Genomic DNA, 72089 nt, shown 5'->3' with positions numbered 1-72089 from the left:
TCACATTTTTTCTATTTATTTAACTTTTTATACTGTTCCTTTTTTTTTTGTAAATGGCGCACTTTTATTCCTATTCATATTTATACTAAAATGCATTAAAAAAAATGTTGTTTGGAAAAAAAATTTAAAATTTTGCTTTAAGAGCTATGGGCAGAAGTGACATTTTGATGTCGCTTCCGCCCTACAATGGTATGGAGCTGGGTGGGGGCCATCTTCCCCTCACTCAGCTCCATACCACAGAGGGGGGTGAACGCGATCACCTCCACCACTGTCAGCGACTCTGGTAAGTGGCGCAGGTCACTAGAGCGTGGCGGGAGGGGTGGCCCTCTCCCGCCGTCAATAAAAGCGATCTTGCCACAAATCCACTGCAGAGACCACTTTTATCTGAAAGCGGACCGCCCGCTGAAGAAGATAATACTGGGGTTATGGCAGCTAGTTGCTGCCATAACAACGATACCCCTCTTCAAAATGCTGACATATAACAATGGTGGGCGGTCCGTAAGTGGTTAAAGTGCCAATTATTCTGTGCAAAGCATATAAAACTTAAAATAATGTTCATTCAAAATGACAAATCTTCAAATGTGGCATAAAATTGGTAAATGATATAGACAGAGCAATCCCAATTACTGGTGGTGACACAGGTGCTCCACACGTGCCTAATTACAGTCCAAAAGTGTGATCCAAGCGATCAGTGCTCCATCATATATAATAATGAATGGACACTTACCAGATTAGGCGACTCCAAAAGAGGTCTAGCCACACATTAGTGGGCAACAGGTTAGTTGTCGTCATTCATTAACCACGTATGTATATAAAGAAGGAACACAATCGCTTATTGCACAATTTCCCAGCATAAGAAGAACAGTATTCTACTCACAGGTAAAGATCATCTATTGCCCCTGTGACGACGTCTACTGAGATTAAACGTACGTTGGGTTGGAGGATATAGTAGTGATGTCAGCACGCCTGCCGGGGCGCAGGACCATAATTTATGAATGCCTGATATATTCATTTTACTTGCGAGTAGAATACTGTTCTTTTAATAAATTTCTTAGGCTGGGAAATTGCGCAATGAGCAATTGTGTTCCTGTTTTATATACATGCCTGGTTAATGAATGACAACTAACCAGTCACATTATCAGGTGATCTTTTTGATAACACATCTAACATACTGGTCCTGTGAAAGAAGTGTTACCTGTATACCCACAACGGTGTTGCCCACTAATGCGTGGCTAGACCTCATTTGGGGCCTCCTCATCTGGTAAGCACCCATTCATTATTATTTCCTGTCGCATCATGGCAGCATACACCTATGGGTTGTGGCTCCGCCCCCGCAACCTGATAGGACCGTTTAACTATTAAATCTTGAGAGGGCCTCTGCTTCAGCATTCTCCTTTTTTTCCTCACCTGAGAAGACCGGACATCACCCCTTACCGCCATCGCCCCAGCCAGGTTCAAGCCTCTCCTGGGTGGAAGTCCTACCTGTACAGCCTCTAAATGAGCTTAATGGAGGAATCCCCACTCTGATGGTCTCAGGGGTATCGTTTTTATCTTTACAAATCTTAAACAGATTTATCATGCAGCGGCCTCTAACCTGTGCTTTCTTGGTATTTTCTGTACCTTTCTTTGCTAAGCTCTGTAGAACCTCGCTCCTTGGGCGCCGATGTTTGAACTCCTCTGCGCATGCGCTGGCGTTCAGTACCTCGTTGTCTTGTCGGTTCGCCACTTTCCAAAATGGAGCCGAACGTCGCGGAACATTTCTGCGCATGTGCGGGACGACGTCGAAGTTGCGACGGCAGTGGCGCGGGATTTAAAAACAGCATTTTTGCTTTGTGTACTGTGGCTGCTGCTGCTTTACTATCAAGATCGTCTTCGAAGTCATTCCGATCGTTTCTTACATATTGTTTCCTTCGGATCTTAAGGTCAGTCTCTTCGTTTTCTAAAGTTCTTTTTTGCAGCTTGCATATCTCCCTACCTGTCTTTGCACACTGACTTCCGTTTTTAGGATTCACTCTTCATGGAGGCCGCTGCCCCAGCAGACCATCGCCAGCCTATTATGTAAGTGGGGTCAACTTGGTAAGTACGAAGAGGAAAAAGAGAGCCTGTCACTAACGCTGTCTAAACTGCACAGCCCTATCAGGTCATCCAGATCATCGCACTCAAGGTGCTCAAGAAGAAGCCGCTCAAGTCATAGACGGGACCGAGACCATAGCAGAAGCCGCTCAAGGCACAGAGAGAGCGGAGATCACAGGAGGAGTCGATCAAGGTCCTACTCTCGACATGGCCACTCCTACCACAGAAGATCCCCTACTAGCAGACATTTTTCTCGCGCTCAAAGTCTCCATCCCTCTGGAAACTCATGCTGGGTTTGTGGCGCAATAGCACTCCCAGATAAGCTGGCCTGTCGTTCATGCTTCAATGAAGCAACCAAAGACAGGGAATTAGATCCTAGTATTCCAGCTACTGAATCGCCCCTCCAAATCGCAGGGCCGGAAACTAGCAGACCTTTGCAAGGCACCACATCTGCTGCTCCCTCCACTTCAAGGATGTCAGATCCTTTGTCAGATAATGATGACATTGACACCTCTACCAGCTTCGACTTTGCATTAGTTGAACCCTTCAATAAATCAGTGAAGGAAGCGATCGATTGGGTGGAAGAGAAACAAACTCCTCAGAAGCTGAGGATATATTTTCCAAATCTCAAGAAAGATCCTGAGACCTTCCCATTTATTGAGGAACTAGAGGATTTGATTAAAGAGGAATGGCAAAAGCCGGATAAGAAAATCAGCCTAACTAACAGGTTAGCAAAACTTTACCCCCTGAAGGAGCCTAGTGTCACTCCATTAGTGACCCCGCCAGTGGTGGATTCTTCTCTGATGCGTCTTGCCAGACATGTGACACTTCCAATCGAAGATGCTGTTACATTCAAAGATGTGCTGGATAGGAAAATTGACCTAGATCTGAAAAGATCTTACCTATCAGCAGGAGGCGCATGCAGACCAGCTGTGGCCCTAGCAGCTGTCGGTAGAGCCATTTCCAACTGGTCCGCCAATGCCGAGAGACTGGTGTCAGAAGGAGGGGGAACAAGAGAAGGTAATCTCAGCCCTACAGGAACTATCTCTCGCAGGCGACTGTCGCAGAAGCCTCTGTAGATGTAATTAAATCTACATCAAGAGCAATGCTGAGCTCAGTAATGGCCAGAAGGGCACTTTGGCTGAAACCCTGGTCTGCAGACCCATCCTCGAAGACAAACTGGTGCAAGATTCCCTTTGACGGAGCAAATCTCTTTGGAGAAAAGCTAGACTGCGATTTCTAAAGTTACCGGGGGAAAATCGGGTCTGATCCCTTCAGATAGAAGATCTAAACAGCAAAGACCATCAGCCCCCAGACGAAACCTCCCAGACAAATATAGGGAGGCAAGATCCTACAGACCTGGCAAAGAGTACAGGAGAAACTGGAAGAACCCTCAATCATCCTTCCTCAAGCTCCAGAAAGCCAAGACCCCTACTACAGGGGATCAAAAGTCTTTTTGAAGGTGCGCCCGCCCAACCAGCTGTAGTAGGAGCCAGGCTCAGGTTGTTCAAGCAGGTATGGGCGGGGACAATAAAGGATCCATGGGCAGTGGCGACTGTCCAATTCGGACACAGATGGAGGTTCCGAAAGCACCCAAGGGACCATTTCCGAGTAACAAAGATACCATCATCTCACCAAAAGAGAGTACTACTGAACGGATATGTTCAGGCCCTAATCCAGAAGCAAGCTATAAGGGAAGTTCCTCTACCACAGAGAGGGAAACAGGAGACTTACGTCCTGCCATGGACTTAAAAAAACTCAATCACCGAATCCTGGTGGAGGCATTCAAAATGGAGAGTCTGCAGACAATCCTCCAGGCCATCAACATAGGAGATTGGATGCTCTCCATCGATTTACAAGACGCCTACCTGCACGTTCCCATTCACACCTCATTTCAGAAATGTCTCCGCTTTGTTGTAGGTCATCAACATTTCCAATTCCAAAGTCTCCCATTCAGAATATCCACTGCTCCAAGAACATTTACAAAGGTGTTACTGCCAGTAAGAGCCCTATTAAGGGAGCAAGGCCTGAGGGTGCACCACTATCTAGACGATATCCTTCTCCTGGCCGACAACCGAGATTCCCTCCTACTTCATCGCGCAATCCTAATCTCCACCCTGCAAAAATTCGGGTGGCTGATAAATTGGGGGAAGAGCAGTCTAAATCCCACGCAGCGAATGATTTTTCTGGGGGCGGAGCTGGATACCCGACTCAATACAGTAGAACTCCCGGAGGAGAAAGTTCCCATCCTAATCCAGAAAGTAAAGATATTACTCGTGGCCACTACCATTCCCGCCAGGGAATGTCTCAGTATTTTAGGGTCATTCTCGGCAACTATCCCAATGGTACAATGGGCCCAGTGGAATGCCAGGCCTCTTCAAATATCATTCCTGAAACAATGGAATGGCGTGTCAATGACCCAGCCGATAGTGATCCGGAAAGAGGTGAAGCAATCGCTATCATGGTGGACCAAACCACACAATCTGAAGAGGTGCAAACGCTTAGTCCTTCTCTCTCAAGAAGTAATTACCTCGGATGCCAGCATGGAAGGATGGGGAGCACACTATCGTCACCACGCAGCCCAAGGTTGTTGGCCATTCAGGACACACGATGTGGTTTCCAACTTATTGGAGATGAAAGCAGCATTACAGGCACTACTAGCCTTCAGCCAATTTCTGGAGGCAAAAGACATCCTACTAAAGATGGACAATCGAGTGGCTGTGGCCTTTATCAACAGGCAAGGGGGCACCAGGAGTCGCTCCATGTTGCAAGAAGTCCAACCAGTCTTCCAATGGGCACAACTGAATTTAACCAGTCCCAGGGCAACATACGTGCCAGGTGTCCAGAATCAGATAGCAGACACCTTGAGTCGACAGTTCATATCCATCCACGAATGGGCCCCAAGCAGTCAGGCTTTTTCTCTGATAACGAAGACTTGGGGAGTTCCGGATATCGATCTGGCAGCAACTCCGAACAACGCAAAGTGTCAGAGGTACCTGGCGAGAGTTCCCTTTCCTTCGGCAGAAGGCACGGATTGTTTACAAGACAACTGGAATTTCCACCTAGGTTACGTGTTTCCACCAACTCCAATCATATCGAGGCTTCTACTCAGACTCAGGAAATCAAGTTCCACAGTATTAGCAGTCCTGCCCTTTTGGCCGAGGAGACCGTGGTTCACGACCCTACTCCAATTGAATACAGCAGAACCATTGCCGCTTCCCGTGACAGCGGATCTACTCTATCAAGGTCAATTCCTTCATCCATGCCCAGAGAAGTTACACCTAACAGCATGGAGACTGAAAGGGCTAGGTTCATAGCTCACGGCTGTTCCCACAGAGTGATAAACACCCATCTCCAAGCCAGAAGGTTTACCACTAATAACACCTACAAGAGAATCTGGGATAAGTTCCTCTCGATCGCGCAACAACAGGCCTGGGACCCTTCATCCCCTACAGTTGTTCAGGTCCTAGAGTTCCTGCAGCTAGGTCTCGACAAAGGTCTTGGTTCAAGCACCCTGAAAGTGCACGTATCAGCTCTATCTGCCATGACGGGGGTGAAATGGGCTCAAGAACCCCTTATTTCCCAATTCCAGAAGGCTTGTCTAAGATTGAGACCTCCCAGAAAGCCCTCCTTTCCAACTTGGGATCTTTCGGTAGTACTGGATTTCCTATCCAATGATCCATTCTTTCCAGTTGAAAAAGCTTCCCTTTGGGATCTAACCCTCAAAATCACCTTTCTGATAGCGATTACATCAGCCAAGCGGGTGTCGGAAATGCATGCACTAATGGCAAAGGAACCATACCTTACCATCTACCCAGACAAGGTAGTTCTGAAACCTTCAGACCGCTTCATCCCCAAAGTGGCTTCCTCCTTTCATTTTAATCAGGAAATATGCCTTCCCACTCTTTCTACAGAGCAGGGTGACCCTCATCCACTTGATGTAAAATCTAACTTACTGGCCTACCTCTCGAAGACCAGTGATCTCAGGAAAGTGGAGAACCTCCTAGTCATCCCTCACGGCTCCAGAAGAGGACAGGCAGCTACTTCACGCACTATCGCAGCATGGCTTGTGAAAATCATAAAGAAATCCTACTCATCCAATCAAGCTCAAATACCTGAGGGCTTAAAGGCGCACTCTACAAGGGCGATGGCAACTTCCTGGGCAGCCTTCTGCAAAGTCTCCTCAGAAACCATCTGCAAGGCAGCCACATGGTCTTCAAAAAGTACTTTTATATCCCACTACAAAGTGGACTCCGCTAGGTTGTCCACGGTGGAATTTGGAAGAGCGATTATTCAGTCCAATTCCTCCATTCCTTGTAAATAAACTTTTTCTGCTCATACCCACCCAGTTTTGCGAGTTATTCCCCATAGGTGTATGCTGCCATGATGCGACAGGAAAACGGAAAATTGTATACTCACCTTTCCGTAATTTTCCTTTCCTGTTGCATCTCATGGCAGCATACAGATGCCCACCCGTCTAAGGTGAGGTATCTGTATATTGAGAATGCTGAAGCAGAGGCCCTCTCAAGATTTAATAGTTAAACGGTCCTATCAGGTTGCGGGGGCGGAGCCACAACCCATAGGTGTATGCTGCCATGAGATGCAACAGGAAAGGAAAATTACGGAAAGGTGAGTATACAATTTTCCGTTATATGGTGGAGCAAGGAGAAAGGGATCACTTTTGGACTATAATTAACCACCTCAATACAGTGCACTTTACAACCCCTTCCTGACCAGACCAATTTTCAGGGCTCTCACAGTTTGAATGACAATTACTCAGTCATGCAACACTGTACCCATATGAAACTTGCGTCCTTTTTTCCACACAAATAGAGCTTTTTTTAGTGGTATTTAATCACTAGTGTTTTTTTTGTTTTTTTTGTGCTATAAATAAAATAAAACGTAAATTTTGTGAAAAAAAAATGCCTTTTTCTTTGTTTCTGTCATAAATTTTTGCTAATTAGTAATTTTTCTTCATACATTTTGGACAAAATTTATACTGCTACATATCTTTGGTAAAAATAACCCACATTAGTGTATATTATTTGGTCTTTGTGAAAGTTATAGAGTCTACAAACTATGGTGCCAATCGCTGAAAATTGATCACATCTGATCAGGCCTTCAGTACATCTGGTGTATCTCATTTCTTGAGACACTAACAAGTCAGGAAAGTACAAATACCCCCCAAATGACCCCTTTTTACAAAGTAGACATTCCAATGTATTAAGTAAGTAGCATGGTGAGTTTTTTCCCACAATTCTTTGCAAAATGAAGATTTTTTTTATTTATTATTATTTCTTTTTACAAAATTGTCATATTATCAGGTTATTTCTCACACACAGCATATGCATACAACAAATTACACCCCAAAATACATTCTGCTACTCTTCCTGAGTACGGCGATACCACATGTGTGAGACTTTTACACAGCCTGGCCACATACAGAGCACCAATATTGATGCAGTACCTTCAGATGTTCTACGAACAAAAATGACGCATCTCATTTCTCAACCACCTATTACACTTTTGAAGGCCCTGGAGTACCAGGACAATGGAATTTCCCATAAAATGACCCCATTTTGGAAAGCAAACACTCCAACGTATAATCTGTGAGGCATAATGAGTCTTTTGAAGTTTTTGGAATGAAATTTTTGGAAAATGAAAAAAACGCTTTTTTTTTTTTTTTTTTTACACAAAGTTGTCAATTTATAAGATATTTCTAACACATAGCATGTATATAGCAAAAATTACACCCCAAAACACATTCTGCTACTCCTCTCGAGTATGGCAATACCACATGTGTAGGACTTTTACACAGACTGGTCACATAGAGAGGCCGAACATTTAAGTAGTACGTTCAGGCGTTCTAGGAGCATAAATGACACATCTCATTTCATTCCTACCCATAACACTTTTGAAGGTCCTGGACCACCAGGCCAGTGAAATTACCCACAAAATGACCCCATTTTGGAAAGCAAACACCCCAACGTATATTCTATGAGACATGGGCTGCAAATAGGTACTCGGGTACTCTTATGGCCTGGTGATGGGTACTCTGATGGCCTGGTGACAGGTACTCTGACGGCTTGGTGACTGGTATTTGGGTACTCTGAAGGGCGGTGACAGGTACTCAAATGGACTGTGACAGGTACTCGGGTACTAAGATGAACTTTGATAGGTACTCAGATGAACTGTGACGGGTACTCAAATGAACTGGGACAGGTACTCGGGTACTCTGATGTGCTGTGATAGGTACCCGAGTACTCTGATGGGCTGTGACAGGTACTCGGGTACTCGGATGAACCGTGACAGGTACTCGGGTACTTTGATGGGCTGTGACAGCTACTCGGGTACTTTGATCGGCTGTGACAGGTACTCGAGTACTTTGATGGGCTGTGACAGGTACTCGAGTACTTTGATGGGCTGTGACAGGTACTCGGGTACTCCGATGGGCTGACAGATACTCGGGTACTCTGATAGACTGTGACAGGCACTCGGGTCTTCTGATGGACTTTGACAGGTACTCTGATGGACTGTGATTGACAGGTACTATGAGGGGTGGTGACAGGTCCTCTTTATTGGGGGGGGGGGCAATCAGTGTGATTGGTGTACACTGCAGGCGGTAACGAGATGTTACCGCAATCTCCTCACACACGATCACGTGGGTAAACAGCCGGCCAATAGCTGTTTACCAGCATCGGTGACGAGCAGTGTTGCCGGGGAACACGCCACCACCGACGTGCACGAGCAGCGAGATCGCGTGCATGCGCCGTGCACAGTGGGGGTTTGACCATCTGTGATCGGCCGTGACTTTACCACGTGATCGGCCGTGATGAACAGCCATAACCAATGGCTGTTCACCCCCTTCGGTGGCGAGCGGTGTCTCCGTGACACGCCGCCACCAAAGAAACAGGGATGCGCGCGCCACAATAGGTGCGCCGCCTGGCCGTCATTTGACTGCCGGCGGTCAGGAAGTAGTTAAGCACGTGTGGAGCACCTGTGTCACCACCAGTATTTTGAATTGGGATTCCTCTGTCTATATAATTTAGCAATTGCATGCCACATTTGAAGATTTATCATTTTGAATGAACTATTTGAGAATGATTATTTGATTTTTTTTTTTATGCTCTATTGCACAGAATAATTGGCACTTTAATTGAAAATATTCAATCTGTATACCTTACTTGGCAGGTTATGGAATATAGCAAAGTGTAATTTCTTCAGTATTGTCAAATGAAAAGATATAAAATATTTACAAAAATGTGAGGGGTGTACTCGTAAGCTACTATATATACACAAATTTTTGGGGTTTTTCACATCACTGAACACTTGATAGATTACCATCTTCTATATTTGAGTTGGCATCATTTGTTTATTTTAAAATGTTTTTATGTGTTAGATGGTCAGCCTGTCTTTTAATTTTTAACCACTTCAGCTCCAGAAGATTTGGCTGCTCAATGACCAAGCCATTTTTTGCGATTTGGCACTGCATCACTTTAACTGACAATTGCGCGGTCATGTGATGCTGTACCCTAACAAAATTGACATCCTTTTTTTCCCCATAAATAGAGCTTTGGTCTGGTATCTGATCGCCTCTGCGGCTTTTATTTTTTGCGCTATAAACAAAAGAGCGACATTTAAAAAATATATATATATATATTTTTTACTTTTTGCTATAATAAATATCCCATATTTTTTTATCAAAAAAATAATAATATTGCAATAATGGTATATTGATTGGTTTGCGCAAAAGTTATAGCATCTACAAAATAGGGGATAGAGTTATGGCATTTTTATTTATTTTTTTGTACTAGTAATGGCGGCGATCTGCGATTTTTTTTATTGGGACTGCGACATTATGGCGAACACTTTTGACGCATTTTTGAAACCATTGACAATTATACAGAGATCAGTGCTATAAAAATGTACTGATTACTGTGTAAATGTCACTGGCAGGGAAGGGGTTAACACTAGGGGTCGATCAAGAGGTTAACTATGTTCCCTATGTGTGTGTCTAACTGTGGGGGGATGGGACTGTCTGGAGAGGGAGAGGGAGAGAGAGAGGGAGAGAGAGATTCATACTATGTATGAACACACAATCTGTCTCCTCTCCCCTGAAAGAGCTGGGCGTTTACACACACAGTTTCTGGTTCTCAATCTCACAAGGCGATCGCAGGAGCCCGGCGGTCATCATGCCCGCTGAGCATTCGCGTTGCATCAGCTGCGGGCAAACGCGCTGCGGGCGCGCACACTAATGGCCATAAGGTGAAGCGACGCAAGGTAACGTTGTTTCGCCCAGCCGTGCCATTCTGCAGCAGTAAGGCCTAATGTACATATAGCCAACCTCTTCTGAATGATTTTTTGGACAGCTTGAAACCGGTATTTAAAAACGCCCATTTAGCCGCATTTGCATGCCGCGTTTAGTCACGTTTAGCCGTGTTCGTGTCTAGGAGTGTTTATTTAATCACTTCAAAACCGGGCACTTATTCACCTTCCTGCCCAGACCAATTTTCAGTTTTCAGCTCTGTCGCACTTTGAATGATAATTGCGTCGCCATGCTACACTGTACCCAAATTACATTTTTATAATTTTGTTCCCACAAATAGAGCTTTCTTTTGGTGGTATTTGATCACCGCTAGGATTTTTATTTTCTGCTAAACAAATAAAAAAATAAAAAAAAGACAGAAAATGTTGAAAAAATTTTTTTTCTTTGTTTCTGTTACAAAACTTTGTAAATAAGTACGTTTTCTCCTTCACTGATGGGGCTGCACTGACTGGCACTGATGGGCACCGATGAGGTGGCACAAATGATGGGCACTAATATGCGGCACTGATATGCAGCACTGATGGGTACACATAGGTGACACTTATAGGTGGCACTGATGCATGCCAATCAGTGCCAAACAACGCCTGCCTGGCATCCATTGTGGGCACTGATTGGCATCCCTGGTGGTCTAGGGTGGCATAGCTGGTTGTCACTAGTGGTGGCATCCCTGGTAGTCCAGTGTGAGCATCCTTGGGGGGGGGGGGCTGTGCTGCACAGACCCCCCCTGTCAGAGGAGCAGCCAATCGGCTCTCCTCTACTCGCGTCTGACAGACATGAATGAAGAAAAGCCGTTCAACGGCTCTTCCTGTTTACAACATGATCATCCGTGATTGGACATGGCTGATCACGTGGTAAAGAGTCTCTATCAGAGACTCTTTACCTAGATCCGAGTTGCGGTGTGTCAGACTTATGCCTTGTACACACGGTCGGACATTCCGACCACAGAATGGGATTTTTGTCTGAAAATTTTAGATCCTGCTCTCAAATTTTTTCTACCGGAATTTCTGATGGAAAAAGTCTGATAGAGCCCACACACAATCGGATTTTCCGACAATATAATCCGACGGAAAAGGTCCGTTTGGAATTTCCGACCGTGTGTACCGCAACTATGATCACTGCGATGCGTGCCTCCGGGGGCGCGCAGCAGTTTGATATCCTGGCGACGTCATATGATGTCCGGTCAGGATATCGCAACCACTTTGCCAATGTCATATTTCTATATGGCGGGCGGCAAGTGGTCAAGATAACATCATAAGACCCTCCCAAAGCACACAAAACAGTATTATTTAACTATTTCAGCCAGTCTGTCTGACCAGAGTAGCAGGAGTTGAGAGAGCAGCAGTGTACTTGTATCTACCTCAACTTCGGTGCTTTCACTATGGATCCCATAATGAGCATATGTGAGGAAAATAAAAGCCAGATATTAAATTTCATGCAACTATGTTTGATCAAGTCAGGGGTCAAGCTCAATGGTGGGGTCATCTGGTTCAAATCTAACATATAGGTCAAATTCCAATTTTACTTTGACTAACAGCAATGCTAGTGGTGTACTGGATTGGATCTTGGGCTCATAAGGGGTATATAAATGGTCTATGAAGCAGTGCAAGCAATTACAATTTTATTTTTTTTTAAATGGTGGTTTTTCATGATTTGCTATCATTTTTAAGTATTGCAATGTAAAAAAAAAAAAAAAAAATTGTGCACCTGTTAAAATGCTTCTAAACGAAAACACAGCTAAACGCCGGTAACGCGTTCAGGGGCAGCTGAAAAAAGCATCCAACTGCCTTTGAACGTCTGTTTACCAGCAGCAGTGTACAAGGGGCCTAAAACTGAGGCAGCTGGTCGGCAAACGTTTGTGCGATTTCACAGGACACATTTAATATTTATCAATTCATTATTGGTTTTATGCACCTATTTAGGTTCGTTTATCTTTTTTATACTTTGTGTTGTAGACCCTCATTTACTTCACAATGTTACTTAGGGATTGAGCAGTGCAGCACCTGTTCTATTTTTTAACAGTTCAGGAAAATTCCCCGATAAGAGAACAAAATTACCTCATATCTTCAAACACCACTGAAATGTATTATTTGCAATGTAATTATTTTAATACATATTTTTATATGCACCTTTGTTTCTTCTCAATAAAAACATGATTAAAAAAAAAAATGCAATTGTGTTATCTGTTAAACAGTTTAGACTGTTTGGTCATGTCAATCAATGAACAGCTTTGATGGATGTCTGTTAAAGCTTGGCTTTGCTGACAGCAGTTCCTGGTTCTGGATATCTGTCAATTATACGCTGTGCTTCTCTTCTTCCAGACATCAACGCACCATGAGTAGTAGAATAAAAGTTTCTTTCTGTTGCTTCTCCAGCAAAAAGGACCTGTAAAGGCTAAGAAAAACAGAAACACAGTTTCATTTGATTTTATTTTCTAACAACTTCAGCAAAAAGGTTACCAAATAGTGACAAATTATTTACTTTGAGGGCCTATTTGCACCCGTACGGTTTTTTTCTCTGATGTGCTCTCCACTGAAATTCATGGAAACGCATCAAAAAGCACGTTAATATGCACCCCTGCATTTATTTGACAACATATATCATGATGCACACTGACTTGCATCTTAAACCAACGTGCATTTTCATCAAGACTGGATTCATGCTATTGTGTTAATGCACATTATGAGCACTACAGTACTATTAATTTGAAAGACCAGCCCTACACAAGGAAACTCACCTGCATTGTGCTTCCAAGCAAGGTAGCACTGCATTCCCAAAAATGAACCAGGTGCAGTTTTGGTTGTGCTGGGTAGCATTGACAGCCCATTCATAATTATTGGGCTTCTTTAACCGCTTTAAGACCAGCGGCCGTCCTGCGCAGATCAGCGTGTAGCCTCCTGCTGCATGAGCGTGACCACGGGTCGGGAGGAGTGGATGTCCTCCGTTGGCCCGTGATTGACTTGTACACAGGCAGAATGGGTAAACAAGGCATTTCCTCATTCTGATAGGTGACATCTACTGTTCCCAGTGGTCGGGAACAGTGATCTCTGTCATGTCCCAGTAAACCAACCCCCCCCCCCCCCCCCAGTTAGAAACACTCATAGGGAACACAGTTAACCAACCACTTGATCGCCCCCAGTGTTAACCCCTTCCCTGCCAGTGATATTTATACAGTAATCAGTGCCTATTATTATCTCTGATCGCTGTATAAATGTCACTGGTCCCAAAAAAGTGTCAAAGTGTCTGATCTGTCGGCGGCCACAATGTCGCAGATCACCACCATTACTAGTAAAAAAAAAAAAAAAATGCTATAAATCTATTCCCTATTTTTTTTTCCCCGCTATAATTTTTGCGCAAACCAATCAATATACACTTATTGCGTTATTTTTGGTAAAAACAAAAAAATATAAAATGTGGAAGAATATACATCGGCCTAAACTGATGAAGAAATTTGTTTAAAAAAAATAAAAAAAATTAATGTTGGATAATTACTATAGCAAAAAGTAAAACCTATATATATATATATATATATATATATATATATATATAAAAAAAAGTTATTTTTTTTTCAAAATTATCGCTCTTTTTTTGTTTATAGCGCAAAAAATAAAAACCGCAGAGGTGATCAAATACCACCAAAAGAAAGCTCCATTTGTGGGGGAAAAAAAATTGGATTTTTTATACTCACCATAAAATCCCTTTCTCTGTAGTTCACCGACTGACACAGCTCCTTTCTTAGACCATCGGCTGTTACACCACCTTCAGGAGAGGACTAGGCAGAACATGTTAACATGTACAACAAAACCAGAACTTTCTAGTTCTGCCCAAGGGGTGGTCCCTTAGGTAACAACACCCCAGCCTGCCTCCCCAGCCTGCCTCCTGCAGCCTCAGTACGTCAACAAGCAGTACAGCATAGAAAAAATAGGAGAGGAGGGTGCTGTGTCACATAGTAGGTGAGGTTGAAAAAAAGACAAGTTCATCAAGTCCAACCTATGTGTGGTATTATATGCAGAGAAAAGGATTTTACGGTGAGTACAAAATATCCTATTTTCTCCTACGTTCACCGACTGACACAGCTCCTTCCTTAGACCATTGGGACGTCCCCAAGCAGTGCCAAAATGAGGGGTGGGAAACAGCACAAAAACCTCACCCAGAATGGCATATGGGAAACCGTATAAAAAACGTCATCCACAAAAAAAAAAAAAAAAAAAACAGCATAGAACTTTTACCCACAAAAAAAAAAAAATAACAGTGCTCCTCAGTCTGGGAGTCACCACCTACAAACCGCAACAGTGCATTTACTTAAAGTAGCTATTTTTGTCAAAAAAAATAAAAAAAATAAACAGAAAATAAAAATTAAGTGCAATTGCAATTACACGGCCGCCTGCAAAACTTTGCAGGCAAAACAGGCATCAGCTGATGCACGGACATCTACCTTGTAGAATTTTGTAAAGGTGTGAACAGATGACCAAGTCGCCGCTTTACACACTTTAGCGACAGACACTTGATGTCGGAAGGCCCAAGACATTACAATTGCCCTGGTGGAATGGGCCGCGACCAGAAAGGGGGGCACCTGCCCATTCAAGGCGTAGGCCTGTACTACAATCTGTCTGATCCACCTGGAAATGGTGGCCGACGAGACCGCCATGCCTTTTTTGGGACCAGTCACCGAAACAAACAAGGAGTCTGACTTACGAAAGGGAGTCATAGCAGACAGACAAATACACCCTCAGAGCCCGGACCACGTCCAGGGAATGTAGGGTCACCTCCTTAGGATGTGTCAGTTTAGGACACAGATGGTAACACAATGTCTTGTTAATGTGGAACGCCGAAACCACCTTTGGCAGAAAAGAAAGTTGCGGACGCAACACCACCTTATCCTTGTGGATAACCAGATAGGGCGACTTGCAAAACACGGCCGCCAGTTACAAATAGTTGGAATCACTGAATCCAAAAGGCCCCGGTTCCTCAACATCTGGCTCTCAATAGCCATGCCGTTAAAACCAGCGATGGTAAAGCACGATGGAGAATCGGGCCTTGAGACAGCAGGTCATCTCGTAACGGGGGGGGGGGGGGGGGGGGGCATCCGCCACCAGGCGCACCAGGGATGCTGTGGCCAATCTGGGGCAATCAGTATTACGGAATCCCCTTGTCTTCCACTCTGCGGAGCAGCCGTGGTAGTAGCTTTAGCAAAGGAAAGGCATAGATCAGCTGGTACGGACCCCCACAGAGCCACCAGCGCGTCTGATGCATCTGCCCAGGGATCTCTTGTCCTGGACACGAATCTCGGCACCTTCCGATTGAGATGGGAGGGCAGAAAATCCACGTCTAGAGTTCCCCATCGCAGGCACAGTAGCCTGAATACCTCCATGTGCAATGCCCATTCTCCTGGGTCCAGCATCTGGGGACTTAGGTAGTCCGCCTGCCAGTTCTCCACTCCTGGGATGTAAATGGCCGATAGGGCCGGTACCGGTCGCTCTGCCCACTTAAGGATGTGAGCGAACTCCTGTGCGGCGGCCAAGCATCTTGTTCCTCCTTGATGATTGACATATGCCACCACAGTGGCGTTGTCTGACTGGATCCTGATTGGACACCCTTGAAGTCTTATCCCCCATGTGGAGAGGCATAGCCTGATCGCTCGCAGCTTGAGCACATTGATCGGCAACTTGGATTCCTCCTCCGACCAGAGGCCCTGGGTCGGCTGAACCCCCATTACTCCACCCCAGCCAGCCAGTTAGGCTGGCGTCCGTTGTGATCATTGTCCAATTCAGAGGTAGGAACGACTTCCCAAACCAAAGTGTCGGGGATCTCAGCCACCAGAGCAGGGAGTCCCTGACTGACTGGCTCACCTGAATCTGCTGATCCAGGGATAATGCAGATTTGTCCCATTTTGTCAAGATCTCCTTCTGCAAAACTCTGGTGTAAAACTGGGCATACGGTACTGCCTCGAAAGGAACCACCATGAGTCCGTGGACTCGCATGCAGAAGCATAGTGACGACCCCCTGCGGTTCATCAGCATTTTTACCGCAGCTCTGAGAGTCTGCAGCTTGTCTGAAGGGAGAACCACTCTCGCTTCCATGGAGTCCAGCAGTAAGCCTAGGTACCCCAAGCGCTGAGTCGGTACGATCACCGACTTTTTTAGGTTCAACAGCCACCAAAATTCCTGCAGGGTCTGCATGGTGATTGCCACATCCTCCTCTAATTCTGAGGCGGAAGATGCTCTCAGGAGGAGATCATCTAGGTAACCTACGATCACGATTTCATGTTGTCACAGCAATGCCAAAACAGGAGCCAATACCTTTGTAAAGACTCGGGGGGCTGATGCCAAGCCAAAAGGGAGAGCCACAAACTGGAAGTGGTCTTCCCCAACTGCAAATCACAGAAACTTCTGATGCTGAAGGCATATGGGTATGTGCAGGTACACATCCTGGATGTCCAAAGATGCCAGGGAGTCCCCTTGATGGAGTGCAGTGACTACTGAGTGAACTGATTCCATTCTGAACCTCTGTACTTTTACAAAGTAATTGAGGGCTTTTAGGTCCAAGATTGGAACGTACCCCTTCCTTTTTGGGGACTACAGATTGGAGTAGAACCCCTGGAACCTTTCTGGCTTGGGAACAGGTACCATCACCCTGCTACTCAGCAGGTCCATTACCGCCCCCATTAGGGCCTCCCGGCGAGCTGGGAGTACGGGTATGCTGGAGGGGAAGAATCTGTTTGGTGGCCAAGAGAGAAACTCTATCTTGTAGCCAGAGGAAATCAGAACACAGACCCATTGGTTGGACAGCCGAGAGGCCCACCGGGCTGCAAATTCCCGAGGGCGACCTACCACTTGTATTTTGGGCGGGGCAAACCTTCATGTGGTAGCACTCTTGCTCGCAGGCTTGCGGTTCCAAGGATGCTTTTGTCCTTCAAAGGTCGTCCTGTCGGGCTAGGGACGTTTAGCCGAAGCCCCTACGGCGTGGCTCCTTAGCCTTCCTGGCCTGTGGGAGTAGGGTACTCTTCCCACCGGTGGCATTTTTAATAATGTCATCCAATGAGGCTCCAAAGAGCCGCTCACCAAGGAAGGGTAGATCCGTCAGGACTTTTTTTTTTAGATGCCTGGTCACACAACTGCGCAATTGTCAGTTAAAGCGATGCAGTGCTGAATCACAAAAAATGCTCCTGTTATTAATGGGGTAAAACCTTCCAGGGCTGAAGTGGTTAACATACCGTAACACATTAACATTATTGGTGGTAACATGCTAAAATGCGATCCTGGCCTTAAATTTGCATATCTAACATTTTATTTCTGAACTATAATTTTAGATATTGAACTGCTTTCTGGCTGTGGATTGTTTCTTTTTAGGATGCAACTCAGAAAGGCTCTTCCTCCAAATATTTCTTACCCCTCCTGCAAACTTAAAGTGTTACTAAACCCACAAGAGTAAAATCAGTCTGTATATGCATTAAAGTATGCTTACACTCACTGTTGAACCAATTTTTTCCTTGGGTGAGTGCATGTGATCAGCACCGGGCCAATAAGCACTGTCCAGACAGAGGGTTAGGGGTCCTGCAGCCTGATAGGACAATCCGAGGAGAATGAAGCTTTAACCAGACACTGACAGAAGTCACAAGACTGCTCTAACTGCTGACGAGAAAGGCATTTAGCAGTTTATATTTACCAAGACTATTACATTTCCATGTGCTGTGGGAGACCAGATATATTGAATGCAGGCTCCCGGGTTTAATAACACTTTAATTAGCTCATGACAAATCCACCTCACTTGAAATTTTCATTTATCCTAGTTTTTCCTATTACTCTTCTTAAAAAAGAAAACTGCTCAGCCAGCATGTATGATGATACTTGATTTGTTCTGTTAGATTACTGTTTATATTTTTCCATATGGATACCACAAGCTTGTTACTATGCTTGCTGTGTATAAATTATGTAATAAATAAATAAATAATGACAGTGTAGGAACTTGTCCATGGGAAGCTCCTAGAATCCAACGGTGCAGTTAACAGAACGAATAGCTAAGATTCAAACACCAAGGCATGGGAGATTTTTGTCTTCAATTGCCCTATTTTTTGAAGCATAAGGGACTTATTGTGGAACAAATGAAAACAAAAGACCCCATGGATGAAAAAAAAAGAAAGATTGAATCCTTAAAAACGTAGCTACTTTATTTGCTGCACTTAATGTCTTACCTTTGCGGCATCCATATCTTTGGGTAAAGGCTCTGCAAGACTGTCAATATCACTTCCAGAACTACCAACGGCCACATAGCTGTAGGAGCCATAAGTGTAAGGCTGGCTGTGCCACTTGCTTCGCAGAATACGCACGGGTGGGGGTAGCTCAGGGTTCCCTATATATTGTTAGGGAAAGGGTAAAAGATAAATGTAGATATGTGCCAAAATCTGCGCTATGCTGTTTCAATATTAATAAAGGCAGCTAACACTAAGGGAGTATAACGAACCTTAAAAACACATACATAAATAGTGTAGCATCAAAATAAATGTGATGATATCTAAATTATAAAACTAGTGACAATAATAAGTGCAGACATTCCATAGCTGAACCTATTCAAAGAAATACAGAATACTGGTATATTACAGTGGGGCAAAAAAGTATTTAGTCAGCCACCAATTGTGCAAGTTCTCCCACTTAAGATGAGAGGGGTCTGTAATTATCATCAATTGTCAACAAGCAAGATTTCTGGCTCTCACAGACCTCTATCTTCTTCTTTAAGAGGCTCCTCTGTCATCCACTCATTACCTGTATTAATGGCACCTGTTTGAACTTATCAGTATAAAAGACCTGTCCACAACCTCGAACAGTCACACTCCAAACTCCACTATGGTGAAGACCAAAAAGCTGTCGAAGGACACCAGAAACAAAATTGTAGACCTGCACCAGGCTGGGAAGACTGAATCTGCAATAGGCAAGCAGCTTGATGTGAAGAAATCAATTGTGGGAGCAAAAATTAGAAAATGAAAGACATACAAGACCACCGATAATCTCCCTCGATCTGGGGCTCTGCGCAAGATCTCACCCTGTGGGGTCAAAATGATCACAAGAACGGCAAGCAAAAATCCCAGAACCACACAGGGGGACCTAGTGAATGACCTGCAGAGAGCTGGGACCAACGTAACAAAGGCTACCATCAGTAACACACTATGCCGCCAGGGACTCAGATCCTGCAGTGCCAGACGCGTCCCCCTGCTTAAGCCAGTACATGTCCAGGCCTATCTGAAGTTTGCTAGAGAGCATTTGGATGATCCAGAAGAGGATTGGGAGAATGGCATATGGTCAGATGAAACCAAAGTAGAACTGTTTGGTAGAAAACACAACTCGTCGTGTTTGGAGGAGAGAGAATGGCGAGTTGCAACCAAAGAACACCATACCTACTGTGCGGCATGGGGGTGGCAACATGATGCTTTGGGGCTGTTTCTCTGCAAAGGGAACCGGACGACTGATCCGTGTACATCAAAGAATGAATGGGGCCATGTATCGTGAGAGTTTGAGTGCAAACCTCCTCCTATCAGCAAGGGCATTGAAGATGAAACGTGGCTGGGTCTTTCTGCGTGACAATGATCCCAAACACCTCTGTCATTGCCAACAAAGGATATATAACAAAGTATTGAAATTAACTTTTGATATTGACAAAATACTTATTTTCCACCATAATTTGCAAATAAATTCAAAAATCACACAGACAATGTGATTGTCTGGATTTGTTTCCACATTTTGTCTCTCATTGTTGAGGTATACCTATGATGACAATTACAGGCCTCTCTCATCTTTTTAAGTGGGAGAACATGCACAATTGGTGGCTGACGAAATACTTTTTTGCCCCACTGTATATAGTCCAAATGCAAACAGAAGTGAAGAAAAACTTAATCTGATGCAACCACTCCAGTGAACATGAAGATATATGTCAGATTGTACCCAAACAGCTGAACCACCACCTCTGAATAGTTGTATTTTGGCTCTACACTATTTAAAAGATAAAATGTAGGTTTATTGCACATCTTCTGAACAACCCTGAATACTTTTCAGATTTGGATGAATAATTACATTAACTGTTCCACACATTACTTGCATATATAATCAATGATGACAACTAAATTGAAGACTTGGCTGTCTGTAAGATCGCTCAGTTATAAAAAGGAAACTATCTAGAGAACCTGTAGGAACGCAACCGATATATACTATATGGCCTATAGGTGCATAAAATCAAGTACATGTAATCTCCATTGACAAAAAAAAAACACTGGCAGTAGAATGAGTTGAGCTTAGTTATTTTAGAAATTGTGGTTGATACCAAGAAAAACACAAATTTCTGGACTGCATAGTGCGTATTGTAAACTTTAGCAAAACAAGAATAATTTGTCTGGGACTGTTTTCAGGGTTTGAGCAAGGACTCTTGGCTCAAGTGGAGGGTGTTTTTAATGCTAAAGTATACAAAAATACATTTCATACATTTGTGCGTTTCTGACCTGGTAAAATTTGGGGGGGGGGAATACATTTTTCTGTTCCAACATGACGATTTTCATGTGCACATGGTGAGGTCCATTTAGGGCTACACTGGGGCCTGAGAAAAACTGTATTGAACACCACTGGAATTTTTTGGAAGACCAACTAAAAGCCAAGTCTCCTTGTCCAACATCAGTGCCTAGCTGTACAAATACTGTATGAACACAAATTTCCAAAGCCACACTCAAAACTCTTGTAGGAAGCCTTCAATGTTATAGCTTTAAAGTGCAGGACTGTGTTGAAGGGGTGCAGGATTACCTAGCAGAATAGTGTCCACAGTGCTCACGGGTTCCTTGAGGGTAGCTTCAGGGTCCCTTCACAAATATTTTGCACTATTTTGCATGCACAAAAAACATGGGCCTTAAAAAGGAGACGTTTGGGGTTTTAAAAATTTAAATATGCATACTCAACTCTATGAGCTATCCAAGGCTGGCTCTAAGACTGAGAGCTAAGCAATCACATGACCGCTGATTGCTCAGCTTTTGGTCTGCTTAGAGCACAGATTAGTGACCGTCAGTCACCGCTTTTCACTCTGCACCTACAAAGCTCACTGGAGTTGGGGGCTGGAGGAGGGCGGGCACAGCTAGCTCTGGCTCTCAATCACTTGCTGAGAGGTGGAGCCAACTGTCAAACAGCCAGGTGGATCCCGGAAATATTGTCAGGATACTTCCAAAGCCTCAAAGCATCTCAGCCACATCAGCTGATAGCGGGCAACAGCCCACTATCATCTGACTTTGGGTAACAGGAGCACAAAAGTAAGGGCACTACTTTGATCCACAAGAGAAGCATGGCCAAAAAAGCTTTGACTATACTTCTTTTACCTAGGGTTCCAAACAATGTGTTGTTCAAGTGGTCATAGACCAAACTCTCTAGCACCTAACCTCCAGATGATGCCCTTAGTTGCAAACAGATGCAATAAAACCTTACAGAATTCATCCTACACTGGCTGACCCTAGGCATACATCCCAGAATCCCCCAGAGTAGGGGCTGTCATAGGTGTCACAGCTGCAATGTATGCAACTCACTTATCTGCAGAGAATGTTTTATAGATTCAAATGGGGGTAGATATCGCAATTTGTGATTATTTTAACAGAATTTTGCATATCTATTCATATATTCTATATTCATATCTAAAATTTCAGTTTTTTTATGTAGGTAAAGTTACTGGCTCTTTTAAGAGACGCATCCATAAACCTAGGAATGACATTAGGACGGCCCTACTGAAGACTGAGAAGGGTGAACAGATGGATTTAAAAAACACTCAGGTAATGGTGTACTTTGTCACGTCCAAACATCAGACCCGCAAACTTAGGGGTATGGGCACTGAACATGTCAAACAGCTCAATAAAGTTTGTGACCGAGATAGTTTTCTTTTCTGCTGTGAGGCCAAATGGATGTACACCATTGGCACAGTACAATCAGGAGGTCTCAATACCAATTTGTCTTTTACTTGTTTTCTTGAGGACAGATAACTCGGCAGCCTAGGCTTATGCATGACTGTTTTTCATTACATTAAGACCTTTTTGTGAATTTGTAAGGTGCTTTCGCAAACTGTTGCCACTATTCAAATCCTGTTCAGTTCTTTGCTTACCACTAGACCATGGGTCACCATCTCACATCTAAAACTTGATATTCACAGTATATGATATGGGTCGAGGTGGTGACACCAGAATCATGGGAGGGGGGGGGGGGCGTCATCGAAGGCCTTGTGTTCCAAAGATAATGTTGCCTTCTAAAGACCCTTTTTGGAGTTTTTGAATATTTCTATGGTCACTGCAGTGGGTGTGAAATATGTTCCTGTATTTGTTTTGTATTTCTACCCTTCTCTCCCTCCCTTCATTTCTTCCTCCCCCTTTTTGTTCTCTCTTTTGCATTTGGATTATTTTCAAATTCCTTTTTATATTCCTTTTATTTATCTTTTTTCTTTCCCTTTTTATCTTTTGATTTTCTTTTTCAACTCTGTGCTCTTATTAGATCTCTCTCTTTGCATTTTCCTTTTCCATCTCAATTTTCCTTTTCATTGCTTTATCTTGTTGTTCTTCCTTTATTTTAATTGCACCTTTATTGTGATTTTTATTTAAACTCTTTATTTTTGTTTTTATTTAAGCTTTGGTCTTGATGCTTTACATATTTCTTCATTTCATGCATGCTGTACTCTCTGCACCCCCACTTGGCAACCTATGTTGTTAAACCTATAAGCACTAAAGTCTTGTGAGCTACCCAAAAACAAATTATATATGTACTAGAAACACAAAGAGTGTGTGTGTGTGCGCGTAAGGTATTCAAAGACCAACTACTATCACTGACCACATCCTCATATGCATGTGCACAAAATTCAATATATAAAAGTGCAGCGCTGAATCATAAAATATAAAAAAATATCAAAAATCATTTAACCAAACAACATATGTGCATAATTAAATGTCCATACAATAAAGTGCAAAAAAGTCCACAAATGGATGTTACATAGTTACATAGTAGGTGAGGTTGAAAAAAGACACAACTCCAAACTATGTGTGCGATTATATGACAGTATTACATTGTATATCCCTGTATGTTGTGGTCGTTCAGGTGCTTATCCAATAGTTTTTTTTAACCTATCAATGCTCCCCGCTGAAACCACCGCCTGTGGAAGGGAATTCCACATCCTTGCTGCTCGTACAGTAAAGAACCCTTTACGTAGTTTAAGGTTAAACCTCTTTTCTTCTAATTTTAATGAGTGGCCACGTGTCTTATTAAACTCCCTTCCGCTGACACCTTTTATCCCTACTGTGGGGTCACCAGTATGGTATTTGTAAATTTAAATCATATCCCCTCTCAAGCGTCTCTTCTCCAGAGAATAAATTCAGTGCTCGCAACCTTTCCTCATAACTAATTTCCTCCAGACCCTTTATTAGCTTATGTTGCCCTTCTCTGTACTTGCTACATTTCCAGTACATCCTTCCTGAGAACTGGTGCCCAGAACTGGATAGCATAGTCTAGGTGAGGCCGGACCAGAGTTTTGTAGAGTGGGAGAATTATCACTTTATCTGTTGAGTTAATCCCCTTTTTAATGCATGCTAATATTCGGTTTGCTTTGTTAGCAGCAGCTTGGCATCGAATGCCATTGCTGAGCATATCATCAACTAGGACCCCCAGGTCCTTTCATCCTTGATTCACCCAGAGGTTCTCCCCCCAATAAGTAGATTGCATTCATATTTTTGGCACCCAAATGGGTGGCAAAAATTTTACATTTTTCCCCACATTAAACCTCATTTGCCATGTAGTTGCCCACCCCATTAATTTGTTCAGATCTTTTTGCAAGGTTTGCACATCTTGCGGAGAAGTTATTGCCCTGCTTAGCTTAGCATCGTCCGCAAATACAGAGATTGATCTGTTTAGCCCATCCTCCAGGTCGTACAAATGAAATAGAATTGAAACCTAAGGGGGACCCCACTTTCCACCCCTGGCCATTCCGAGTACTCCCCATTTTACCCTCTGAACTCACCCTCATAGCCAGTTTTTAAAACATGTACTATGGTCCATGCCAACGGACCTTACTTTGTACAGTAAACGTTTATGGGTGAACTGTGTCAAATACTTTTGCAAAATCCAGATACACCCGGTCTACGGGCCTTAGTTTATCTATATGGCAGCTCATCTCCTCCTGGTTTGGCAAGAATGATTCTTCATGAATCCATGCTGATTACGGCTAATGATATCATTTTCATTACTAAAATTTTGTATATAGTCCCTTATCATCCCCTATAAAAGCTTGCATATTATTGAGGTTAGGCTAACTGGTCTGTAATTCCCAGGGATGAATTTTGGCCCTTTTTTAAATATTGGTGTTACACTGGCTTTTCTCCAATCAGCTGGTACCATTCCAGTCAGTAGACTGTCAGTCAGGTACAGTGCTTTGCGAAAGTATTCGGCCCCCTTGAACTTTTCAACCTTTTGCCACATTTCAGGCTTCAAACAAAGATATAAAATTTTTATTTTTTGTGAAGAATCACCAAGTGGGACACAATTGTGAAGTGGAACGAAATCTATTGGATTTTTGAAACTTTTTTAACTAATAAAAAAATGAAAAGTGGGGAGTGCAAAATTATTCGGCCCCCTTGCGTTAATACTTTGTAGAGCCACCTTTTGCTGCGATTACAGCTGCAAGTCGCTTGGGGTATGTCTCTATCAGTTTTGCACATCGAGAGACTGAAATTCTTGCCCATTCTTCCTTGCAAAACAGCTCGAGCTCAGTGAGGTTGGATGGAGAGTGTTTGTGAACAGCAGTTTTCAGCTCTTTCCACAGATTCTCAATTGGATTCAGGTCTGGACTTTGACTTGGCCACGTTTATACGTTTGTGTTATACGTGGATACGTTTATTTGTGAACCATTCCTTTGTAGATTTTGCTGTATGTTTGGGATCATTGTCTTGTTGGAAGATAAATCTCCGTCCCAGTTTCAGGTCTTTTGCAGACTCCAACAGGTTTTCATCCAGAATGGTCCTGTATTTGGCTGCATCCATCTTCCCCTCAATTTTAACCATCTTCCCTGTCCCTGCTGAAGAAAAGCAGGCCCAAACCATGATGCTGCCACCACCATGTTTGACAGTGGGGATGGTGTGTTGAGGGTGATGAGCTGTGTTGCTTTTACGCCAAACATATCGTTTTGCATTGTGGGCAAAAAGTTTGATTTTGGTTTCATCTGACCAGAGCACCTTCCTCCACATGTTTAGTGTGTCTCCCAGGTGGCTTGTGGCAAACTTTAGATGAGACTTTTCATGGATATCTTTGATAAATGGCTTTCTTCTTGCCACTCTTCCATAAAGGCCAGATTTGTGCAGTGTACGACTGATTGTTGTCCTATGGACAGACTCTCCCACCTCAGCTGTAGTTCTCTGCAGTTCATCCAGAGTGATCATGGGCCTCCTGGCTGCATCTCTGATCAGTCTTCTCCTTGTCTGAGCTGAAAGTTTAGAGGGACGGCCAGGTCTTGGTAGATTTGCAGTGGTCTGATACTCCTTCCATTTCAAAATGATCGCTTGCACAGTGGTCCTTGGGATGTTTAAAGCTTAGAAAATCTTTTTGTATCCAAATCCGGCTTTAAACTTCTCCACAGCAGTATTACGAACCTGCCTGGTGTGTTCCTTGTTCTTCATGATGCTCTCTGAGCTTTCAACAGAACCCTGAGACTATCACAGAGCAGGTGCATTTATATAGAGACTTGATTACACACAGGTGGATTCTATTTCTCACCATCAGTCATTTAGGACAACATTGGATCATTCAGAGATCCTCGCTGAACTTCTGGAGTGAGTTTGCTGCACTGAAAGTAAAGGGGCCGAATAATTTTGCACGCACCACTTTTCAGTTTTTTATTTGCTAAAAAAGTTTAAATTATCCAATAGATTTCGTTCCACTTCACAATTGTGTCCCACTTGTTGGTGATTCTTCACAAAAAATAAAATTTTTATATCTTTATGTTTGAAGCCTGAAATGTGGCAAAAGGTTGAAAAGTTCAAGGGGGCCGAATACTTTCGCAAGGCACTGTAACTGCCAGACCATTGTTCCTCATTTTTACTGAGTTCCCCAAGGACCCGTGGGTGTGCCGGAGGCGCACCCGCTGCACTGCGGGGTGCCGATGCTCATGACCGGCACCCCGCAGAACACACAAATCCCTGTTCTGGTCTGAGAGGAGATGCAGATTGTGAGTTCCTAATAGCTAGGAACCACAGTCTGTCATCTCCTATAGTCAGTCCCCTATGCCTACAGTTAGAACGCACAGTCAGGGAACACAGTTAACCCCTTGATCGTCCCCTAATGTTAACCCTTTCCCTGCCAGGGACATTTATACCGTAATCAGTGCATTTTTAAAGGACTGATCACTGTATAATTCACAATCGTCCCAAAAATTTGTCAAAAGTGTCTGATGTGTCCCCCATATTAATCGCACAAAAAATAAATAAAATAAAACGCAGATCGCCGCCATTACTAGTAAAAAAAAAATTAAATGTCATAAATATATGCCCCATTTTGTAGACGCTATAGCTTTTGAGCAAACCAATCAACATACGCTTATTGCGATTTTTATTACCTAAAATATATAGAAGAATATATACCTAAACTGCGAAAATACGCTTTAAAAAAATTGTGGATATTATAGCAAAAAGTACAAAATAGTGTTTTTTTTTTCAAAATTGTCACGCTTTCTTTGTTTATAGCGCAAAGAATAAAAACGGCAGAGAGATGATCAAATACCACCAAAAGAAAGCTCTATTTGTGAAAAAAAAAAAAAAGGATGTCAATTTTGTTTGGGCACAGTGTTGCGTCGTGCAATTGTCAGTTAAAGCGATGCAGTGCTGTATCGCAAAAAATGCTCTGGTCATTTAGCAGACAAATTGTCCGGGGCTGAAGTGGTTAAATCTGCACCTTTGTCAGTCCTCCAGGATTCAAGGCTTACTTATAACAGTTAAAAAGCCTAGTCATTTTCTTTACCTGTGAACTGTCTCAGAAGGGAGGTCATTGTGGACAGGACTTCTTCATCTGATAAGCTCTCCATATATTCAGACTCCTCTCCAGCTATGAAACCACAAAGAACATGACCGAGCCTGGTGACAAAAAGCACAATCCGATTCAACCAAATCCATCTTGCCTCAATGACAAAATCCTAAGGAATAAAATGTATTTTTTATGTAATTAAATAAGATTTATGGCCACCAAGAGCCATGTCTTACTTACTGTCCTGGTGGTTCCAGTACCACAAATCCAGATAGTTTTTTCATCCAGTTTTTCTTTAAGTCTTTCTGAGGTTCTGTAAGAGGGGAAGAACCTTCCCATACCAGCTGAATATATGAGGAGTTTGGCTCCCAGAAGGGTTTTTCAAATTCCAGCAAGATCTTATTCATGGTCCCAAATCCCAATTTCTTTATTGCCTGTATCTTGCTTGGAGGCAACGGGGGGCTAAGGAAATCTTCTGAATGTTTTTTTAGGAATCCTGAAATTATAAATCATAAGAAGGTTTTTTGGTTTAATCTTCCATAATGGTCTAAGAATTAGTTCAGTGTAATAAAAATTTAACATTAAAAGTGTGAAGAAAGTGTAACATTAAAATATGCACATAGGGGTTAATGTAGTAATGGGCAAATGGGCTATGCTTGTTGCAAGAGCAGTTGCACGCTGCAAATTCAGTTACACTAATTTACCCCAGAGCTTACTAAATGTGTAAACGTTTTGCTGATTTCAATCACCCAATGACGTGCAAGCAGAAATACTCTTTTTTATTTTCCCTGCACTCGATTGGGTATTCTTTGCAAAGTGAACTTTACCACATTTACATTTATTGTGGAAAATGAGTGCGACATTCTATTTGCAGTGGAACCTTGGTTTATGAGCATAATCAGGAGAATGCTTGTAATCCAAAGCACTGGCATATCAAAGCGAGCTTCCCCACAAAAGTCAATGAAAACAAAGATAATTTGTTCTGCATCGACTTCTATTGCATGCAATACCGTATGTGGCCAGAGTTGGGGGGGCGGGGGGGGGGGTGCGCCAAAGAGGGCCTCGGAAATGCTCGGGGACAGCTCGGCTGAATGCGTAAACACTCGGGAACGGGGCATTTCCAAGTGATTCCTAGTATTTCTGAACTGTGTGTCAGCGGCACCCCCGGACCCCTGGCCAAATGCTGTACTGCACACCACATTAGCTTGAATTCTGCTCGTTTTGCGAGACAACACTCGCAAACCGAGTCAAATTTTATTTTTTTTGCTAGTCTTTCAAAACACTCGTTAACCATGTTACTCATTAACCAGTTGCCGACCGCCGCACGCCGATGTACGTCGGTACAATGGCACGGGCAGGCATAAGGACATACATGTACGTCCCTTGCCTCCCGCGGGTCGGGGGCCCGATCGGGCCCCCGCCCGGTGCCTGCGGCGGTCGGTATTCGTACGGGAGCGATCCCGGACGAGGGGACGGCCATTCATTCATGGCCACCCCCTCGCGATCGCTCCCGACGAATAGAAATCCCCGGTGACATCACTTCCTCTCCTGTAATGTAAACACAGGAGAGGAAGTGATGTATTCTCTCCTCCGTGTCGGTATTTTTCGTTCCGACACGGAGGAGAGCGGATCAGTAAGTTGCACCAACACTCTACACACACAGTAGAACATGCCAGGCACACTCACACCCCCCCTTTACCCCCCGATCACCCCCCCAATTACCCCTGCCCCCCAGTCACAGTGACACCAATGTCATTTTTTTTTTTTTTTTTTTTTTTTTTGCATTGGTGTCATTTGTGACTGTAATAACTGTTAGGGCAGTTAGAGTTAGCCCCCTTTAGTTCTAATGTACCCCCCTAACCCCCCCAATAAAGGTTTAACCCCGTGATCACCCCCCGTCGCCAGTGTCACTAAGGCTGGGTTCACATTGCAGCGGTTTATGAGAACGAATGTGATTCGCACCGCACTGCAGTGCAAATCACATCCGATCTCTGTGCGATTCGAGTTCAGCCATTCGCCGCACCCGCCGCACCCGCCACACCCGCCGCACCCGCCGCAAATTCGCACGGGACCCTTTTTTTGGCCCGCAGCAGAATCGGATCGCATGGGTGTTCACACCATGCGATCCGAGTTTGCAGATCGCACTGCGATATGCGAACTGATCTGGGGGTGTCAGTAACATTTCACTGACACTCCCAGCAGTTCGCATAGGGCAGTGTGAACTGCCGCCGGGAGGCATGCGATGCGGGAACCCGCCGCGCATTCGTGGCGTTTCCGCATCGCTCCAGTGTGAACCCAGCCTAATAAGCGATCATTTTTCTGATCGCCGTATTAGTGTCACAGGTGACGCTAGTTAGGCAGGTAGGTATTTAGGTTCGCCGCAGCTTTTTATAGCGCCAGGGACCCCCATATACTACCGCATAAAGCCCCCTGATTGCCCCCTAGTTAACCCTTTCACCTGTGATCACCATATAACTGTTACAGGTGACGCTGGTTGGTTAGTTATTTTTTTATAGTTTCAGGGCACCCGCCATTTATTACCTAATAAAGGTTTAACCCCCTGATCACCCGGCGGGTGTCATTTGTGACTAATAACTGTTAGGGCAGTTAGGGTTAGCCCCCTTTAGTTCTAAGGTACCCCCCTAACCCCCCCCAATAAAGGTTTAACCCCGTGATCACCCCCCGTCGCCAGTGTCACTAAGGCTGGGTTCACATTGCAGCGGTTTGAGAACGGATGTGATTCGCACCGCACTGCAGTGCAAATCACATCCGATCTCTGTGCGATTCGAGTTCAGCCATTCGCCGCACCCGCCACACCCGCCGCACCCGCCGCAAATTCGCACGGGACCCTTTTTTTGGCCCGCAGCAGAATCGGATCGCATGGGTGTTCACACCATGCGATCCGAGTTTGCAGATCGCACTGCGATATGCGAACTGATCTGGGGGTGTCAGTAACATTTCACTGACACTCCCAGCAGTTCGCATAGGGCAGTGTGAACTGCCGCCGGGAGGCATGCGATGCGGGAACCCGCCGCGCATTCGTGGCGTTCCCGCATCGCTCCAGTGTGAACCCAGCCTAATAAGCGATCGTTTTTCTGATCGCTGTATTAGTGTCACAGGTGACGCTAGTTAGGCAGGTAGGTATTTAGGTTCGCCGCAGCTTTTTATAGCGCCAGGGACCCCCATATACTACCGCATAAAGCCCCCTGATTGCCCCCTAGTTAACCCTTTCACCAGTGATCACCATATAACTGTTACAGGTGACGCTGATTGGTTAGTTATTTTTTTTATAGTTTCAGGGCACCCGCCATTTATTACCTAGTCTCACTAGTGTACCCCTAAATTTAGGGGTGTCTACTTTCCAAAATGGGGTCATTTGGGGGGGGTTTGTGCCATCTTGGCATTTTATGGCCTTTAAAACTGTAACGCCCTTAGAAAGCCTGAAGGCGGTGCTTGGTTTTCGGGGCCCCGTACGCGGCTAGGCTCCCAAAAAGTCCCACATATGTGGTATCCCCGTACTCAGGAGAAGCAGCAGAATTTATTTTGGGGTGTCATTTCACATATGCCCATGGCATGCGTGAGCAATATATCATTTAGTGACAACTTTGTGAAAAAAAAAAAAAAAAAGTTTGTAATTTTCCCGCAACTTGTGGCAAAATATAAAATATTCCATGGACTCAACATGCCTCTCAGCAAATAGCTTGGGGTGTCTACTTTCTAAAATGGGGTCATTTGTGGGGGTTTTGTGCCATCTTGGCATTTTATGGCCTTCAAAACTGTAATAGGTAGTGAGAAGTGAACTCAAAAATTTACGCCCTTAGAAAGCCTGAAGGCGGTGCTTGGTTTTCGGGGCCCCGTACGCGGCTAGGCTCCCAAAAAGTCCCACATATGTGGTATCCCCGTACTCAGGAGAAGCAGCAGAATTTATTTTGGGGTGTCATTTCACATATGCCCATGGCATGTGTGAGCAATATATCATTTAGTGACAACTTTGTGAAAAAAAAAAAAAAAAAAAAAAGTTTGTAATTTTCCCGCAACTTGTGGCAAAATATAAAATATTCCATGAACTCAACATGCCTCTCAGCAAATAGCTTGGGGTGTCTACTTTCTAAAATGGGGTCATTTGTGGGGGTTTTGTGCCATCTTGGCATTTTATGGCCTTCAAAACTGTAATAGGTAGTGAGAAGTGAACTCAAAAATGTACGCCCTTAGAAAGCCTGAAGGCGGTGCTTGGTTTTCGGGGCCCCGTACGCGGCTAGGCTCCCAAAAAGTCCCACATATGTGGTATCCCCGTACTCAGGAGAAGCAGCAGAATTTATTTTGGGGTGTCATTTCACATACGCCCATAGCATGTGTGAGCAATATATCATTTAGTGACAACTTTGTGTAAAAAAAAAAATAAAATTTTTTTTTTGTCATTATTCAATCGCTTGAGGCAAAAAAATAAAATATTCAATGGGCTCAACATGCCTCTTATCAATTTCCTTAGGGGGTCTACTTTCCAAAATGGGGTCATTTGGGGGGGTTTTGTACTGCCCTGCCATTTTAGCACCTCAAGAAATGAGATAGGCAGTCGTAAACTAAAAGCTGCGTAAATTCCAGAAAACGTACCTTAGTTTGTAGATGTGACAACTTTTGCGCAAACCAATAAATATACAATTATTGACTTTTTTTTTACCAAAGACATGTGGCTGAATACATTTTGGCCTAAATGTATGACTAAAATTGAGTTTATTGGATTTTTCTAATAACAAAAAGTAGAAAATATCATTTTTTTTCAAAATTTGCGGTCTTTTTACGTTTATATCGCAAAAAATAAAAATCGCAGAGGCAATCAAATACCATCAAAAGAAAGCTCTATTTGTGGGAAGAAAAGGACGCAAATTTTGTTTGGGTACAACATTGCATGACCGCGCAATTACCAGTTAAAGCAGCGCAGTGCCAAAGTGTAAAAAGACCTCTGGTCATTTACCAGCAAAATGGTCCGGTCTGAAAGTGGTTAACCAAGGTTCCACTGTACCTTTATTCCACTCCATAGCCTACGCTATCCATCTATTTCACATCCAGCCATTGCTGTGGAGCAAGAGTCCATTACCCTAATGACCTAGGAAACCCAGCTTTTAATCCAATACGAAAATATGGGCCAAGTGTTTACAAGCCTGCCCCCTCTGGGCTACTTGCCATTACAGGGAGAGCAGAAAATGCATAGCATTGGATCATGTAATTACTTCTTCCTAACAGCACTTGCATAGATCTTAAAAATGAAAGCAGCCAGTAGAATAAAAAGAATTCTGCCAATCTGAATGGGACTTTAGAAGAGCTGTAATGATTCATTCCCAAATTAGTTTATTAGTGGATTCCTGATTTCACTTGTCTGTGTAGTTACAATGCCAGTAACTACTAATACTTTTCCCCCCACATCAAACCTATTTTTTATTTTTTTGCATGAAGCTTGGGTCAACACACCTGTCAAAGTCCTGGTTCACTATAAAGCAATATTTTGCAAATAATTGCTATTCATTTACTATTGTCACAAGCTTTGCTAGGTCAAATATTCGACTGTTTCAACAAAAGGTTAGAACAGGGCGGGACTTTAATTGTGCCTCAGAGGAGTATAATAAAAAATAGAATACACATACTTGAATTCTAGAAAAATATACAAACTTCATTCATCTGCCATACGGCAGTACCTCCTAAAAGTAAACAAGTTAAAATGAGTTACAGTCTTGAAATTTTGAAGTCAGGGTGTGCCAGTACCAGACAAAATACAAAAGATATGGCCTCTGCGTTTCTCGGACAGTTCTGCTTCGTTAGGGCCTTGAGAGTAGCACAGTAGATATCACATAAATTCTAAAAATATTAATAAACAATACCTAAGTGACGTGATAGTAAATTGCAAATAAATGAAAAGAAAGAAAATGGATATGATAGTACATTTGTTTCACATAGATGTGTATAAATATTATATCATTTGTTAATGCAAATTATACTTTATATTATAGAAAATCCAACAATATGTATATACACAGTTACATTACATAGATCAGTGGCGTTTTCACATGCATGGATTGTTCAAGTTTGAGTACTCATAAATGCAAGTTGAAAAACATATAAAAAAAATAAATAAATTGTGTCTACATGCAAGAGTTTGAGTCTCTCTACATGTCAATATAGACAATTTTAATCCCAAATACATGCATCTCGACTCACCCAGAGACTGAACGGAAGATGCCGGCTCAGACCGACATAGGTTCTGCCTTTTTGCTAGGTCCAAGGAGCATCTCTCATAATGCTAATAAGCACTAGTCATACCTTTACCTTATCATGTTTTTTAAACTCTAGCCTTATTTTAGACTTGGACAGTTGTACAGGTCCCCCTCATATACTGAATTAGCTTTAATTTCACTGCACAATGTGAGATTCTCAAAGTGTGCATTATAAGCTGCAGCAATTCAGATAGAGCCTTCCTCGTTCCTGGCTGGGGGACTTTCAGCATAACCTAGTCCTTGCCTTTCCAGCCTGGAAGGAGTAAAATGTCTTTAGACAGAAAGTAGTGCTACGTTTTTAAAAGTCCTGAAAAATCAAAAAGTGAAAACACAAGACGATCTATGCAGACTGTGCATTAAGGTTACACATGCTTGTATATCTCAAGGATATGCAAGTGCAATTATTTATGGTGTTCAACAGTCTGCATAAGTCTCTTCATATTTACCACTTTAAAAAGTCATTACTGCTGATAGGAGAGGGGAAACAGGTTAAACAGGCATTCCAGGAAGATGTCACATGGAAGCTGAAATCTTTCACAATGAGAGGGCCATGAAATCTCTACAGGCAGCAGGAATCGCTGGGAAAGACAGATCCCCTTTCTTTTACTTCTGTTAGTGGCTCATTTACTCTTGCAATTGCGGTAGGGGTTAAAAACATGTGGTTGAGCAGCATTTTTAACACCCCCGAAACTGTACCCCCTTAAGTTGCAAAGGTAGCAACTGAGACAGGAAATAAACCATGACGTTTTTGATGGGCACTGCTGCCCGCCGAGCATGCCACATTTAAGTGAATAGGGCCGAGCTGCAAACACCCCACAACTGCGTGCAATGCATATGATTGCTGTAGAGTGGAGTGGTGTTTAGGGGGCTAAAATGGGTGGTGAGAATCAGTAATCACTTTCCATAGGCGCGGCAGTTCTTGCCACATGTGTCAATGAGCCATTAGGGAAAGCATGGCTCATTTTTATGGTGTCATCAAAAAGTATTGAGCAATGGGAACTTGGAGTCCAGTGTGAAATTAATATTTACAGTAATTGTGGTTACAATACCTTTTCAGAAACGTGCAATTGTGGGAAAAAAGGAGTTTACCCATATGGAGAACTGTTTTTACAATGGCTAACACTGAATTGTTATAGTGATTGATAGAAGTTAGCAGTTTCTTCTAAACCACTGCCTGTTAGGTCCTTTATTTCACACTATACTATTTAATTCATACCAGTGATGAAACTACCAGCGTCACAAAGGTCCCACTTGCGACTGGGCCTTGGCGTTCCGCCACTGTCCGGATTGGGCAGTGGGGTTTCTGGCCGCAGGGCTCTGCTGAGCTGAGAGTCTCTCTCATACAGCCCAGAGCTTGCACTGACAATTGCCCCTCCCTTGCATCCGTGCAAGGGAAGGGAAACTGTCAGTGCAGGCTCTGGGCTGTATGATAGAGACACTCTCAGCTCAAAGTCCTGCTGTTGAGGCACTGCTAGGCGACATAAATGAGCACGGATAGGTGGAACTGATGGGCGGCACTGAAGGGTACCAATAGGCAGCATTAATGGGCGGCATTGATGAGCACCGATAGGCTGGAAGTACAAAAAGCACGGGTCCTAAAGAGTGACCCACAGTCGGACTTTAGCGGCACAGTAAACAATGAGGATATAGAAAAATAATATTAATGTTTGAGACATAGAAATATGCATATTACAAAATGGTGTGAAAAGGAAGGTAAAAGTATATATATGTTTTTTTTTTTTTAGAGAAATTTACAGTATAAAATGTGAGCCCTAGTGTGTCAAGGCGTTTCGCCTTTAGGCTTCATTAGGACACATTTGGGATTTGATGATTGCAAGAAAATGGGTCCCACTATCTTGCAGAAAGTTAGCTCTAGTTCAACGTATCAATGTAGAAAAAAAGTTATCCAATAAAGTAGAATTGGCAAACAGAGGAGAAGCAGTTTTTCAAGAAGTCCTGGAAACCAGTAGTTCACAGGGTGAAATAGAGCTTCCAACAGGGGGTGGTGCATACAAATACAAGGAGAGAGACCACCATAGAAGTATATCATTGTCAGGGCTGGCTTAGCCCATCCTTCTCTGGGCTGGCTGCTCAGCTGTTGGCTAATTGCCAGCTCTCATCTCTCTCCACAGTTACCGATTCTCATCTGACCTGCCTACTTAAGGCTGTCCAGCTCACTTCATCTCTGCCTTCGCTTTGGTAACATCACAAGAAAACATCTCCTGCGTTCCTGTTTAAAGACTGGCTTGCTGACATCCCTTCTGGCTCCTTATCCTGCTTGCTGTTCCTCCACTTGGATCCCTGACTTCTGGCCTGGCTGATTACCCGATCTGCTTATTGAACTCTGGCCTGGCTGACTACTCGATCCAGTTACTGGACTCTGGCTGTGCTTTCACTACTCTTACTCTATTTATCTTTTTATTTTTTATTAATAAACAAGTGTGATTTAATTGTACTTCTGTCTCGGTCTGGTTCATGGTTTCTGACCATCATGTTCAAGACCATATTGACTTCAAAATATAATGATGGTGTGGAGACTTGAATATAACCCCCTGGGAGAGAGCAAACTGCTCTGCAGAACAGTTTGCTCTCTCCCAGGGCAAGTCTCCACACCATCAATATATTTTGAAGTCAATATGGTCTTGAGCATGATATACTTCTATTTTTATTATTCTAATTCATTATATTCTATAAATATTATTATATGTGGTCCTCCAGTCCCCCCCCCCCCCCTGTCCCAGATCTGTCAGAATGGAGAGCGGAGGAAGGAGTCGGTAAATATGCCATTTAGTGGCTCTTTCCTTTTCTGAATGGTCAGTGATTACTGACTCTTTCCATTCACAACAGAGCATCGTAAACTTTGCCTGAATGGAAATCTTCAGTGCAGCTGAGGCTGCTGAGAAAGTCACTGGGGAATCTGTGTCCTCAGTCCCTTTCCCTGTCTCAAAGGGGAGATGTCAGGGGTCTGTATAGAGAACCTTATCTCACCAAAGTCCACCCCGCCCCAAACAGGCAAAAAAAAAAAAATGAATAGGGGGGGGATTGTAATAAGAATATTTAAAAGTTTAAAAATTATTGTATATTATACACACATGTGTACACACACACACACACACACACTACTGACACAGTCCACGCCTCTTCAGTGTGCCAGACACCATGAATCAGACCGAGACAGAAGTGCAGTTAAAAATCACGCTTGTTTAAATAATAATAATAGTAAAAAGATAGACAATGCAACATAGTCAAATTATAGCCAGAGTTAACAGATAGTCAGACAAGCCAGGGTGCCAGGGAGCCAGAGATCAGCGTACTTCAGGACAGGCCAGGAAATCAGGAAACCAGAGAATCAGCGTAGTGGAACAGCAAGCAGGATCAGGAACCAGAGGGGACATCAGCCAAGCAAGTCTTCAACAGGTACAGAGGCGAGAGGCACAAGGTTTCTCAGGAGGAGCATGGACCTGAGCGGCAGGAATTTTGTCACCCAAAGGAGAAGTGAGAATGGTGTGAACCGTAGCCAGAATATGATCAGGAGGAATCACAGGAACCACTTCCATCTTGGAAGTGGGGGAAAATTGTCGCAGCAAAGCGTCAGCCCTTACATTCTTAGTACCGAGAATGAGATAATGCAATTGAAACTTGACAAGAAAATAGCCCATTGCACCCTTCTGGGAGGAGATGCCTCTGTTCTTTAAGGGCTAAAATGATCACCAACAATTCTCTGTCCCAATCTCATAATTGTATTCCGCAGGTGACAATTTCTTGGAAAAGTAGCCACAAAGATGCATAGCGCTCTCGGGAGGTAGGTCGTTGAGACAGAAGGGTGCCAACTGCAGTCTCAGAAGCATCAACCTCAAGGACAAAGGGTAACGTAGGATCAGGATGTGCCAACACAGCAGTAGAAACAAAGGCAGCCTTGAGACTCTCAAAGGCCTTAATGGACTCCAGAGACCAACTCTGTGGGTCACCGTCCTTTCTGGTCATATCAGTCAGGGGCTTGATGAGATGAGAAGTTACGAATAAACTTTCGATAATAATTGGCAAAGCCAAGAAAACATTGCAGAGGATGTATACCCACGGGTTGGGGCCACTGTAGGACTGCTGAAGGATTCTCTGCGTCCATTGAAAACCCGGCAGTGGAAATTACATAACCCAGGAATTTAACCTGTTCACAATGGAACTCGCACTTCTCCAATTTTACAATAGATATTGCTCTCTCTCAGCTTCTGAAGCACACGACAGACGTCTGTGTGGTGGCTCTCTAGGGACTTGGGAAAAAATTATACCATCTAGATAAACCACCACACATGTGCTGCATTGTGGCAACCAGAAGAGAACCTCAGCACAAAGCCAATCAAAAGAGGGGTTGTGCCTCTGTAACCAAGGATAACCAATAACCAGCAGAAACTTAGGTGAGGAAATAACTTGGAATTGGATTATCTCATGGAGAAGAGCCCCTACGGCCATGGACAATGGAACAGTCTCAAAAAGTCACAAGGAAAGGCTGTAAAGGTCTCCCATCAAGAGCCTCAATGGCAAGTGGAGTGGCACCAAGCTGCAGCGGAATCAAGTGCTGCGATACAAAGGCAGCATCAATGAACAGGCCTGCAGCCTCAGAGTCGATTAGAACCTGTATCTCGACGGATGAGTCAGCCAAAGAAAGGATAACTGGGACCAGAGGCGTATCCTTCTGGATAAATGGGGACGAAACAACACAACCTGAAGTCTGTCTGCTACATGACCTCAAGGTTCAGGTGTTCCCTGGATGGGTAGGACAAGACTTTGAAAAGTGACCCGCCTGGCCACAAAGGCACAATCGCTCCCTCCTCCCAAAGGTTCTCTCATCTGCAGAGAGACGTGTGAAGCCCAACTGCATGGGTTCCACTTCATTGATTGACTTACCAGGAGGCATGGGAGGTGAGGGAGGCAAGGGTGGAATTGCAAGGCTTGGAGACAAATGTACAAGAGGTTTCTGCAAGCGCTCCTTAAAAGTCTGAGTCTGGAGTCAATGAGGAAGGCAAACGTGATCAACTTCTCCAGCTCAGTGGGTATATCTCGGGCTGCTATCTCATCTTTGATGGTATCCAAAAGACCATGAGAAAAAGCAGCCACAAGGGCTTCATTGTTACATGCAACCTTTGCTGCCAGGGTACGGAATTCAATGGTGTAATCGACAATAGTACTCTGATGGACATGAGGCAGCATAAGCAGAGCATGAAGGAATTTCAAAAACCCTTTTAAAAAAGGAAGCCACAAACTCTGGGTAACTCAGGACAACGAGTTTCTACCTTTCCCACAGAGGGTTTGCCCAAGCCAAGGTTCTCGAAGAAAGCAAAGATATCACAAACCCTACTTTTCTTCTTTCCATGGGAAACGCCTGGGGTAGCATCTCAAAGTATATCTCAACCTGATTGAGAAACCCTCTGCATTAAAATGGATTGCCCCCAAAATCGCTGAGGGGGAGCAGAGAGGAACCAGACATACCTTTTATAGAGGTAATACTTGAGGCGGGTGCCTGTACAGAGACTTGAACAGCAGCAGGGACGGCCTGTGACACATGTTGTACTGGAGCAGCCAGTGGGAGATTCCAGGAGCATCTAACGCTAAGGAAAACTGATCCATATGGTGATCCTGCTCATCCAACCTAGAAAAATTATTACCAACAAGTGGATTGACTGCATCTTCTGAATTCATGGGCTCGCCTACTGTCAGAAACCATGAATCAGAAGATAGAAGTGCAGTTTAAAACATTTTTTTTATATTAGATATATATATATATATATATATATATATATATATATATATATATATATATATATCACACTTGTTTATCAATAATAATAATAATAATAATAGTAAAAAGGTAAACAGAGCGACATAGTCAAATCATAGCCAGAGTTCGGTAACCGGCACAGATAGTCAGACAAGCCAGGACCTCAGGAAGCCAGAGATCAGCATACTTCAGGACAGGCCAGGAAAACAGGAAACTGGAGAATCAGCGTAGAGGAACAGCAAGCAGGATAAGGAACCTGAAGGGACGTCAGCCAAGCAAGCCTTCAACAGGTACACAGGAGAGAGTCTCTGGATGTGTTTGAACAAGGGAAGGCAGAAAGGAAATGACCTGGACAGCTCAAGTAACCAGCAGGACTGACGAACAGGATATCATCATCAGGTGAGTCACTGTGGAAAAGATTGGAACCGACAGCTGAGCGGCCTGCTCTGAGAAGGAAAGGCTGAGCCCAGCCCAGCCCTGACACAGTGCTGCATATTAGTGCCACTGTCACAGTATCGGTAATCGGTATCGGCAAGTACTTGAAAAAAAAGTATTGGTACTTGTACTAGGTCTTAAAAAAGTGGTATCTGTGCAACCCTAGTTATTACCTTTAAAAACATAATGCATATCTAAACTTAAAGAGGAACTGCAGTCTGCTCACATCACTTTGTAATAAAAACATCTTTGCCATTCTGAAGCTTCCTGCCAAACCCTTTGCATATTATTTTATATATACTGTGATTCTGTACTTGCTAAATATACTGTAGAAATCTCCCTCCACTAAGTCTGGCTGCAACCATTTTAACTGTGGGCAGCAGAAGCTGCTGCCTGTTCACTTTACACAGAGGAATATATCCAGCTCTGCAGCTCGAATTGGCCCACTTGACTCACCCCCCCTCCCTTCCTGGCAAACGCTCAAGAAAGAGAGCGAGAGAGCTGTGCATGATGTCATAAGCCTAGGCTTTTTACCAGACAAGAAACAGGAAGTGGGCTGTATAAGGTATTTACTGGCAGAAAAAAAAACGTTTTACCATCCAAAAGTTAAAACAACAAGGGCAGAAGATTTAATAGATGGAAAGTTGCAAAAATGACTGATGGTCCACTATAAAAACAAAAATTGTATATACTGTAGGCTAGCAGTCTGCATTAGTTGTTTTTCAGGATTTGTTTCCTTGATTTTTACCTGATGATCGTGAAAATAACACTTCCTGTCTCTGGGTGACTACACTCACTCAATGGACAAGGACGAATGCATTTCTGGCAGGATCAGCAGGTCTTATTTGCACTTGCTAAAAAAAAAAAATTCTTAGCCTGGAAAATAAAAACAAACGCAGCCACCGTCTCTAAGAACTTGTTAACTGCAATATACTATATATTTAATGGTTTTGGGTTTAACTATATATTTTAATAAAAATGCATTGAACAGAAATATAAAAACACATCAAGTTTATAGTCTTTTTGTAGGGTGCCAACTGTGTGAGCCCTTGTACACACGGTCGGAGATTCCGACGGAATGTGTCCTAGCGGACCGTTTTGTCGGATAATCCGACTGTGTGTGGTCTGCATCGGACTGTTTCCGTCGGACCAAGTTTTCCAACTTATCCGTAAAATTTTCCGACAAAATGCTCCGATCGGACATACTCCGATCATGTGTAGCCTACTCCGACGGACAAAGTGCCACGCATGCTCAGATCAAATTCCTAGACCAAAGCTATTGGCTACTAGCCTGAACGTAGTCCCGTCGTAACGAAATAACGTCATCACGTTATGTACAATTGGATTTTCCGACAACTTTGTCCGACCGTGTGTATGCAAGTTTCGGACAAAATCCTTCGGACAAAATCCAACGGATTTGGTTGTCAGAATGTCTGACCGTGTGTACAAGGACTAAGATATATTGCAGCATAGTTGTAGTAATCCGCACCAGCATTTGGCACACTGTAGTGTAATGAATGTTATGTAATGTACTGAATGTTACCTAATGGGACGGTGACAATTACATGATCCGCCACAAACGTGTCTCCATCCTCACACTGCACTTGCACAGGATACACGCGGGAGTCACTGCCCTGGAAGGAGCCATCCCAGGAAATTCTCTTAACAGCTTTGTTCAGTGTTACAGTGTCATTTGGTATATTTGCTTTAATCCGATTCACAAGACTTTCAAAGCCCCTGTAATTACAAATAAAAAAGTTTCAAGTGTGTAAATATGCCAAATTATATTTGTTAAACAGCTTTCCCAACTAGTATGTTACTGATTACATATATCAAAGTCTTTATCCTTGTCATAAACTCAAGAGCATTTGTAGTAAATACAAAATGCAGTTTTTTAAATGATGGTTTCACTTATTAAGGCAAAAAACTGCCCTGGCTTCATGTCAAAAAGTAATTGCCCCCTAAACCTAATAACTGGTTGTGTCACCCTTGGCGGCAACAACTGCAATCAAGCGTTTGCGATAACTGGCAATGAGTCTTTCACATTGCTGTGGAGCAATTTTGGCCCACTCTTTGCTGTATTGTTTTAACAGCTTGCCGACCAGTGGCAGAATGGCACGGCTGGGCGAAACTACGTCACTTTACCTTTTGGCGCACGGCCGGAGCTGACGCGGGTGCCTAGCAGTCGCAATGACCGGCGTGCTCCCGCGTTCGTCCGTGACAGAGCAAGAACCAGGATTTGTGTAAACACACAGATCCCAAATCTTTAGGGGGAGGAGACAGATTGTGTGAACACCAATCTCTCTCTCCTCCTAGACCAGCGGTCATCAACCCTGTCCTCAGGCACCACTAACAGGCCAGGTTTGCAAGATAAGTGAAATACATCACAGGTGATATAAATTTGCTTCTCAATGATTGCAGTATTCTAGTCTGCATCTCCCCTAGGTAATACATAAAACCTGGCCTGTTAGTGGGCCCTGAGGACAGGTTTAATGACCACTGTCCTAGACAGTCCCATCCCCCCACAGTTAGAAACACATATAGGGAACAGACTTAATCCCTTGATCGCCCCCTTGTGTTAAACCCTGCCCTGCCAGTGACAATTACACAGTAAACAGTGCATTTTTATAGCACTGATTGCTGTATAATTGTCAATGGTTTCAAAAGTGTCTGATGCATCCGTCATAATGTTGCAGTCCCAATATAAAAATCGCAGATCGCACTGGGTTTTTGCCGGGGTACTGAGGTTCTGACGAGGGCAAGAGATGAGGGAACTGAACGGACTTAGGCTCTTGGATACACTTCTGGCTTCTTAATGAAGATTTTATGCTTGGATAAGCGGTAATCACCAGATGGCAGATTGAATTCGGTCTTCCATAGAGCTATGATTAGTATGCCATGTAAAGTGTGTACTGTATACCTACCTTCCTCTTGCTCTCGGTAATATATTTAATATGTATTTCCCTTTCCCTCCCTTCCCCTTGGTGTATCCCATTTCTATGTTATATGATATGTCCATGCCCATGTTGGGCATTGTTTGAAATTAATAAAAAATTTATATTTGAAATCTATCCCCTATAACCAGCCATGCTCGGCCGTACTCGGCCTCTGTATGTGGCCAGACTGTGGACGTCTCACACATGTGGTATCGCCGTACTCAGGAGGAGTAGGAGAATCTATTTTGGGATGTTATTTTTGGTATGTACATGGTATGTGTTAGAAATATTTTATAAAATGGACAACTCTGTGTTAAAAAAATAAAATAAAAATAAAAAAATGCATTTTAACCACTTTCTGCCCACCAGCCGTCATATGACGTCCTTGATTTTGTGCAGGGATATCTGAAGGGTGCCTGCTGTTACAGGCATCATTCAGATATCAGCTATTTCAGCCGGCAATTCCCTACACCATAAGGATGATCATAGCAGCTGTTCCACTGCCTGATTGTTCTTACGGGAGGCGAGAGGGGACATCCCCCCCCCCCCCGTGCTTCTACCGACTCACTGCTACGATCAAAGCCAGACTGTTTTTTTATATTTTTATTTTTATTTCAGGCTTATCAGTCTAGAGGTGAGATGTGGGGTCTTATTGAACCCATATCTCACTGTAAAGAGGACCTGTCATGCCATATTCTTATTACAAGGGATGTTTACATTCCTTATAATAGGAATAAAAGTGATAAAAAAAAATATTTTTGGGGAAAAAAAAAAAAGTGTCAAACTAAAATAAAGTAAAATGAACAATAAAAAAAAAAGAAAAAAAAAAAAAAAAGTGCCCCTGTCCCCATGTGCTCGCATGCAGAAGCGAGTCCCGCCCACATATGAAAACGGTGTTGAAAGCACACATGTGAGGTATTGCTGCAAACGTTAGAGCGAGAGCAATAATTTTGGCCCTAGACCTACTCTAACTCAAAACATGTAACCAGTAAAAAAAAAATGAAAGCGTCACATATGGGGATTTTTAAGTAGCGAAGTTTGGCGCCATTCTACGAGTGTGTGCAATTTTGAAGAGTGACATGTTAGGTATCCATTTACTTGACTTTACGGTTTTGTTTTTTTAAAGCACAAAAAACTGTTTTTATTTATTTATTTATTTATTTTTGGGGAAAAAAAAAAAAAAAAAAAAACATGTTCGAAAAATTGCTGCGCAAATACCGTGCGAGATAAAAAGTTGCAACGACCGCCATTGTATCCTCTAGGGTCTTTCTTAAAAAAAAAAAAAACACAACACCATATATAATGTTTTGGGGTTCTATGTAATTTTCTACCAAATAAATGATGATTTTTACATGTAGGAGAGAAATGTCAGAATTGGCCTGGGTGCTCCCTGCATGTTGGGCCTCTGTATGTGGCCACACTGTGTAAAAGTCTCACACATGTGGTATCGCCATACTCAGGAGTAATAGCAAAATGTGTTTTGGAGTGTAATTTGTGGTATGCATATGCTGTGTGTGAGAAATAACCTGATAATATGACAATTTTGTGAAAAAATAAAATTAAAAATCTTGATTTTGCAAAGAATTGTCGGAAAAAATGACAACTTCAAAAAATTCACCATGCCCCTTAATAAATACCTTGGAATGTCTTCTTTCCAAAAAGGGATAATATGAGTGGTATTTGTACTTTACTGGCATGTTAGTGTCTCAAAAAATGAAATAGGCTGTCAGTACATCAGGTGTGATCAATTTTCAGATATTGGCACTATAGCTTGTGGACTCTAATGTTCACACAGACCAAATAATATACCATTTGTACTTATTTTTACCAAAGATATGTAGTAGTGTGAATTTTGGCCAAAATTTGTGAAGATTAAATACCACTAAAAGAATGCTCCATTTGTGTGGAGAAAAGGACAAAAAAATTCATATGGGTACAGTGTTGCATGACTGAGTAATTGTTCAAAATGTGAGAGCACTGAAAGCTGAAAATTGGTCTGGTTATTAAGGGGGTTTAAGTGGCAAGTGGTCAAGTGGTTAACTAGGAGTCAGACATGAAGCTTCCAAAGGGTGGAAGGGAAATATAAGTATTTTATATTTTATACTAAAGTAGTACTAAAAGCGGAGCCTTTTTTTTTTTTTCATGGATAAGATCATTTTAAATTATAATGCACAAGGATGGTAAAAGTCTACTTTAACCACTTGCAGACCGGACCATTTTGCTGGTCAAAGACCAGACCACTTTTTGCGATTCTGCACTGCGTCGCTTTAACTGACAATTGCGCGGCCGTGCGACGTGGCTCCCAAACAAAATTGATGTCCTTTTTTTCCCACAAATAGAGCTTTCTTTTGGTGGTATTTGATCACCCCTGCGGTTTTTATTTTTTGCGCTATAAACAAAAATAGAGCGACAATTTTGAAAAAAACGCATTATTTTTTACCTTTTGTTATAATAAATATCCCCCAAAAATATATAAAAAACCTTTTTTTCCCTCAGTTTAGGCCGATACGTATTCTTCTACATATTTTTGGTAAAAAAAAAAAAAAAAAAATCGCAATAACCGATTATTGATTGGTTTGCGCAAAAGTTATAGCATTTACAAAATAGGGATAGTTTTATAGCATTTTTATTAATAATTTTTTATAATTTTTTTTTTTTTTTTACTAGTAATGGCGGCGATCAGCGATTTTTATTGTGACTGCGACATTGTGGGGGACCCATCGGACATTTTTGACACATTTTTGGGACCATTGTAATTTATACAGTAATCACTGCTAAATAAATGCAGTGATTCCTGTGTAAATGACCCTGGCAGTGAAGGGGTTAAGTGTTCCTAGGGGTGTGTTACTAACTGTGGGGGGGGTTGGGCTTTCATTTAGTGAACACTGATCTCTGCTCCAATCACATGGAGCAGGGATCAGAGTCACTAGTTGCTAGGCAGAATGGAGAAATGCTGTTTACACGGCATTTCCTCCATTCGGCCACTCCGTGAGACGATCGCGGGGATGCCCGCGGCGATCGAGTCCGCGGGTCCCGCGACCGGACTCACGGGGGTCCCGACCAGCGCGGGAGCGCGATGCGCTCCCGATGGCAGGGCGGCATTGAATATTGGACGTACCTGTACGCCAATATGCCTGCCCGTGCCATTCTGTCTACGTACATCGTCGTGCGCTGGTCGGGAAGTGGTTAAATGTAATTGTAATGCCTTACATTACCTCCAGTCTATCAGCCTCCACCTTCTCTGGGTTCAGATGTTGATCTTTCCTACACACAGTCTTTAACCGCTTGCCGCCCGCCTCACGCCAATATACGTCGGCAGAAGGGCTCACACAGGCAAACTTATGTATCTATACATTGTCCTTTAAGGAGGCGGCCTGCAAGCTCCATGAGTTGGTTCGCGGGTCCCACGGACTCGATGTCCGTGAGGATACCTGCAATCGTCTCATGGAGAGGAAGAACGGGGAGATGCTAATGTAAATAAACATCTCCCCGTTCTGCCTAGTGACAGTGTCACTGATCTCTGCTCCCTGTGATCGGGAGAAAAGATCAGTGACGTGTCACACATAGCCATGCCCCCCCCCCCCCCACAGTTAGAATCACTAAGAATCACCCAGAACATACTTAACCCCTACACTGCCCCCTAGAGGTTAACCCCTTTACTGCCAGTGTCATTTACACATGATTTAGTGCATTTGTATAGCACAGATTGCTGTAAAAATGACAATGGTCCCAAAAGTGTGTCAAAAATGTTCGATGTATCCACCATAATGTCGCAGTCACGATAACATTTTTTTTTTTTTAAAACAATGATCGCCGCCATTACTAGTAAAAAGAAAAAAATATTAATAAAAATGCCATAAAACTATCCCCTATTTTGTAAATGCTATAACTTTTGCGCAAACCAAACGATTATTGCGTTTTTTTTTAACCAAAAATATGTAGACGAATACATATCAGCCTAAACTGCGGAAAAAAAATGTTTTTTTTTTAAATATAATTTTGGGGGATATTTATTATAGCAAAATGTAAAAAAGAATGCGTTTTTTTTTTTCAAAATTGGCAGGTTTTTTTTTGTTTATAGCGCAAAAATAAAATACCACCAAAAGAAAGCTCCATTTGTGGGAAAAAGGGATGTCAATTTTGTTTGGGAGCCACGTTCTGTTCCTGTGAGTTGTGTGAATGGTGTCTTTCTGTTCCTTCCAATCAGCTCTCAGATCTCCTCACCAAACTGAATGTAACTAACTCTCTGCACCCTTTTTTCTGAACTCTGAGACACGCTTATAAACTCAGCACTTTGAATAGTTGTAGAGAAGGGTAGACTGTAGGTAAACTTATATAGGAGGATTTGTTTAATCTCTGTGTATTATCTGATGCTAGTCACACCGCTGGGTATGTATGTAAGGGGTTACAACCACTTTAAATCACACATACAAAAATAACTTGGCAAATAAATTATTACTTGCCAAAAAACAGACCGGCCACACCAACAGGTCATAGTCGGATAATTGATTCGTTGATCACAACATGACGTGAGAATTAAAGCGGAGGTCCACCCTAAAGTGGACCTTCCGCTCATCGGAACCCTCCCCCCCTCCGGCGCCACAATTGGCACCTTTCAGGGGGGAGGGGGTGCAGATACCTGTACAGTACAGGTATCTGCATCCACTTCCGGGATAGCTCTCTGCGGAAAGGGGCGTAGATTACGCCCCTTTCTGCAAGTGCCCGCCCCTTTCCGCAAGTGCCCCGCTGCCTGCTGGGAAACACACAGATCCCAGAGGCAGCGGGGACCGTCCTTATTGCGCAGCGCGACTCGCGCATGCGCAGTAGGGAACCGGGAAATGAAGCCGAAAAGCTTCATTTCCTGATTCCCATACCCAAGATGGCGGCGGCATGACTCGAGAGACGATCTAGAGATCGGCTTCGGGTGCCGACATCGCGGGCGCGCTGGACAGGTAAGTGTCACTATTTTAAAAGTCAGCAGCTGCAGTATTTGTAGCTGCTGGCTTTAAAAAAAAAAAAAAAAAAAAAAAAAACGCGGAGTCCCGGCGGACTCCCGCTTTAAGAACTAAAGACACACGAGAAAGTGATAGGTGCCGTGTTAAACTGCTTAATACTAATTAGAGCTGAACCATTCTGGCTATAATGAGAATCACAATTCTTTTGCTTAGAATAAAGATCACGATTCTCTCGGCGTAACATCATCATTTCACATTATGCAAAGAAATTGGGCTAACTTTACAATTTTATGCATATGAGATAGATAGATATAGATATAGATATAGATATATCTATATCTATATAGATATATATATATCTATCTATTACAGGGCTCGACAAAACCCGGATGCCAGGCCGCATTTGCGACTAGAATTAGCGACCTGGCGCCTGGGGCAGCACAGCTGGGGGTATCCTGTCTCCGCGGACCCCCCTGGTGTGATCGTGTCGGGCCACGCCGCCGCCGGCAATTGAGCCCCCGGCTTTGAGGCCTTCTACGATCCTATGGTTCCTTCTGGAATCTGGCGCCCTCTTGTGGTGGCCGTTGGAATTACAACCAGCAATGCTAATGGAGCTTCCCCTGCCTGCCAGCCTATCTCCTTCCCTTTACTCAGAACCCCTAAACATTATATATATATATATATATATATATTTTATTCTAACACCCTAGAGAATAAAATGGTGGTCGTTGCAATACTGTCTGTCACACCGTATTTGCACAGCGGACTTACAAGCGCACTTTTTTTGGGGAAAATGTATTTAATAAAAAAATAAATAAGACAACAGTAAAGTTAGCCCAATTTTTTTTTATATTGTGAAAGATGTTACGTCGAGTAAATCGATACCCAACATGTCATGCTTCAAAATTGCGCCCGCTCATGGAATGGCGACAAACTTTTACCCTTTAAAATCTCCATAGGCGACGTTTAAAATATTCTACAGGTTGCATGTTTTAAGTTACAGAGGAGGTCTGGGGCTAGAATTATTGCACTCACTCTACCGATCGCAGCAATACCTCACATGTGTGGTTTGAACACCGCTTTCATATATGCGTTCGCTTCTGCACGCAAGCTTGGTGGGACAGGACGCGTTTAAAATATTTTTTTTTTCTTATTTTAACTTTTATTTTTATTTTTTTCACTGTTCTTTAAAAAACAAAAACAAAAAAAAAAACGTGTGTCACTTTTATTCCTATTACAAAGAATGTAAAAATCCCTTGTAATAGAAAAAAGCATGACAGGTCCTCTTGTATATGAGATCTGGGGTCAGAGAGACCTCACATATTTACACTAAAATGCAATTAAAAAAAAAAATTGTCATTTGAAAAAAATAAAATGTCCCTCTAAGAGCTATGGGCAATGACTTGGAGACAGGTGGGGGGCTGGGGGCTATCTTCCCCTCACTCATCTCCATGTCAGGCCAGGGACAGGCCCGGATCGCCGCCACGGACCCGGCTCCTAACTTTTTTAGCTGGCTCCTAGATTCCAAGCAAATTTGTCAACCCCTGATATACAGATTTTAGCTAGTAAGCAACAAGTGTCAGAAAAAGGTTTAGTCTTTAAAGAGGAAGTAAACCCTGATGGGTTTACTTCCTCTTTTTTTCCCTGCAAAGGTAAAGCATAATGGACTACTATGCATCGCATAGTAGCTCATTATGTGTCACTTACCTGACACAGGAGCCAGCGAAGTCGCCGCTGTCCCCTGTAGTCCGCCGCATCCATCTTGCTGGTGGCGTCTCGCAGCTCCGACGAATCACAGCGGCGAAGCCGCGATGACGTCACTCCCGCGCATGCGCACGGGAGTCGACAAATTAGGCAAATCCATTCTTGGACTTGCCGCATTTAGTGCGCCTGCGCGCCGCTGTCTACGGCGCATGCGCCGTAGACAGCGGTGCCCATTTTCGGGCAAATATCTCCTAAACCATATAGGTTTAGGAGATATTGCTTGGACCTACAGGTAAGCCTTAATCTAGGCTTACCTGTAGGTCAAAGTGGTTTGAAAGGGTTTACTTCCTCTTTAAGTGGTTAAACTGACCTAATTTACAAACAGAAGTTAATTCCTAGATCTAAAAGAACTAAATGATACTTTGTTTATAGTTGCCTTCTAGCACTTACAATGTGATAAACTTGGCAGGCTGCTGATTTTTTTAATTTTTTTTTTACAGTTGTCAGCTGTGAGCAGATAACTCTCGGCACTGAATCGAGGTAATGCTGTATGTAAGAAGATCGTGACTGGGGGTTTAATCAAGATTGCAATTTGTTTTAAACGTTTAATCGTGCAGCTCTAATACTTATTCAAAAAAACTTTGGCAACAAAAAGATAGTATCTGTGCCTTTCCCCTGTGAGCATTATGGGCACTAGATTGAGATGACAAATCATAGTAAATATCTAGTGGACATAATGCAGCATGTTCGATTAATTCTGTTGGAATGCATAATATTCGACCTGGAGTGAATACTACCTAGTAACATTCAATTTTGCCCACATTTGTCACAGGATGAACAGCTCTGAATTTTTATATGTACCACCCCTTAATGATTGTTTTTCTGTTTTGCACTAAGTGCACAAATGATGAAAGCCCAAAAGCTAATAGTTTTATTGCTAGCTTTTTAAAGTTAGTTCATATTTATCCACCGAAAAGGTTTTATTTTCTTTAAAGTCAAGGAGCTTCCACCCTCAAAAATAAACAATTGCAACTTAAGGTTAATTCTAACCTAATAGGCTCACTACTGGGCCTATAGGTTATGTCACCCACACTCACAAATACAATTGTGAGATGCCTTTAATAAAAAATATAAAATTAGCTCACAAGATGACTGCCGGCTTCTAGAGCTCTGCTCTACCATGGCCCACAAATAGCCACCGGAGCTAGCAGAGCAATCCACCACACCTATTACTGGGACCATTAGGCAGGGGAGACCCCCGGGAACCCCCCAATGACACCAGCACAGGCAAGGAGGAACCTCACGAGGCAGATGTCCACGGTGGCCGTTCCAGTCAGCTATGCCAAGATGGCGGTGGCCTCATGAGGCGCACACAGCACGGAGGTGACAGATGAATCCATCGCTGATAAGGACTTATTACAGCCACATTCTCCAGGTACAGCCTTTCCCCCACTACCCCTGGCATCATCCCCTGCCTCCAGAGTCTCTGCTGGGCAGGATGAGTGTAGATCTACCATCCACCCCCATGCTAGACCCATACTGCTCCTCTTTATGACTGAAGCAAATGCTGCAGCTCCCATCCCCACTGACTTCCCATCCATGATGGAGGCTCGCACAACTACTCTCAAAAAGCCTGGCCCTAAATGCAGCTCAAATGACCTCATCCATCCATGCTGACCTGCAGCAATTAGGGATGAGAATGGACACTACTGAAAAGAAAACTGATCAATCTGTGGCACGGATTAACCAGAACTCAGCCCGCATTCAAGATCTGCAGGATCAATTGGAAACAGCTTGTGCAAAGATCGACGACCTCGAGAACAGGTTGAGACGTTATAACTTCAGAATCAGGGGGCTCCCTGAATCTGAGAAGGATGGGAATGTGGCAGTGAAAAATCACTGATTAAGGACCTTATTGCTGATCACCGCATGGAGCTAGATAGAGCTCACAGAGACCTGCAACTCCCCCGCTCGGATGGCCTCCCTAGAGACATCGTTGTGTAGCCCCATTTTTACTCAGTTATAGAGGAGGTGATGAAGAAATCCAGGTTCTCCGACAAGCTCACATTGTTGGGACACAAAATCCAGATTTTTGCAGACCTATCGCCATATACGGTACAGAAAAGACGCTCCCTCAAACTGTTACTCCAACTCCTGATGGAAAAGGAAAAGAAAATTTCATACAGCTGGTCATTCCCTCTCCACCTTAACGTCTCCTATGGAAATAAAAGCCACAGCATCTCTTTATTTGCAGAAGGTGAACGTCTTTTGCTACAGTTAGGTCTGCTTGCTCAGGAATCACCTTCCACACAGATTGTCGGGGGAACCCCCTCATCATCAAACAGACCCCCACCAGCAAGTCCGCTGCAACCATCCTGGCTGACACAGAATTACAAGTTATCCAAGGAAAATCTCCCACCATGATGCACAAGCTCCTCCTGAGGACCAGCTCCACACCTTAATAGGACTGGTGGTAGCCATCTGACTGGGTCTTATGTTTTGGTTGGTGGTGGTGGTGGTGGTGGTGGTGGTGGGGGGGGGGGGGGGGAGGGGTAAAGTCACATTGGCTCCTTCGGGGAGACCGTACTATTTCACTTTCTCTAGTACATTATGAAATCTTGGGTGGGAATTAGCACCCACCGCCTGAGGGATGCCTAATGGATACCTATTTGCAAATGGTGTCTGTGTATACAGAATCTCCCAGCACCTGCTCCTTTGTGCAATCGGCATGACCTTTGGTGTCTGTGGCGCACAGGAGGAACCCATCGCACGTGGGGGGTTGTTCCCTGCATTGTTTTAGAGACTCTTAATCTGTCCCCAGACAGGGCTGGCTCGCTCCCCAGGTCCCCTAGCCTGGGTGGCTGGGGCGGATACTGCAAAGAGATCTCGGTAATGTCATTAGTTGTCAGTCAATGTTTTATTATTGGACGTTCTGCTTATTTGATCTCATAGGCTCCTTTACAGCCTTCAGTAGTTTTGTTCTTTAGGTGATGGGGCTGTGGTGGACCCAGTGCACCTCCAACAGGAACCAGAGCCATTGCTAGTGCTCTTGGTTGCTTAACCGGTTTCCCTATATTTAGGGAATTCTGGTCCGCTCAGGTCGAGGGGTGAGAACTGGCTAGTCCATTCCACCCTGAGGGTGGGCGGAGGTCGGGGGACCCCCGAGTTCCAAGGTTTCAATTTTTGTTCTTGACCGTACACGCATTAACTCAAGTTTTGGTAACATCTGTTTTGCTTTCTCTCTCTTCATCCCTTTCTTCTTCCTCTTTTCTACTACTGCTCGTCTGAGCATTCCCAGGCTCCATGAGTGTCCGTGGTTTCCCTTCTCAGGTCCCAGAACATTGGCTTCTACATCCTTTGGGCTTCTCGAGATGAATACCCCACAAAGCAAAGGTATGATTTAGGTCTCAAGACTGGCTTCACCCCTTATGACTCATGGCTAGTACTCATAACTCCAATCCCACCCTCAAAATGATATCTCACAATACTCAGGGACTCAACTCCTCTGTCAAATGTAGAAAGCTGGTCCAGCATTACCATTCCATGCATGCAGACCTTCTCTTGCTCTAAGAGACTCACTTTCCATCCTCGTACAAACCTAATTTCCTCCATCAACGATTCCCTAAATTTTTCTTATCCTCGGCAGCCAACAAAACGAAAGGGGTGGCCATCTGCCTGGCTAAACATATTAATCTCTCTCAACCTGAGACTGCGGCCGACCCTCTGGGATGCTATATCTTGGTATCAGGAAACATTGATGGGGAATTATACACCTTTGTCTCCTACTACACCCCCTAATAAGGGGCATAAAACCTTCTTTGACTCCTTACTACACAAACTACAACCACACCTCAAAAGGCACAATGTTTATTGGTGGAGACTCGAACAACCCTTTCGATTTCTCTCTTGATAAATCTGTTGAGGGGAAACCGAAATCCAGGACGTCCTTCTAGACAGCGCGTTAAGATTGCAAAGCTGCTTCATGATGCGGGACTGATTGACATCTGAAGAGAGACTAACCCTCACACTAAAGATTACACTCACAACTCCTTTGCCAGGATAGATCACATCTTCACACGCCCCACTACGATTCCTCTAATCAGAGGTTCCAAGATTGTAGACACCCCTTTATCTTATCACTTGATGGTTACTCTGATCACACAAAGACCCATGGTTTTCCGGATCACCCCCTCGCTGGTGCTTACAGGAATCTGTAAGCACTACCTTTTAAGTGACCCAATACAATGTTAGAGGAGGCCATAAAGCAATACTTCCATATTAACACGACGAGCAACGACACACCTACGACTGTTTGGGCAGCACATAAAGCAGTTATTGGGGGAAAATTATCCAACGGACAGCCAAATTTAGGGCAGAGCATAGAGCTTAAACATTGAAATTAACTGAGAAATTCTGATCCCTAGCTAAGGCACACAAATAACACCCTGCGTCAGACTCTCTAGCTAAGTTAGACAAAGCCCAGGTCCTCCTGAATCTGACCTTGACGACGGAAGCTGAAAGGCACCTCAGGTAGTCTCAAATCCCGCTCTCTAGCTTTCCCTAAAACTAGGCTGCCCTCGGGAGACTTATCGCAGAATCCAGCCAAGATCATGGAAGCCTTTCTTCAGTTCTACTCTGAACGCTATAAACCAAACCTCCCTCCCCCTAGACTGACACAGAACACATTTCTAGACTCCCTATAGCTGCCCACTCTGACTGCAGACCACAAGAACCTACTAGAGAGCCTGTTTACTCAAGAAGAGGTATTAGACATGATCAAATCTCTGAAAGTAGGTTCCTCACCAGGACCAGATGGTTTTTCCTCTGATTACTATTAAAAAAATTTGGATCTTGTCTGGCCCCACAACTAACAAAACTATTCAACTCCCTTGGGGAGGGTACCCCTCTGACTGCAGACCTTAACTCAGCATATATATATATATATATATATATATATATCCGTAATACCCAAACCAGGTAGGACACAGGCGAGGTGGGCAACTACCGTCCGTTATCGCTGATAAATGATGATGATATAAAAACGATGACGAAGATACTAGCTAACATGGTTGCAAGCTTCAACTCTTTATACATTCATAGAGATCAGGTGGGTTTTATCCCCAGGAGACAAGGCCCAGATCAGATCAGAAGAACCATCAATGTAATTTCACTCCTCAAATCCCAATGGGATAGGATCCCCCCCTCAGAAAGGGTTCCTCCTCTCAATTGATCTACACAAGACCTTTGATTCTGTAGACTGGGCTTACCTGCTTGATGTCCTTAGAAGATGGGGCTTTAGCCCATACTTTCTTAACATAATCAAATTGCTTTACCCAAACCCATCAGCCCAGGTACGTCTGATGGGCAGATACTCAGCCCCATGCTCCATAGGTAAGGGCACCAGACAGGGATGCCCACTCTCCCCTCTCCTCTTTGCGATGGCCATCAAAATTCTGGCCATAGCAATTAGATCGAACCCTGACATTAAGGTGGTAGCTTGTGGGGACCAGGAACACAAATGAGCTCTACATGCGATGACCTCCTACGTTATATAACCTCTCCTCTAATTTCCACCCCATTTACAAAGTGCTGAGAGCTTTCAGTGAAATTTCGGGCTTTAGGGTTAACATGAATAAATCAATAGTACTAAACATAAATGTCCCCCCCGAACTGCTTACACAACTCTGATAACTTTGATTTTGCCTGGGCTCCTACAGCTATCCCTTAACTATGAATCAAAATAACACCAGACATCAATAACCTGTTTAAAGCCAACTATCCCCCTATGCTACTCAAATGGAGAGGCGAACGTGAACAGTGGACTCGATGTAGTCTATCATGGCTAGGCAGGGTGCATGCAGTACAAATTATAAAACCTTCGAAAAACAGTGCTGGTCTAAACAAAGTGCTAGACAAATATATATGAAAAAATCAAGTGTAAATAAAACAAAAACTTGATATTAGTGTTAATACTGACAGTAGTAAGTTCTTGCTGCAACCCAATGCGAGACACACACAATATACAACAATCAAAAAATATAGCTGCGCTAAAACTTATAAAACAAAATTATAAAGTGACATAATTTTTCTAATTTACAAAAAATCCCAAAAACATGCAAAAATAGTGCCAAAGTAATGATTTCCAGGCATATAAGCAGTCCAAAGAAAAGGAAAGATGGATAGGATGCTGAATCTTAGTCCATTTTCGGTGACTCTCAAAAACCACCCTTTACACACGTAGCAGGTGCACCCAGAGTAGAAAGAGATTATCCACCACCAAATTAGAGGAGGCTTACCAGCTGTCAAGATCTCTTTTTAAGGAGATCATACGGGCTTGTAAAATGTTACGTTCCTGGTCCCCACACTGGGCTCTGTTGGTAACACCAATCTATCTGCTCCCTCTTTATGGTATATCTCGTTCCACCACATTCATTTAGTACGGCAGAGAGAGAAGAAAAAAAAAGCTCCCATAGCTATGGGAGCTTTTTTTCTTCTCTCTCTGCCGTACTAAATGAATGTGGTGGAACGAGATATACCATAAAGAGGGAGCAGATAGATTGGTGTTACCAACAGAGCCCAGTGTGGGGACCAGGAAAGTAAAATTTTACAAGCCCGTATGATCTCCTTAAAAAGAGATCTTGACAGCTGGTAAGCCTCCTCTAATTTGGTGGTGGATAATCTCTTTCTACTCTGGGTGCACCTGCTACGTGTGTAAAGGGTGGTTTTTGAGAGTCACCGAAAATGGACTAAGATTCAGCATCCTATCCATCTTTCCTTTTCTTTGGACTGCTTATATGCCTGGAAATCATTACTTTGGCACTATTTTTGCATGTTTTTGGGATTTTTTGTAAATTAGAAAAATTATGTCACTTTATAATTTTGTTTTTTAAGTTTTAGCGCAGTACAAATTATACTCCTCCCCTGTCTCTTGTACTTATTTTTACTACTACTTAGTGTCTTCTAAAAATTATATATATATATTTATAATTTATATTTATATTATGTTTGGGGGGTTCCAAGTAATTTTCTAGCAAAAAAAAAAAATGATTTTAACTTGAAACCAACAAATGTCAGAAAAAGGTTTAGTGTTTAAGCGGTTAAACTGTTTTTACTTACACACAAAGTCTATTCCATTGACAAATTGTTACAATGTTTATACTTAAGTTAAGTTCAACTGATAAAGAATGTTATGATTCTTGGCTGACTGCCCAGTTTTTCTCTTCCTTTCTTTTGAGGGCTGTGGCTTCAGAAGAGCAGAGAGAATTCTTTGCATAGAAATAATTTTAGTCAAGATCGCGATAACGATTCTTGACGATTAATTGTGCAGCTCTATTATACACAAGACAAACTCTAACATCCCCACTGAAGCCACTGGCTCATCTGTTCCATAATGTGAATTTCCCTCCGAGGCTAAACATTCAGGCATTCTGATGGTGGCCTCCATCGCATAAGCCATTTCCTCTCCCAGCGGGTCCTTTTACCCTGTCCCACTGCAGGAAGAAACTGGACATGCCTAACACGGAAATGTTCAGATTCTCCCTAATCTCCCATTATTTAACCCCTTGCCGCCGAGCGTACGCAGATGTGCGTACTCAGCTTTCGGGGGTTATACCGGGATGCTGCCTGCAGCTGACAACTTATGCTCAGGCCTGGGAGGAGGACACGGGCAGGACGTGGACCACATCTGAATGGTTTCAGACCTCGATACGATCCTTCAAAAGGTATTTGTAAAATATCTCTTATAGAAGCTAGTCTAAAAAGGTATTAATCAGGTGGTACTATGTTCCCTCTAGATTGACACCGATTTACCCAGGAACCTCACCTTTATGCTTCAGAGGATGCAAGCTAGAGGGTACAATGCTACATATATGGTGGACCTGTCTCTGCATCAGGTCCTTCTGGCGGAAAACCTTCCGCACCATTAGCTCTTTAACAAATGCAACAGTAACTCTAGATCCCAATATAGCTCTACTCAATCACTGACAGCACTGATATCGGTGCCCATCTGTGCCACCCTAGGTACCACTGATAGATGGCACTGGTGACACTGATAGCTGCCACTGATGTGTGGCACTGTTGTTGAGGCACTGTGGGCACTGATAGGTGGCACTGTTGCCTATTGCTAGGTGGCACTGGCAGGGGCACTAAGGATATGCAGCAGCTCGCCGTGATCGGGACTGATGTCCCGCTCATGGCCGCCTGTGATCGGCTTTTTTTTTCTCCTCACGCTGTCAGCACAAGGAGAAAGAATAGACGATTACCGGCTCTGTTCACATCACGTGATCAGCCGTCATTGGCTGACAGCTGATCATGTGGTAAGGGGTCGGGATCGACCCCTTACTCCGATCTGTGATCCAGCGATCTGAGACAGCGCCCTGCAGGGGGCGCGCAGACCACTCGGGCACGGGACAACGTCAATAGATGTAGTCCCAGCAATTCGGCTATAGCGCGAATCTGTAGTGTGCTTTTCTTTGGTCCGGTACAGTGCGTTGGCAACTTGTTTATAATGAATGGACTGCTTATAAAGCGGTTCTGCACTCACTTTCAAAAGTTAGGCTTATTCGTTAGGAAACGCAGCAAAGAGTGCACAATGGCCCTTTTTTTTTTTTTTCGCACCTGTTCATGTATGTAATCTTTTTTTCCATACCCTGCGGCTGTGGGCGGTGTTTGTGCGGGTATCCGCATCATGCCCGGTGAACGCTGCACTGTCTCCTGGGATTACGCCGCTGTAGTGTCATATTTTGCTCCCCATCGTAGAATGCTCCGGAAGAGACGTTGCGGCCTGAAATTTCGCACTGCGCATGCGATGCGTTCCAAACCCTTGCGCGATGCGTTCCAAAGGATTTGCGGCAATACAGTTCAGTGAAACCAAAGTGAAGTTAAACTTTAGACGGAGCGGAGAGAGAGGGTAACTGTGGCTCAGGGAGGGGATTACCTCCCCTATGTGGATTCGGGAGGGAATAATCTGACGGATTCAGTGGTCTGCATTGCCGCAAATCCTTTGGAACGCATGGCGCGAGTGTTTGGAACGCATCGCGCATGCGCAGTTCAAAATTTCTGGCCGCAACGTCACTTCCGGAGCATTCTACAATGGAGAGCAAACTATGACACTACAAAAGAAAACAGAAGTGATTGCTTGTGGGCTTCAAATGCCCACAAGCAAGATGACATCTGCTGTGCTCGATTTTATAAAGTGTCGATTATGCCAAAAAACTGACCTGGATACCGGGCATCAGCAGTACAAGTAAAGCCCCATACACACTATCAGATTGTCTGCTAATTTTTTCCATCAGATTTACCAAAACCATATAATATGAGGTCAAACCTTAGGGGTTTCAATGTGTATGCAATCAGGCAGGCCCTTGTACTACATGGTTTTGGTAAACCTGAAGGAAATAAATCAGCAGACAATCTGATAGTGTGTATGGGGCTTTAGTCTGACATTAGGATGAAATGCTTTTTTTACAAAAAAAAAAAAAAACATCAGTGCAGAACCGCTAACGCATTAACGTGTGCCCGTTTCGTGCTCTGCAAAAGACTGACCAAGTGTGAAAGGAGCCAAAATGTTCTTATCCATTGTTTACTGTGCCTAAACTTCAGTTTAACATTTGCTGGAACCCCAAATACGTTGGCTATTTTTCTGGACACTCCTAAAATTTGCATTAAATAGAACATTGTAAAGTGAATATATTTTCTAGTCGGAGGATCCCAAAAATATTGTATTCCTATTTGGGAGCCAGATTCCCAGGTTGCGCTTTTTAGGTATAGGACACTGCAGATTAAATCAACCTTCAGAAAGAAAGAAAGAGCCCTCATGCTGCTCATGGACTTTAGTTGTTTTGCATTTTTTTTTTTTCACCATAAAATAAAATAAAATAAACACCTCCAAAAACTAAACTTTTGTTTGCCTAGAAAAGGTTACCACATTAGGCTGGGTTCACACTGCTCCGACACAGAAGCTGCAGGACTTCAGATCCGACTTTTCACTGAGACTTCATGTCCGACTTTCATGCAACTTCAATGAACAAGATCCGACTTTGACCAATCAAAACAATTCCTTTGCTTCTGGGATGGAGGAAGCCTCATGTGAAATTTATAAAAAAAAAATAAAAAAAAAAAAAAAAAAAAAAACACACGGGGAGTCCTCCCCAGATACATTTGAGTCTGGTATGGATCCTGAAAGGGAACCCCACTCTAATTATTATTTTTTTAAATTGTGACATCACCCAGAAACCCCAACCATTGTGACATCTGACTCATAATGTGACAAGGGGGCAGGTCTCTGGGTAACATCACCAGATGGCCACGCCCCATAGCTATACAAGAATCAGCAGACAATGGAGATGACACAATAGCAGGAGGGCTGTTTTTTTCCCCATCACCAGAGGGAGAAGACAGGGAGAAGACTGGAGGAAGAAAACATTGGTGGCAGAATCGGAGAAAGAAGACATGAAGCTACAACGGGGGACACTCTACATTTTTATTAAAGGACTCGCCAAAAACCGTCTCTTGTTTTTTTGTAACACTACACTTCTTTTTGGTAAATGGGTAAGGGTACAATATACCCCATACTCATTGACATGGGGGGGGGGGGGGGCAGGATCTGGGGGCCCTCTCATTTAAGATGATTATCCAACTTGGATGTGACTTACATTCAAATCAATGGGCTGAAATCTTGCCCAAGTCGGACCAAAGTAGCGCAGGAACCTTTTTCAAAGTCAGACCAGTTAAGACGGCTCTCATAGGGAACCATTGATTCTTACATGTCATATGACTTGTGCTTTCGAAGTCTGAGCATATGTTGGACCAGTGTGAACTAGCCCTTAAACTGATACTACATCGTTTGTGTACTTACTTAGGAAAGGTGCAATCCAGTCCTAGAAACATTGTATATTCTCCATAGGGACAAAGAGCCACATAGTCCATTGTATGGGTTCCGCTCACACAGCACTCAATATTAAGAAATGACCTTAAAACTGCCATATTAAGCTCATATGTGTCCTTATCCCATTCCTTTGAGCTACGCAAAATCTCTTGGCGTAAGAAACTTCCCACGCTGGCATTTGGACTGCAGGCATCTTTTGTGAAATTCCGAGCATTCTCCAGCCACTCAAAGTACAAACTTGTTAGATTCATCACTAATGGCGAACTGATATTTTTTCCAGAGCTGGTATAGATAACAGGGATGGCAGGAGGGTGGCCTCCCACATCAATTTTCTGGTTCTCCTCAAGCAGGGCATCAGGACCTAAAAGATTATACTGGGCTGACAGCTGGAAAACTGGGTTCTCTGGGGACGGTCCATGAATCCACTGTGCACCCATCTCAGCCAGGCCCTTTGCTTAAAGTGAAAAAAGAAAAAGAAAAAAAAAAAGAAGAAGTTTGACATATATCTTTTAAAACATTTGATTTTAAACTGAATCACAAGCAAATGCATATTAAAGCCGAGGTCCATCCAGAAATGGAACTTACACTGATCCGCTTTACCACTGGTTAGCACAAGTGCTAAAACGGGGGGGGGGGGGGACTGGGAGGAGCGGATACCTGTCTAATCCAGGTATTTGCTCCCACTTCCAGTGAAAGATTGCCGCTGTATCCTCTGTGATCTACGCCATGTCCGGCCCCTCCTCCATTCCCCCCACTGTCTTCTGGCAGACGCACAAGTCCCAGAAGGCAGCAGGGACCAGTTATGCGTGACTCGCGAATGCACAGTAGGGAAACAATCTATGAAGCCACAAGGCTTCACTTCCTGATTTCCTTACTTAAGATGCCAGTGCCTCCACCTGGAGCCAAGGGACTGGTCGGCTTCAGGTGAGGACATCGTGGGTGCCCTGGACAGGTAAGTGTCCTTATTTTAGAACTCAGCAGTTGCAGTATTTGTAGCTGCTGACTTTTGTTTTTTTTTGCAGGCGGAACTCTGCTTTAACCCTAGGTTACATAGTTACATAGTTAGTAAAGTTGAATAAAGAAACCAGTCCATCCAGTTCAACTTGAGTGAGTGTCTACAATTGTCCCTATCCCTGTACATTGCACACTCACATCGGTCCCTACCCTCAAGGAGCCCACAATCCAAGGTCCCCATTCATATACTAAGGTTAATTTTGGACAGAAGCCAATTAACCTACCTGCATGTCTTTTGGAGTGTGGGAGGAAACCGGAGTACCCGGAGGAAACCCACGCAGGCACAGGGAGAACATGCAAACTCCAGGCAGGTAGTGTCATGGTTGGGATTCGAACCAGCGACCCTTCTTACTGCTAGGCGAGGGTGCTAATCACTACACCACTATGCCACCCAATAGGTTCAAACCTATGCATTTTTTAAGTGTGTTTTGCAGAAACGTCTTACAGTCATTTTAACATGGTTTCCTATGGTACAAGTTCACATCATTGTGTTTTGCGGCCGGTGCGTTTTCGGTAAGGGTTGGGGACTTTTTTTCTGTGTTTTGCGTGTAACAAACTTCAATGGAACTGCACCAGAAACGCAAGTGTCATGTTTGTCACGCAATCTCTGATGTGTTTTGCGTTTATTTTATTACTGTATATAGCTAGTGGCTAATTAGGGGGCAGGAAACAGCAGAAAAAAAAAAAAAGGCACGTGCCCCAACCCCCCCCCGGTCCATACGAGACCCTTTGGCTCTAGTATGGATTTGGAGGGGACCCCCTCCACGCCCAAAAAAAACACCCGCAGACCCTAACAACCACCGGTCAGAGTTGTCGGGAAGAGGCCCTTGATCCCATCCACATTGGGGCCTGGTGCTTTGGGGGGGCGGGAGGGAAGAGCCCCCCCCAAAGCACCCACCCCCCCGTTTTTTTATAAAGTTATAAGATTTACCATCATCTCTTATTATTATACAGTTAGGTCCAAGAAGATAGCAACAAATATAATAATATCTCCATAAACCAACATCATCACTTATGCCCCATACACATACATACATACATATATACACACACATATTATATTCAAAAACACCTTCTCCCGATATCTATGGAGCTTAGGACAGAGCCAGGGCCGTCTTTAAGGCAGGGCAAAAGGGGCAGCTGCCCTGGGCCCTGTCATTGTTGTGGGGCCCAGAACAGCTGCCTCATATTTGCCAACTATCCAAGTTTAAATTCCCTTGTCCCTTGACGTTTTATTCCTTTGTTGTGTCCTAATATCTGTGTGAAGTGCTGGTACTAATGCTGCCCAGCTCTGCCCTATTGTGTACAGATGACTCACCTGCAGACCCTGTGTTTACATATAAATAACTGGCATTCATATGTAAATAGTGGCGACAATACTAAGTAAATAGCTGCGGTGGGTGGTATTGATATGTAAATAAAGGTGGCATTCCTATGTATATCATGCTCCCCTGCTGTGAGGAGGTGATGTGCTGTAACCTCTAGCAACTAGTCAGTAAGCAGTAATGATATGCTGTAACTGCTGGCAACCAATTGCAATTGCTGCCTGATCCGATACAGAAAACGGATTTTAGGTCTAGCTGCTATTTATTGTATGTGTAGGTGGAGTGGGAAATTGCATGAGGGGTGCCCCCCCCCCCCCCCCCCAAGAAAAATTTTGCCCAGGGCCCAATCTATATAAAAGACTATATAAGATCACTCAGATCATTTTGCCAATGAATAAGACTTTTAGCTTGTCCTTCTGCCTTCACTGTATTTAATAATATATGATATATCTCTCCTATTAATCCTCTTTTAATAAGCCGTGTTGAAGTGGCTTTCATTAATGTCTCTGATGGATTATATTGTAGTTGGAATGTTAGGGCCTGACTTAGTAAAGCATGCCGTATCTGAAGATACTGATAGAAATTGCTTTTTGATAATTGGAACCTCTCCTTCAGAATATTAAAGGGTAGTAAAGGATCCCCTTCAAATAACTGATAAAGAAAAAAGTTAACCCAGCCTTTTTCCATCCCAAAAATTCTGATATTTTATTCAGCTCAGGTAAGCAGTAAATCTCCCATATTGGCATATGTTTTGTACAACCCTTATGCTGGGTAAGCATGCGTATTGTCTCCCAGTTTGTGAATTAAAGGGGAAGTTCCGCTAATCTGATCCCTCCCCCCCTGCAGTGCCACAATCGGCACCTTTCAGGGGGAGGGGGGTGCAATTACCTGGATAATCCAGGTATCTGCACCCACTTCCGGGCAGACCGCCGCAGACGCCCCGCCCCCCCCCCGCCGTTGTGTTCTGGGAAACACACAGTTCCCAGGACACAGCGGGGGATCTGAAGAGACGCGCAGCGCGACTCGCGCATGCGCAGTAGGGAACTGGGCAGTAAAGCCGCCATGCTTCACTTCCCGATTCCCTGACAGAGGATGGCGGCGGTGGCAGCAGCGAGACGAGGATCGCTCGTCATCTGCCGCCGACATCGCTGGACCCTGGGACAGGTAAGTGTGATTTTATTAAAAGTCAGCAGCTGCAATATTAGTAGCTGCTGGCTTTTAATATTTTTTATTTTAGGTGTAGAACCACTTTAAATAAAAGGTTGGAAATTTTCTTTTCCCATAGAATCCATGGGATACAATTCGCTGTACTAATGGTAGTGGTTTAAACCAGGGCTCGACAAACCCCGATCGCCAGGTCGCATTTGCGCCTAGATTTCGTGTCCTGGCGACTGGGGCAACGCTGCTGGGGTATCCTGTCTCCATTTGGACCCCGAACTCCGCCGCGCAATTCCATCGGGCCGCGCTGGCCAGTAATTGAGGCCGCGGCTTTGCGGCCTTCTAAAATCTTTCGGTAGTCTGGCGCCATCTTGTGGTGGATGTAGAAATTACACCCTATTCCAATAATGCTAATTCCTAATGGAGTGATGCTCCCCTGCCTGTTTTTTGCCCAACGGTGAGTGTGGTGGCTGGTAAATGGCTTCTCATTATATTATATATATATATATATATTATTAAATTTATTAATTTATTTATTAATTTAATATATATATATATATATATATATATATATATATATATATATATATATATATATATATATATATTTGTAATTTTTTTTTTTTTTTTTTTTGTCAAAAGTAAAAAAAAAATATTATTTGTAATCCTCCCTGCTTGACCCCTTTCACAAGGGCTGTCTGATCAGGTTCACCTGTCAGTTTTTCAGGCGGACCTGATCGAACCCTTAGCAGGGAAATGGCAGTAAATGAGCGGGAATATGTCGGAAATAATAGTCACATTCTTTTGTTAACCACTTCGTGCCCGCGCTATAGACGAAAGATGTCTACAGCGCAGACACCAATTGCCGGGAGGGCGTCCCTAGACATCCTCCTGTTTACTTCCCCTCTGCACGCCGCCATGGGCGAGCATCGGGGAAGTTCTGTGTTGGCCGTGTCCCTTGGATACAGCCAATCACAGATCATGCTAAATGACCAATCACAGTGGCCATTTAGCACTCGAGCGGTGTGTCCAATGAGAGGTGATCTCATATGTGGGGGGCTGGGGGCTATCTTCCCCTCACTCGTCTCCATGTCAGGCCAGGGACAGGTCCAGATCGCCGTCACGGACCTGGCTCCTAACTTTTTTAGCTGGCTCCTAGATTCCAAGCAAATTTGTCAACCCCTGGTTTAAACTGAGTCATTACTATGTTCTGTATGGGATCTATATTATCCAATTCCTCCCAACCACACCAGTGTTGAAGTTGAGCTGCTATGAAATATAATCTTGAATTAGGAACCACCAATCCCCCTCTATCTTTTGCCTGTTGCAGGGTTTCTAATTTTATTCTTGGTTTACCATGTTTCCATATGAGATCTCTAAAGGTCGCATCTATTGTTCTAAACAATTTTAATGGAGATATCTCCTTCCATTTACTTAGAACACCTAAACATATACACATTACACACACACTTTTTTTTTTTTTTTTTATTCTAACACCCTAGAGAGTAAAATGGTGGTCGTTGCAATAATGTCTGTCACACCATATTTGCACAGCGGACTTACAAGCGCACTTTTTTTGGGGAAAAATAATTTATTTAATAAAAAAAATAAGCACCAGTAAAGTCAGCCCAATTTTTTTATATATTGTGAAAGATAATGTTACGCCGAGTAAATTGATACCCAACATGTCATGCTTCAAAATTGCGCCCGCTCATTGAATGGCGACAAACTTTTACCCTTTAAAATCTCCATAGGCGACGTTTAAAAAATTCTACAGGTTGTACGTTTTGAGTTACAGAGAAGGTCTAGGGCTAGAATTATTGCTCTCACTCTTCCGATCGCAGCGATACCACACATGTGTGGTTTGAACACCGCTTTCATATATGCGTTCGCTTCTGCACGCAAGCTTGGCGGGACAGGGCGCGTTTAAAAAAAAAATTTTTTTCTTTATTTTAACTTTTATTTTTTTCACTGTTCTTTTAAAAAAAAGTGTGTCACTTTTATTCCTATTACAAGGAATGTAAAAATCCCTTGTAATAGAAAAAAGCATGACAGGTCCTCATATATGAGATCTGGGGTCAGAGAGACCTCACATCTCATATTTACACTAAAATGCAATTTAAAAAAAAATCGTCATTTGAAAAAAATAAAAACAAATAAAATGTCCCTCTAAGAGCTATGGGCAATGACTTGGAGACAGGTGGGGGCTGGGGGCGCTATCTTCCCCTCACTCGTCTCCATGTCAGGCCAGGGACAGGTCCAGATCGCCGTCACGGACCCGGCTCCTAACTTTTTTAGCTGGCTCCTAGATTCCAAGCAAATTTGTCAACCCCTGTACTAGACCCCACTTTTTTTCCCTATAGTTTAGTTTATTTTTTGGCGGCAATTTTTTTTTTTTTTACATACAGCTGCCAGTGGGAAATCCCGCTGACAGCTGATTACTCATCCGTTAAGGACGCAGCGGCTGGCTTCCTGGCCCCCTGCTTAGCAACCAGCTACATACAGTGTGTTTACAGTGTGCTTAAAGAAAAAAAAAAAAACAAACATAAAAACACAAAATGCATGAAAACTGCATGCAAAAACTCATTAAAAAAAAAAGATGGTTAAAAGTCAATATGCACTGCAAAACGTGCCTAAAAACGCATCAAGCACAGCAACATGCATCAAAAATGCACATGCAGAAAAGCATCTGGAAAGCATCCGGACTGCGTTTCTATCATGTGAACTGGCCCTAAGGCCCCTTTCCCACTGAGGCGATTTGCAGGCGCTAAAGTGCTAAAAATAGCGCCTGCAAAGCGCACTGAAAGAGTCACTCAGTGCACTCCAATGTGAAAGCCCTAAGGGCTTTCACACTGGAGCGGTGCGCTTGCAGGACGGTCAAAAAAGTCCTGCAAGTCACATCTTTGGAGCGCTGTAGGATCGGTGTATTTACCGCTCCTAAAACACCCCTTCCCATTGAAAACAATGGGCCAGCACTCCAAACCCGCCTGCAAAGCGGCGCTGCAGCGACGCTTTGCAGGCGGTTTCAATCCTTTTTCGCCCGCTAGCGGCCAATCTGCACCGCTAAAAATAGCGGCGCTTTACCGCCAGTGAGCTGAGTGCCCCAGTGTTAAAGGGGCCTAAGGGAGGATGGAGGGAGCAACTAAGAGGCTGTTTTTTTCCCTGCTTTCTTGGATTTGGTACATAAACACACTAAAAGGTTTTCAAGTCCCTTGAGCGGTACAGAGCCGCTGGCGTACAACTGCAACTAAAGAGAATGGGGCTGCTTCTAGATAAGCCTGCTCTCAGTTTTAACACTGTGATATATACGTCCCAACTTGGAATCTCACATAGGCGTAAGGAACCATATTTGCCTTGACGTAGTAGTGTGAAACGTGTATTTACGAAATGTAAGGCTGTCAGCAGATTGGCCTCCACAAACTCAGCAGTGCCTAAAAATGCTTAAAATGGGAGAGAAACTGAACATGTGCTTTACTTATTTTAGCCTATGTGGCCATGCACACATAGGCATTTAGAGGCAGAAAAATAAAAACAGCCAGTGCACCCAAAAGCAGCATTTTGGCAAAAACAAAACAAAAACGTTCATGAACTCTAGACGTGTTTACTTATTTCAATGGCCAGAATAAATTATGTGAATAATTCACATCCAGAGCAGATGTGTCACAGATGTTATGAGTACAATTTATTCCTATTTGTTTGAATTGTTATAAATTCTCACACATATATATATATATCTATGAACTATTATTGGAGTGATATGATGTCTAATAAAAGCTATTCAGGTTTTGAGACAGTAATGCTCTTTTTACACTTTTTAAAATTGATACTTAATCACTTCCCTACCGGACCATAGTAAAATGACATCCTCTACTTTGCGGGGGGGATATCTGAATAATGCCTGTAGTTACAGGCATCATTCAGATATCATTCTTTCCAGCTGGCGATTCTGTGCACGATAAGAACGATCATAGCAGCAGTTATGCCACTTGATCATTCTTATAGGTGATGGGGGGGGGGGGTGTCCCCCCCCACCCCCCCACCGCCATCCGGTGCTTCTACAGGCTCTCCCGTGCCATCGGGGGCCCGGAGAAAGAATCGTCTGCCGCCAGATGATGAGCATAGAGATTTCTGGTGACCAGTCATCTCCATGACCGTGGGAGACCCGGGCGCAATGTTATGATGTCATGCCTGGACTCTGCATTGTAAACAAAGCTGCGATTGCGGCCCTCAGCAGGAGATCAGAATTTTTTTCCCCCAATCTTACGCTTTACAGCCTGGAGGAGAGATGGGGGGGTTCTTATTGACGCTGTATCTCTCCATAAAGAGGACCTGTCACGATAGATTCCTATTACAAGGGATTTTTACATTCCTTGTAATAGGAATAAAAGTGATCAAAAAAATTTGTGTAAAAAAGGAGTGCAAAAAAATAAAATAATAAAAACATTTTTTTTAAACGCCTGTCCCCGGTAGCTCGCGTTTAGAAGTGAACACACACGCAAGCCCCGCTTACATATGTAAACGCCGTTCAAACCACATGTGAGGTATAGCTGCGTGCGTTAGAGCGAGAGCAATAATTCTAGCACTAGACCTCCTCTGTAACTCTAAACTGGTAACCTGTAAAAATTTTCAAAGTGTCGCCTATGTAGATTTTTAAGTACCGAAGTTTGGAGCCATTCCATGAGTGGGCGCAATTTTAAAGCGTGACATGTTAGGTATCTATTTACTCAGCATAACATTATCTTTCACATTATACAAAAAAAAGAAAAAAAAAATTGGGCCAACATTACTGTTTTGTTATTTTTTTTATTCATGAAAAAAAAAGGCGTTTGAAAATTTATTGCGCAAATACAGTGCAAGATAAAAAAAAGTTGCGATGACCATCTTTTTTTTCTTCCCTAAGGTGTCTGCTAAAAAAAAAACATAAAAAATGTTTGGGGGTTCAGAGTAATTTTCTAGCATATATAGCGCAAGTGTGGTCCATTCCTGAGAATTGCACCCATCTTTTCTGTGTTTTGATATATAGTAGTTTTGTGTAGATTTCATACATAGTAGTCTAATGCCGTTTTCATATATAGTAGTCTAATTAGTGGGAATGCTTCAGCAGTCCCACTATTGTTATTCGTTTTTTTATTTATTCATCATCATCTTAATTTTATTATTCCATACGTTTTTTGGCTCTGCGTAACTTCTGCATACTTTCAGCTATTACAGCCATTCATCTTTTAAAATGTTCATCTGTTTCAGCTGATGTGTGTCCTCCTTTTTTTCTACTATTTATACTTTTTAAAATATTAAGCTTTTTAACACTTTTTTTAATATTGAAGTCAATGAGAGCATGCTTAAAATCTGTAAAATCTTCTTCTGCTGCCAAAAGATTCAGCTCCTTCAAACTTTCACCTACAGACGCCAAACAAACTTTAAAACGTTCACAAAATATTCAGCAATCTGGCTATATATTTTACAGTTTGATATCTTTTACAGTTTTTGTGAAAAAGCTGTTTAAATTTAGTGATCATTTCAGAAAATTTTCATTAAATTTAGGACAGCCAGGCTTTTGTTGTCTGTTTTGTTTCCATGGTTACCAAGACTTCTTATACACAGTGATGGGCAGTGGGGGGAGAGCACAGACACACCATGTACTGATTTATAATAGAGGAATATGATAGGGCAGTTTTGATGGGGGCAATATGATGGGGCAGTTTTGATGCTATTCGGCATTCCCATGCATTTTCTCCAGGAAATGCATTTCCCAGTGTAGCTTTTATACATGGCAGTCTAAACGTCGTTTTCCGTACATGGCAGTCTAATCGTCGTTTTCCGTACATGGCAGTCTAATCGTCGTTTTCCGTACATGGCAGTCTAAACGTCGTTTTCCGTACATGGCAGTCTAAACGTCGTTTTCCGTACATGGCAGTCTAAACGTCGTTTTCCGTACATGGCAGTCTAAACGTCGTTTTCCGTACATGGCAGTCTAAACGTCGTTTTCCGTACATGGCAGTCTAATCGTCGTTTTCCGTACATGGCAGTCTAATCGTCGTTTTCCGTACATGGCAGTCTAATCGTCGTTTTCCGTACATGGCAGTCTAATCGTCGTTTTCCGTACATGGCAGTCTAATCGTCGTTTTCCGTACATGGCAGTCTAATCGTCGTTTTCCGTACATGGCAGTCTAATCGTCGTTTTCCGTACATGGCAGTCTAATCGTCGTTTTCCGTACATGGCAGTCTAATCGTCGTTTTCCGTACATGGCAGTCTAATCGTCGTTTTCCGTACATGGCAGTCTAATCGTCGTTTTCCGTACATGGCAGTCTAATCGTCGTTTTCCGTACATGGCAGTCTAATGTCGTTTTCCGCACATGGCAGTCTAATCGTCGTTTTCCGTACATGGCAGTCTAATCGTCGTTTTCCGTACATGGCAGTCTAATGTCGTTTTCCGCACATGGTAGTCTAATCGTCGTTTTCCGCACATGGTAGTCTAATCGTCGTTTTCCGCACATGGTAGTCTAATCGTCGTTTTCCGCACATGGTAGTCTAATCGTCGTTTTCCGCACATGGTAGTCTAATCGTCGTTTTCCGCACATGGTAGTCTAATCGTCGTTTTCCGCACATGGTAGTCTAATCGTCGTTTTCCGCACAAGGTAGTCTAATCGTCGTTTTCCGCACATGGTAGTCTGATCGTCGTTTTCCGCACATGGTAGTCTAATCGTCGTTTTCCGCACATGGTAGTCTAATCGTCGTTTTCCGCACATGGTAGTCTAATCGTCGTTTTCCGCACATGGTAGTCTAATCGTCGTTTTCCGCACATGGTAGTCTAATGTCGTTTTCGTATATAGTAGTCTAATGTCGTTTTCCGTACATAGTAGTCTAATGTAATTTACTGTATATAGTAGTCTAATATCGTTTTCATACATAGCAGTAGAGCTGATTTTCAAAAAACTGGTGTGAAGAGATTGCAGTTCATAGAATATAGTTTTGTGTTCTCTGACTCTGCCTGCTATCTGGAGTGTCCGCGCTGCCCTCTTGTGGGCACTGTGTGTTAGTGCTCCCCCTGCTATAGCGTAACACACAGTGGGAGGAAAGCCTAGTATGTGAGGAAGTAATCGTCTAGCAGTGTGACCCGTATTACCAAAGTTCTGCGTCCGTATGCGCCCTCCGGTCCTCCCTGAGGCCTCCAGGATCCTAATGTTACGAAAGCCATTGTGGTAGAGCTTCTCGGCGGCTCCGATCCCGGCAATGCCCGAACCTATGATGAGAACAGCAGGTCTCTGACGACCCATCTCCTCCTCCAACTCTAACCCCAGAGTCTGCTGATTGGGCTGGACGAAGAAGAAGACGAGGAGGGGGAGGAGCCTGCTGATTGGCATGTTGGACGATGGTTGAGGTGAGAGTGCGAAGTGCGGAGATAGCTGAGAGCTCCGAGTTACCTCAGAGGGCGAAGAGCGGGTAGAAGGAGCTCAGACTTCTGTGCTCCTCACACTCCAGACTGAGCGCACTGAGATTGCACAACACTGAGCATTCCCATCTGTTCTGGGCAGGAGATACTTGTCATGTTTCCAAATCTCACTCTTGCAATGTTTAATGTTTCCACATTTCTGGCCCAGAACATCGATGTATCAATAAACAGGGTTATCCGGGGACTGTGCACCCCACCAGGGAAAGTTCAGAGCCCAACACTTCACAGAAACCGCGTTCACCAACAGCATTGCCAGAGTCCCAGGATGGACTTTTCAGATATAGGATACTGCAGATTAAATCAACCTTCAGAAAGAAATAGAGCCCTCATGCTGCCTCATGGGTGTCCGCAGAACTTTTTCCAAGGGGGGGCATCATTTTAAGGCCACTCATGCTCCGCTCCTTTTCGGCAATCTCATGAAAATCTTTCCACTGGTAATACATATATATGTGTTATACAACAGATAATTCATCTTCACTTTGTATTGGAAGTTACTCTGGCGGCTGTGTTCCATGCCCATATAGCCTAGAGAATGTACATCTTTTTACATTGCAATACATCTGTTGTGGCCATATTTTGATCTCATACTGTCACTGTATAGGCTGTTTTTATCAAGATAAAAATATGGCAACAACAGATGTATTGCAATGTAAAAAGATGTACATTCTCTAGGCTATATGGGCATGGTACGCAGCCACCTGAGTAACCTTGCAGATGCCCATGCTTTCAAAAACCAGCCCTGGAAAAAATTTCATACCAGCCTCACAGCATTATTATACCAGCCCAACAGCACA

At 43.4% G+C, this 72089-nt stretch overlaps 1 protein-coding gene across 1 annotated transcript; it reads right to left on the bottom strand.

Annotated features, from left to right (window-relative positions):
• Positions 1-12482: 12482 nt before the first annotated feature.
• PAOX (polyamine oxidase) lies at positions 12483-71319 on the bottom strand. Its single transcript, XM_077454840.1, has 7 exons — positions 70969-71319; positions 60318-60801; positions 41411-41604; positions 27634-27889; positions 27391-27503; positions 18588-18745; positions 12483-12790 (listed from the first exon to the last, which is right to left on the bottom strand). The coding sequence occupies exons 1-7, from the start codon at positions 71204-71206 to the stop codon at positions 12641-12643; spliced, it is 1593 nt and encodes a 530-aa protein (XP_077310966.1). The 5' UTR covers positions 71207-71319; the 3' UTR covers positions 12483-12640.
• Between the last annotated feature and the right edge of the window lie 770 nt (positions 71320-72089).

The sequence above is a fragment of the Lithobates pipiens genome, unplaced genomic scaffold (genome assembly GCF_037356315.1).
Source record: "Lithobates pipiens isolate NorthernLeopardFrog02 unplaced genomic scaffold, aLitPip1_a1.2 Scaffold_25, whole genome shotgun sequence".
Lineage (NCBI taxonomy): Eukaryota > Metazoa > Chordata > Amphibia > Anura > Ranidae > Lithobates > Lithobates pipiens.
Note: the sequence above shows the minus strand (reverse complement) of the source record. Positions and strands in the feature narration are given on the sequence as shown.

Coding starts and splice junctions, on each gene's coding strand:
- PAOX (XM_077454840.1), bottom strand. CDS start 71,206: ATGCCAATCAGCAGGCTCCTCCCCCTCCTCGTCTTCTTCTTCGTCCAG. Junction 60,802..70,968: donor CATACGGACGCAGAACTTTG/GTAATACGGGTC, acceptor TTTCACTTTAAG/CAAAGGGCCTGGCTGAGATG. Junction 12,791..18,587: donor AAGATATGGATGCCGCAAAG/GTAAGACATTAA, acceptor TGTTTTTCTTAG/CCTTTACAGGTCCTTTTTGC.